At 38.2% G+C, this 72,089-nt stretch overlaps 3 protein-coding genes, 1 non-coding gene and 1 pseudogene across 6 annotated transcripts; 3 read left to right on the top strand and 2 right to left on the bottom strand.

Moving 5' to 3' along the window:
* Positions 1–24,457: 24,457 nt before the first annotated feature.
* Positions 24,458–25,967, bottom strand: LOC111794961 (beta-galactosidase 15 pseudogene; annotated as a pseudogene).
* Positions 25,968–28,490: 2,523 nt separating this feature from the next.
* Positions 28,491–37,931, top strand: LOC111795717 (auxilin-related protein 1). 3 transcript variants are annotated; one of them, XR_002815238.2, is made up of 9 exons: positions 28,491–29,377; positions 32,744–34,472; positions 34,559–34,694; positions 34,776–34,873; positions 34,988–35,053; positions 36,188–36,277; positions 36,377–36,553; positions 36,631–36,785; positions 37,690–37,931. XR_002815238.2 is itself a non-coding variant. In XM_023678283.2 (8 exons), the coding sequence occupies exons 1-8, from the start codon at positions 28,746–28,748 to the stop codon at positions 36,667–36,669; spliced, it is 2,967 nt and encodes a 988-aa protein (XP_023534051.1). In that variant the 5' UTR covers positions 28,491–28,745; the 3' UTR covers positions 36,670–37,047. The 3 variants fall into 3 exon arrangements, 1 of the variants encoding a protein (XP_023534051.1); XR_002815239.2 differs by having other exon boundaries at positions 37,736–37,930; XM_023678283.2 differs by lacking the exon at positions 37,690–37,931 and having other exon boundaries at positions 36,631–37,047.
* A 1,073-nt stretch (positions 37,932–39,004) lies between these two features.
* Positions 39,005–46,735, bottom strand: LOC111802806 (RNA polymerase II transcriptional coactivator KIWI). The gene is made up of 4 exons (XM_023687259.2): positions 46,540–46,735; positions 46,349–46,454; positions 39,403–39,425; positions 39,005–39,293 (listed from the first exon to the last, which is right to left on the bottom strand). Exons 1-4 carry the CDS (start codon positions 46,654–46,656, stop codon positions 39,225–39,227), a joined length of 315 nt encoding a protein of 104 aa, XP_023543027.1. The 5' UTR covers positions 46,657–46,735; the 3' UTR covers positions 39,005–39,224.
* Positions 46,736–47,845: 1,110 nt separating this feature from the next.
* Positions 47,846–48,053, top strand: LOC111783116 (small nucleolar RNA U3). Its single transcript, XR_002813286.1, has one exon. It is a non-coding gene; the product is annotated as a small nucleolar RNA U3 (small nucleolar RNA).
* Positions 48,054–51,977: 3,924 nt separating this feature from the next.
* On the top strand, positions 51,978–54,058 carry LOC111804889 (lycopene beta cyclase, chloroplastic/chromoplastic-like). The gene has a single exon (XM_023689700.2). It carries the CDS (start codon positions 52,402–52,404, stop codon positions 53,893–53,895), a length of 1,494 nt encoding a protein of 497 aa, XP_023545468.1. The 5' UTR covers positions 51,978–52,401; the 3' UTR covers positions 53,896–54,058.
* Positions 54,059–72,089: the final 18,031 nt, after the last annotated feature.

Genomic DNA, 72,089 nt, shown 5'->3' with positions numbered 1-72,089 from the left:
ATGTCTCAAAGGAAGTATGCTCTAGACATCCTTCAAGACACAGGTCTTACAGGAGCACGTTCAGACAAATTTCCTATGGAGCAAAATCTGAAACTTTCTTTAACTGAAGGAGAGAAGTTGAATGATCCAAGTAAATACAGACGGTTGATTGGCAGATTAATATATTTGACCGTCCCTAGGCCTGACATAGCTTATTCAGTTCGTATGCTTAGCCAATTTATGCATGAACCAAGAAAACCACATTGGGAGGCAGCTCTTCAAGATCTGAGGTACATCAAAGGCACTCCTGGTCAAGGACTCCTACTGCCATCTGAAAACAATTTAAGATTACAAGCATATTGCGATTCTGACTAGGGTGGTTGTCGAACTTCCAGACGGTCTATTTCTGGGTTCTGCATTTTCCTCGGAAATTCAATTATTTCTTGGAAGTCTAAAAAGCAGACTAATGTGTCCAGATCATCAGCAGAAGCCGAGTATCGAGCTATGGCAAATACTTGTTAAGAGTTAACTTGGTTAAGATACATTCTTCAAGACTTGAATGTTCCACTGTCCGAACCAGCATTATTATATTGTGATAATCAAGCAGCATTACATATAGCAGCCAATCCAGTTTTTCACGAACGTACGAAACACATTGAAATAGATTGTCATATAGTTCAAGAAAAGTTACAAGCTGGAATCATCAAACCGTGTTATGTTTCGACCAAAATGCAATTGGCAGATGTTTTTACTAAAGCTTTGGGAAGACAACAGTTTGACTTTTTGAAGGACAAGTTGGGTGTGATCGACATACACTCTCCAACTTGAGGGGGAGTATTAAGAGGATATTTTGGAGATATATTTTTAGAATATATATGAGATATTTAGGGAGTGGTTACTATAGATTTGATTAACTGTATATTTTATTTATTTACAGAATTTACTTAGTTATATATATTTTTCTATTTTTAGGTATTAGTTGATAGTTTGTATCCTATTTAAACGTAGTAAACGTGAATGAAGATCATACTTTCGATCCCAATTCTATTTTTATTTCTCATTCTTAACACAAATGAAGGTCTTCTCTTGATGGCTCAAGAAGACAACATCAACAACGACACTTTGTGGTACCTCGACTCAGGAGCAAGCAACCATATGTGCGGTCACGAGTACCTATTCAAAGAGATGCAAAATATTGAAGATGGTCATGTGTCATTTGGAGATGCGTCAAAGGTGGAGGTCAAAAGCCGATGTACGATACATTTCTTGTAAAAGGATGGTGTAATGAGATCAATCCAAGATGTTTATTACATACCAGACCTCAAGACCAACATATTGAGTATGGGGCAACTCACAGAGAAAGGTTACTCGATATTCTTAAAGGACCGCCTGCTACACCTGAAGGATAAACAAGGGCGTTTGGTTGCTCGAGTTGAGATAGGAAGAAATCAGATGTACAAACTGAACTTAGAAAGTATACGAGAAAAATGTTTGCGAGTCGACGTTGAAGATAAGGAATCACTGTGGCATCTCCGCTTTGGTCACCTACATCATGGGGGTGGAGTTAGCGAAGAAGAATATGGTGCATGGGCCACCAAACATGGACTTTGAAGGAAAATTTTGTGAAGAATGCGTGCTCAGCAAGCATGCGAGAACCTCAATTCAAAAGAAGGCTGAATTTTTTGCTGAACAACCTCTCGAGTTGATCCATACAGATATATGTGGACCAATTACCCCCGAGTCTTTCACCGGAAAGAGGTATTTCATTTCCTTTATCGATGATTACTCACGGAAAACTTGGGCTTACTTTCTCAAAGAAAAATCCGAGGCATTCCAGGTGTTCAAAAGGTTCAAAGTGATGATGGAGAAGGCAACTGGTAGACACATAAAAGTTGTACAATCCGATACAGGTGGCAAGTATACTTTGACGGCTTTCATGAAGTATTGCGAGGAGCAAGGCATAAGACAATTTCTAACCACACCGTACACCCCTCAACAAAATGGAAGAGCATATTTTTTTTGTTTTTGAATATCTGAATTAACCCTCCCCGTAAGGGAATAGCATATTTTTTTGCTGCCATTTTAGCTTGGGAGCAAGATTTGTGCCCAGATTTGTGGTACTACTACTAATTTTAGGATAGGTTAGTTCTTTAAATATGTAAACGGATTGAAATAACAATCAATCTGGTCTTCAGCGCAAATATTCTCTCTCCCTTTGCTTTCCGTTATTTTCTTCTATCAAGAAACTTTCCTTCGGCCATTTTTTACTTCGTCGACGATTTCTTCTCGATTGCTAAAAGTCAACAAGTGGTATTAGAGCCTGGTTTAATCCACTGATGGTATATCATTGTAGAGGAGCCGACTTTATCAAACGTCAAGTTTTATAGCTCAAGTGGTTAGAGTGTCGACCTAACAACACACACGTCTCAAGTTCAAGTAGAAAAAAATGCACAGCGCGAAAATACACACATCGTTGGGTCCATCTCGAGCAAGCTTGCTCAATGAGTAGGCCTTGTTGATGTGTGTCAACCTACAAGCGCTAGGGTTGTGGCACGCCGTAGAGCCAAAGGAAGGAGACCGAATGGCGGGCCGCCGGCTCTTTTCATGGTGAGTGCATCGGTCTTATCCGACGTCTCCAATTTCGATTCCAAATCCACGGAGGTTCGTCGGCAAGGGAGGCGAGCACAGCAAGCTGATCAGTTGACCGGTGTCTACTTCATCCTGAGGCTCAAGGCTAATCTTGTGAGCCTGGGTCAACTCAATGAGGGCTACTCAAAATCTGTGATGATCAACGATGGCTACTCACAAAAGTTTTGTGCACGAAAAACCGTCTTTACACTGGAGTTAGAGATAGAGGAACCGGTCTCAGCCTCTTGGCCAGGACCGAATAAATAGCTTTGGAGGTGGCACGCAAGGTACGGGCACCTAAACTTTCCTGCTCTACAAAAACTACACAAGGGGGAGATGGTGCACGATTTACCGTTGGAGCTCGTGCACGACCTTCTTCCTCCTGCTGGTCAATGACAAATGACAAAAGCCGCTTCATGTGGCTAATCCTGCTACAAGTGAAAAGTGAGGCAATGGTGCACGGTTTGCCATTGGAGCTCATGCACGGCGATATCTGCAGGCCCATCAAGCCAGCATCCCCAGACGGCAAGACCCTCTTCCTCCTGCTGGTCAATGACAAATGACAAAAGCTGCTTCATGTGGCTAATCCTGCTACAAGCGAAAAGTGAGGCGACAGAGGTGATCGAGCGTATTCAAGCGCGAGCGGGAGGCCGAATGTAGTAAGAAAATGTGCCTAATGTTGTGCACCGGACCGAGGCGGCAGAGGCAATCTATCGCATTCAAGTGCGAGCGGGAGGCCGAATGCGGTAAGAAGATGCCTAATGCTGCGCACTGGATCGAGGCAGAGAATTCACTTCAGCGAGCTTCAGTGAGTACTGCGACGAGCTCGGCATGCAGCGGCAACTAACGGCACCCTACTACCCCCAGCAGAACGGGGTGGTGGAATGCCAAAATCAGACCATAGTCGAGAAAGCAAGATCATTGCTGATGACGACCGGGATGCCTGGGAGGTTCTGGGGAGAGACGGTAATGACCGGGCGTCTATCTCCTCAATCGATCGCCAACGCGAAGCCTCGACAGGAAGATGCCACATGAGGCCGCCTAGTACCAACAAGAAGCGAGTAGTACATCATCTTCGAGTGTTCGTCTGCGTCGCATACATGAAGGTAGTGCATCCACACCTTGCCAAGCTCGATCCTAGGGGGATGAAGGTCATTGTCATCGGCTACGAACCTGGGAGCAACGCATATAGGCTCTATGATTCGGCGAGGGAGCGAGCTCATGTGTCTCGCGACGTCCATCATCGGGACAGTAAGGTCATTGCTAATGATGACCGGGATGCCTGAGAGGTTCTGGGGAAAGGCGGTAATGACGGCCATCTATCTCCTCAATTGATCGCCAACGCGAAGCCTCGACGGGAAGACACCACATGAGGCCACCTGGTACCAACAAGAAGCCAACGATACATCATCTCCGAGTGTTCGACTGCGTCAGATACATGAAGGTAGCGCGTCCCCACCTCGTCAAGCTCGATCCCAGGGGGCTGAAGGTCATCTTCATCGGCTACGAACCTGGGATCAAGCAAGGCCTACAGGCTTTATGATCCTGCGGGGGGGCGAGCTCACGTGTCTCGTGACATCCATCTTCGACGAAAGCACCTTCTGGATCCTGCGGGGGGGGGGGGGGGGGGGGGCGAGCTCAGTATGCAGCGGCAACTAACGGGGATGGGCTCGACATGCAGCAGCAACTAACGGCGCCCAACTACCCCCAGCAAAACGGGGTAGTGGAATGCCGAAACAGACAATCGTTAGGACAGCAAAGTCATCGAAATCAGTCCATCGTCGGGACAACAAGGTTATTGCTGATGACGGCCGGTGATATGGGGAAATCACTACAAGGGAAGTAAGATTCAGATTACCTTGTTGATCGAATATCTCAAGGCAAATTGAAAAGAAACGTAAAGGAAACATATATCCGATCTTGAGTCTGAAGCTCTGATACCAAATGATATGTGGAAATCACGACAAGGGGAGTAAGATTCGGATTACCTTGTTGATCGAATACCTCAAGACAATAATATTGTTTGAGATTCGAATCACTCCACAAGCAAGATCGATCATGTCTAGCTTGAATGATTCTTGTTGATCAAATATCTTAAGACAAGAATACTTGATTGATATTCGAATAACTCCACAAGCAAAATTAATCATGTTGAGCTTGAATGATTCTACATGCAACCTAAACTACATAGAATTGCAAAGAAATTTAGCAATGGGCTAAAGAAAAGCACAAATGCTCCTTTTACTATATTTTCCAAGTCTGCTTACAAATACAACATACATGGCTTTATATAGCCTAAAAAATTAAACTATTAAATGCATTCAAAGAGTTGTAACATTCATATTTTATGGCCTTAGCCATTATGTAAAAGTAACCTAAAGTAAATAAAAAGTCTTAAAATACAATAACTCTAAATTACTCTAAATTGTAACCCACCCAAAATTCATAACAATCAAACTTCATTCTTCTTCAATATGGCATGAATTGAAACATCTTTTGATAATTTTGACAACCTTTTCTTCACATCTTCATTGAAGTATATTGTATGATTGATGTCTTTTGGTTCATATCATTCTCCACTTCTTCAAGAGGATTCGTCCTCGAATCTATTTGTGAAACTTTGCTGCCAAAAATAAGTTATGTAAATACAAAGGACTTCACAACATGCTCTCACGTGTATACACTCAAGGAAATTTAGGCCACTCTGTTTGCACTCATTTACACAAATGAAGCTCTCATTCTCACCTCTCAAATTTTTTAGTAGAGCCAAGATTGAATTTTTTATTTTGGATCGATTAAAAACTAAAAAGATAAAAACAAATTGAAAAGAAACGCAAAGGAAACATATATCCGATCTTGAGCCTGAAACTCTGATACCAAATGATATGGGGGAATCACTACAAGGGGAGTAAGATTAAGATTACCTTGTTGATCGAATATCTCAAGACAAGAATATTGTTTGAGATTCGAATCACTCAACAAGGAAGATCGATCATGTCTAGCTTGAATGATTCTTGTTGATCAAATATCTCAAGACAAGAACACTTGATTGAGATTCGAATCATTCCACAAGCAAGATTGATCATGTTGAGCTTGAATGATTCTACATGCAATCTAAACTACATAGAATTACAACGAAACTTAGCCATTGGCTAAAGAAAAGCACAAATGCTCCTTTTACTATATTTTCCACGTCTGCTTACAAATACAACATACATGGCTTTATATAGCCTAAAAAATGAAACTATTAAAGGCATTCCAAGAGTTGTAATGGGAGGTTCTCTGGGGAGAGGCAGTAATGATGGCCGTCTATCTCCTCAATCGATCGCCAACACAAAGCCTCGACGGGAAGACGCCACATGAGGCTGCTTGGTACCAAAAGAAAGTGATCGGTACATCATCTCCGAGTGTTTGGCTGCGTCATATACATGAAGGTAGCACGTCCCCACCTCGCCAAGCTCGATCCCAGGGGGCTGAAGGTCATCTTCATCGGCTACAAACTCGGGAGCAAGGCGTACAGGTTCTATGATCCTGCGGGGGGCAAGCTCACATGTCTCGCGACGTCATCTTCGACGAAAGCACCTTCTGGCAGTCGAACGACGTGACTGAGGTAGACCAAAACCCAAATCAATTTACGGTGGAATACCTCGTCACCAAGCCGGGAGAAGAAGGAGCACAACATCGGGAACTGTCACCACCGCCAGCAGTTGCACCCCTTGAACCAATGGAGTTTGCAACACCATGGACTGCGGATTCAACGCTGGATGCCGATCACGATGATGATCTAGTGGCCAGGTACTGGAGGATGGAAGACCTAGTGGGAGGAGGTGAACCACCTGGACTGGCGGCATGAGAACTCGAACAAGAGGTGGCCAAACTACATGCCATAGGCGCAGATGAACGGAACACCTTCGCCGAAGCAGAAAGGAACCCGTGCTGGCTATAGGCAATGCAGGAGGAGATGACATCCATCACTGAGAATCAGACGTGGAGTCTGGAGGACATGCCGCCGGGACACCGAGCCATAGGGCTCAAATGGGTCTTCAAACTGAAGCGTAACGAAGAGGGAGAAGTCGTGAAACACAAGGCCCGTCTTGTGGCGAAGGGCTACGTCTAGAAGCAAGGAGTGGATTTCGAGGAGGTTATCGCGAGGAGATGATATCCATCACTGAGAACCAGACGTGGAGTCTAGAGGACATGCCGCCGGGACACCGAGCCATAGGGCTCAAATGCGTCTTCAAACTGAAGCGTAACGAAGAGGGAGAAGTTGTGAAACACAAGGCCCGTCTAGTGGCGAAGTGCTACGTCCAGAAGCAAAGAGTGGATTTCGAGGAGGTATTCGCGCCGGTGGCAAGGCTGGAATATGTCTGCCTATTGCTGGCAATCGCGGGACATCATTCCTGGGAGGTCCACCACATGGACGTGAAATCCGCGTTCCTGAACGGAGAGCTGAAGGAGACCGTCTATGTCCGATAACCACTGGGCTTCTTAATAAGGTATTGCGCTTGCACAAGGCACTCTATGGTCTTCGACAAGCACCACGAGCCTGGAACGCGAAGCTCGATAGTACCCTACTGTTGCTGAAGTTCAAGCGATGTGCCTCTGAGCATGGCATGTACACGCACGGCCACGACGAGCAGCAACTAATCGTGGGAGTGTACGTTGACGACCTCATAATCACTGGAGGCGACATGGAAGTTCTCAAAAGATTCAAGAGGGAGATGTCAAAGAACTTCAAGATGAGCGATCTTGGCGTACTCAACTACTACCTCGGCATCGAAGTGTAATAGAGTATTGTCGACATCACCATTTGCCAAAGTGCGTACGCGAAGAAGCTACTGGACACACTGGACTTGCGGACAGTAACCCTACAAGGACGCCAATGGAGGCCTGACTCCAGCTAAGGAAGGCTGAGACTACGACGGCAATCGACGCCACCAATTACCGCAACATTATCGGGAGCCTGTGCTATCTGGTAAACAAACGCCCTGAGCTTGCTTATTCCATTGGATACGTGAGTAGATTCATGGAAGCACCTAGGGAGGAGCATCTTGTGGGTGTCAAGTGCATCCTACGCTATGTGACTGGAACTAGAGGCTGGGGTGTAAGATACTGCGCAGGGAGAGGAAAGGAGAAGCTTGAGTTGGTCGGCTACAATGATAATGACATGGCCGCTGACGTTGATGATCCTAAGAGCACCAGCAGGATGATTTACTTCCTCTCAGGCGGCGCGATCTGCTAGCAATCAACAAAACAAAAGGTAGTTGCTTTGTCTTATTGCGAAGCAGAATACATCGCCGCTTCGACGGCGGTAACACAGGGGGTCTGGCTTGCGCGATTGATGGAAGAACTCATCAGAAGAGAAGACGATCCACCAATGCTATACGTGGACAACAAAGCTACGATCTCCCTGATCAAAAATCCAGTTTTTCATGAACGGAGCAAGCACATAGAATCAGATTCCACTACATCCGAGAATGTGCAGATCGGGGGTTCATCAAGATTGATTTCATCCGAACAGAGGAACAGCTTGGAGACATTTTCACCAAGTCCCTGGCGCGCGTAAAATTTGAAGAACTATGCTCAAAGATCGAAGTTCAAATAATAAGGTAGATACATCACAGCTTTTAGGAGAAGATTGTTAGATAAAAGCTATGATTTTCCCTATTTAGGTTATTTACACATTTCCTTAAACTTAGTTAGTTGCTTTTTTGGTTTTTGGATATCTGAATTAACGCTCCCCTTATAATGGAACAGCGTATTTTTTGCTGGCTATTTTGACCAACTTTGGGAGTAAGATTTGTGGCACTACTGCTAATTTTAGGATAAGTTAGTTATTTAAATATGTAAATTGAATGAAAATAACAATCAATCGGGTCTTCAGCGCAAATATTGTCTCTCCCTTTGCTTTTAGTTATTTTCTTCTTCCAAGAAACTTTCCTTCGGCCGTTTTTTACTCCGTCAACGATTTTCTCTCGATTTCCAGAAGTCAACATGGCTGAGAGTAAGAACCGAACCATTCTTGACATGGTTCGAACAATGCTCAAGAGCAAAAGGATGCCAAAGGAATTTTGGGCAGAAGTCGTGTAATACGCCATCTACATACAAAATCGATGTCCACATGCGAAGTTAGATGATCAATCACCACAAGAGACTTGGTGCGGACAAAAGCCTACAATCTTTCATCTCAAAGTGTTTGGTAGTCTGGGTTATGCTCACGTACTAGATCAACAAAGAACGAAGCTCAAAGACAAAAGCAAAAGGTATATTTTTATTGGATATGCTGAGAAGACAAAAGGATACAAGTAACTTGACCCGATAAGCAAGATGGTGATAGTGAGTCATGATGTGCGAGTAAATGAAAGAAGCGAATGGGATTGGAATAATTTGACGGAAGTCAATATCGAAGTTGGAGAATCATCAGTCGTTGCACCAACAAGTGCACCAACAGACTCAGAAATTTTCGATGATGAAGATGAACCAAGATAACCCAAAATGCAAAGTTTGCGAGACTTGTATGACTAAAAAATGAGGTACACTGTTAGATAAAACCTGAGTTTTTCCTTATTTAGATTCACACGATTTCCTTTGTTGATTGAATACCTCCGTTTGACCATTTGACAAACACGTCGAATGGATTAACAAAGTTTTAGATGGCAATTTTGTAGGAAGTGGCACAGATTTAGTTGCCCCTATTAACTAAGATGAAGAATTTTATGAACTTAAGCCCTTCCTTCGGTCATCCCAACATTAAGACCTCTATCCTAAGTACTCTTGAAATGAATAAAGCTCAGAGAAATACTTATGTTTACCTTAGGGCACATACATGCCCCGCGAATAGGTATGAGATAAGTAAACCTAGGGCTATTAGTGAGCTACCCATTCCATGCCCTAAAGTTATGAAAATGAAGTTTGTTAGATACTATGTAACTATATCCTATGGATAAAGTGAGCTACCCTATGGTATATATGTGTGTCAAAGTGAGAGCAAGCATTGGGAGACAAGCGTCTTGGACAACTTCCTTTGAACTAGGTCTTTCAAGGACATTATCAGACGACACAGATGTGCTAACATTGCACCCCAACCCATATGTTCGAGATTGGGATATGCACTTGCTATCTGATACGGAGTTTGTAAATGATATGACATGGACACGAAAGGGACCAATTCTATGATAAAACTCGGATGGATGGATGTTTGAGATAACTTGATGTTATGAACTGACACATGGGACTATTGTCATGGGTAAAACTAAGTGAGCTATGATTGCCAATGACATCTTGAGACTTTGGATGAAATCATGACATGAAGGTAAAATCAATTGGGAACAAAGATGCGAATTGAGATGCGACATTGTATATTAGAGACCTTGGTCTTGAGTAGAGGTATAGTCAAGCTTTTTGACTTAGTTTAGTGTAGAGGCAAGTTGGATAGTGTAAAAACTGATTGAACATGCATGCACGGGTGGCGTGTATAACCGAACCAACTTGAATTTTGCACAAGTTATATTTAGGTGGAGAAGACAAACTTCACCTGAGGTTCGATGAAGCGACAAAGATGGGTGAAAAATGAAAATTGGGCATGGGTTTCGCTCAAGGCTTGTCATGAGCGTGTCTAGATCACGACGCCTTGTTAAAAATGTACGACCATGACAATTAGTATCAGAACCACTCTTTATGTTTCTAAGTCAGACAAAATAGTTAGAAAAAGAACACAAGGGTTGAATGAAAACTTCACAAGTGTATCACGAGTGCCAGATTTGAAGAGTACTTATCTTAAAATCTTGTTAATTTTAATACTTTAAATCATATCTCAACTACTTTGAATCATATCTCAATTTTGAATACTTTTAATCATATCTCAACTACTTCGAATCATATCTCAACACTTCCCCTTAATTCAAAGTTGCAGATGCAAGTAATCATCTAAAGTAGCAAAACTTTTCTTTTGACAAAGCCTTAATAAGCATGTCTGCTAACTGTTCATTGGTGTTACAATATTCCAAGACATCTTCCTTTGCAACAAGATCACGAATATAGTGATGTCGAAGTTCAATATGTTTTGTTCTACTGTGAAATGTTGGGTTCTTTGTCATAGAAATAGTTGCTTTGTTATCACAAAATATCTTTGTTAACCCTTTTTGCTCTTGCAAGCTTACAATTAAGCATACTAAATTTACTCATATATCTTTGGCATATTTTCTTTGTGAAATAAAAATCTCATCTTCAACTTGATATATTTCAAGACCAAGAAAATAGTGTAATAGACCTATATGTGACATCTCAAATTCACTCATCATTTGAGATTAAAATTTATCCAAAAGAGAGTTAGAAGAGCTAGTGTAAATGATATCATCAACATAGAGACAAATAATGATGAAATCACTTTTACCTTCCTTCTTCACATATAAAGTAGGCTCATTCTCACTTCTCATGCATCCTTTTTTTAAAAATACCATCAATCTTGCTATACCAAGCTCGAGGGGTCTGCTTTAATCTGTATAATGTCTTTCTCAACTTGTATACCTTTGTTTCTTTGCCTTTGTTTATGAATCCGTCTAGTTGTGTTACATAGACCTCTTCTTGTAAATCTCCATTAAGAAATACTGACTTGACATCAAATTGATAAACCGGTCACCGCAATTCTGCTGCTAATGTTAGAATAGTTCTTACAGGTTCAAAACGAGCTACCGGAGAAAAAGTTTCTTCAAAATCTATACCTTTTTGTTGCGTATACCCTTTCTCTACAATACGAGCCTTATGCTTTTGTATGCTTCTATCTGGTGCAAATTTTGTCTTGAACACCCATTTCAAATTGATTGCATTTTTTTTTCGTTTGGTAAGTCAACCATCTCCCATGTTCCATTTTTCTCAATGGACTGCATCTCTTCTACCTTGGCTTTCTTCTACTCTTCTTTTTCAGCTGCTTCTTCATAACTCATAGGGTCTGAAACAGTAAGAGCAAATTGACCTGGTGCATATATGTCAGCTAAAGATTTATACTTCCTTGAAGGTGTCTCATTTGAAGATTCTTCAAGATAAGAGTTGCTATTTAGTGGTGCTGAAGATGATGATTTTGACAAATTTTGTGTTGTAGTGGAGACACTAGGAGATGCACTGGAGTTGACCCTTGTCTCTACATCTGAAGAAACTTCAACTGTAATCTCTTGCTGCTCCTGTTCTTTGATCTATTCTCAACTCACATTTTCATCAAATATTACCTCCCTTCTAACTAAAATCTTTTCACTAACGGGGTTGAATAATTTATGTCTTTGATTGAGTACAATAGCCAATGAAAATGCATTTTTCAGATTTTTCATCAAGCTTTTGACGAATTTGAGGATGTTTCAAAGCATAAGCAACACAACCAGAGACTCGTAAATGACTTACAGATGATTTCCTTCCATGTCATGCTTCATAAGAAGTTTGATTCATAACAACCTTTCTTGGTGAGAGATTTAATAGATAGATAGATGTTGCTACAGCTTCTGCCCAAAATTGGTTCGAAAGTCTCCTTGCTTGTAACATACTTCTTGCTATCTCCACAAAAGTTCGATTTTTTCATTTAGCGATTCCATTTTATTCTGGAGTGTAAGGAGTTGTTAACTCCCTTTGGATGCACTTTCCTTCACAAAACAGATTAAACTCTTTAGATATGAATTCGCCACCTCTATCTGTGCGAGGAACTTTAATGCGATAGCCACTTTGGTTCTCCACCATAACTTTAAAATTCTGGAACTTCTGAAAAGTTTCTGACTTATGTTGTAGGAAGTAAACCCAGCTCATGCGACTATAGTCATCAATAAATAGTAAAAAGTATATACTCCCACCCAAGGACTTAGTTTGCATTGGCCTACATAAATCAGCATGAATTAGTTCTAGACGATGTGAAGCTCTTTTAGTTTTTCCAACAGGAAATGACTTCCTAGTTTGCTTGCCATAACTGCATCCTTCACATAAACTAATTGAATCAATTCTTGGTAATCCGAAAACCATACTTTTATCCTTGAGTATTTTCAGGCCCTTCATAGAAGATGTCCATATTTAAGATGCCATAATGTCGAGTCATCTTTTGTGCTAGCAGCAAGAGCAAAATTCATTTGTTAATCTTTATACCAATAATCCACTTTTATGTTCCCATACCATCTGCAATGGTAACATTGTATGACATTCCTTATGTTACTTTGCTCACTGAATTGCATTTGTCCATCATTTCTCCATCTACCCCTTTTACCACGACCACCATGGAAGCTGTGAAATCCTCCTCTTCCACGACTTCTACCTGCTAAACGAATATTTTCTCTTTAGTTGCCTTCGTTGTTGGCTGTCTCCTTCACTTGTAATGTCTTTTCTTCATTCCTTTATGGTGATTTATTGATTTTGGACATGAGCTTGAAGGCGAGCCCATCAATTCATCAACGGATAGTATTGATAAATCCTTATCTTCTTCTATGGCAGCCACCACATGGGTCAAACTTTGAAGTTAAATTTCTTAACACCTTTGCAACAATTGTTTCGTCTGAAATTTTCTCTCCATAGGTACGCATCTGACTGACTATTGCCATTGCTCTTGACAAAGAGTCAGCAATTGATTCGTCATTCATCATGAGCAGAGTTTCAAAATCAAGTCTTAAAGATTGCAATTTCACTATTATGACCTTTGAATTTCCCTGAAACTCCTTCCGTAGAATTGACCATGCTTGCTTTGATGTGGTTGCTACTGCAATTCATGAAAAAATAGTCTCATGAATTGCTTGCTGAATAATGAACAGAGCGTTGGCATCATTTTTCTTGGTTTCTCTTAGTCTCTCCTTTTCTTCTATGGTGGGTTCTAATACATCAACAAACCCGTGCTCCACCAAGTCCTATAGCTCCTGCGATCTGAGCAAGGTCTTCATCTTGATGCTCCACCACTCAATTTCTCACCATTAAAAATTGGTAACGGCGGTGCAAAGGAAGAAAAACCAACTGCTGCCATTTTCGTTTTGTGAAATAAAAAATAATTACTCACTTTCGTGTTGACAAGAACTTGGCTCTGATACCAAATTTGTTGGGAAAGAGATATTGAAAGAGATAGGAAAAGATAAAATAGATCAACTGCATTGCTTTATTATTATTGTTTTCTACGTGTAATTACACAATTCCAAAATATTTATAGGCTTATACACTAACCATAAATAGTAAATTCAAATCTAATAACAACCCCCTAAAACATGGGTACTTTAAATACTTTAAATCATATCTCAGCTACTTTGAATCATATCTCAATTTTGAATATTTTAATCATATCTCAACTACTTTGAATCATATCTCGACATATGGGTGGGCGACATCGCTTTAAGAGAGGCAATTGTGGGGGAGAGTCTGAGAGAATAGGATTCCCAACTCCAAGAAGTGCTCAAAGAAGTGAGCACACACATGTTCCTTGAGTCATCACCCGGATGACATCACAAGAGTTGTTGAGATCAACATCCTAATAAGTCTCCAAATGTAGAGTTATACCAAGCTATTTTATAAACAATTTTGTACTCATACTCACCATTTTCTCATTAATGGCTCGATTTCTTCTAATTAGTAAGCATGAAATAGTTCATTCTGGTTCAACATGAATGATCGATTTACACAAATCGAGCCTAATTGTACATTTAACTATGTTATTTTTTAATAATAATGAACATTTATGTTGAACCAGAATGTTGTAGAAAATATGAAAAACACTGCTGGCGATGACATATCTCTATGTAACACCCAAAAAATGAAGGGAATTAGATCCAACAAGAATAAGCCGGCCATGTAAAACCCAACGAATCAAAAGGAAGGAAATTAAAGGATTAAGCAAGGACAAGGGAATTAAGCAAGTCACTCCTATACCCTAACAAATCATGTTAAGAAGTTAAGGTCTACGGAAAAGGATTGGAAATGAAAAAGTAAGTGAAAAGGGCAAAAATGTCATTTTTCCAACTATCAAGGATTGTTTCCGTTTTTTAATTTCTTATCTAGAAGGAAATTCAAGATACTTAATATGGGAAAATGCCCAACAAGGGATGAAGATTTTTTTAGAAAAAATATGGATTTTTCGAGGAAAATAATAATTAAATGTTAGAAAAGTGGCAAATTACCAAATACCCCCTAGAGGGATGGATAATTACGAAAATGCCCCTCTAATCAGAATCAGAGCATCTAACGTAACCATCTAAGCAAAAGCTCTCGAAACTCAAATCTAACCCGTTGGATCTCTCCCAAAATTGGATATGATTTAGAACACATACAGATCATCACATCCAACGGCTGGTATTCAAAACCAAAGTCGGCAAGGCTCTGATCGGAGGGGATATTTCCAACGAATTATCCAAAACACTCAAACTCCAAATCACGAAGATTTTGGAGCTCTCATTGTCGGTTTAAGCTCCTCCTATAAAGTCTAAAGTTTGGGCGAAAATATGGAACAAGAATCGAGCAAGGTTGAGCACCCATTCAAGAGTTATGAGCGTTTAGATTGTGGGCCTCCTACTCTTGGGCTTCTTTAAAATTCAAGAGCAATTCTCTACCATTTCTCCTCACACATATTCCTATAATTTCTATGAAGGAATGAAGTGCTGAGAGTGCCCAAAAACAATTACCCCAATTCAATCCGCCATTGAAGAATTTCAAGGAAAACTAAAAAATCCAATCCGAGGATGCACGATATTTCATCGAGCAAGAACGATCCCAATTTGTTTCTTCAGCTCCAATGAGTGTTTCCATAGGAGACCACGAAGAGAAATAACCTCAAGAGCATACCCAATCGAAGGAAATCAATTTCGAACTTAAGTTGGGGATAAGTGACGAATTCCTATCTACTGTCTCCTTTCCTACAAATTAAGGATTTCTTTAGCTTCAGAAGAAGAATTTGAGTACGTTTGATGAAGGAATCGAGAGTTGAAACGTCGTAGAACAAGCTACCTAAGATATCGAAAATCTGGCGTTTCGGGTGAGTTGCAGACCGAGGACAATTCTAAAAAATTAAGGTCCTTCACTCAAAGAAGTTCCTCTAAACCAAATCCCTTAGCTTGAGAAAAGGATATGGAAGAGGTTTCATGAAAAAATTGGGCCTTGAAAACCCCTAGAATCGGCTGCCCAATAAGAAGTCCTCTGTTTTAGCTTCGACGAGAAAACTTATTTTGGACAAACTTTGGAGGGGAATACCTTAGGCTACAATCAACAAGAAGGTATGAAATAAATCCCAAGCTCTTCCTTGTAACGCTATATTTAAGTTTCATGAAGAAATCGAGGGGAGAAATGGTGAGATCGGAGTTGTGGAGCTCGATTTTCAGACGGCGAAGACGCGAAAATCGTGCGTCTTCTTCCTATCTAGAGGAATAAGATGATGACGTGGCTGGTTCAAATTCGACCTTCCCTTGGTTTTTTCAATTTTAACCTCCTTCCAAACCAGTTCTCATGAAAGTCTTATGGTTCCAGAAACTAGACACAATAAGGAGTCTATGGAAGGAAAGTTGGGGTAATTCAGATACCGAAAGCCCAAGAACGGAGGTCCCGAGCATCGACGACGAGGTAAGTAGCCACCTTAGACTTTTGTTAAGAAATACGACAGGAACCACTTGGATTTTCATATGAACCCTAAATCAAGTATGAAATAAGGATATATAAAAGAAAAATCAAAAGAACCGTGAGTTAAGGCCCTAAACTGACCAAATTGCTCTGGATTTAAGGAATGTTAAAATAACCCACTAAATGAAACCTGATGCCTATGAAATTTTAATGTTGTGCATATTGTAGCATGTTAAGGTTATATATGAAATTTAGTGGTCATTGGATAAGGATAAGTAGTAAACCAAGAAATGTGGCAAAATGACCATAATGCCCCGAAGGATATCTACCTACGGTTCATGACTTAGATGACCTCCAAATGGTATGAAACTCTGTAGTATACCTTATGTTATTATTTATGATGATATGGTAAAGTTTGAAAGCCATTGGAACTTGTTAAGTAGCAAAACCAAGAATTAGGGGTAAAATGACCATAATGCCCCTAAGGAAGACTACCTATAGGTTATACCTAAATGACCTCTAAATGTCATAAAATGTTGTATGACTCCTTATCTCAAGAGGTTGTATAAGGTAACGAAGTTTAGGAACTATTGGAAAATGTTAGGTAGCAAAACCAAGATATGGGGAAAACATACCTCACGATCCATATGACTTTACCTCTTAGGGTGACTAAAGAGATCCATGGAATAAGAGATTTTCCACAAGTACCCTTGATTTCTAAAAAGATTCTACATGCACCAGACCACGTTGGGGCTATTCCTAAGAAGAACTTGTAAGTTCCAAGCTTGACCCAAGACGTTATGCATAAAAACCTAGGATCATCAAGAGTCCAAGGAAACACTTAGGTTAATGCAAATGACATGCTTAACAAGTTGCTAGGATCCATGCCCGGAGAAACCGTTATCTCCCATCATGAAGTGTACCACGAGACTCCTATTCCTCTTTAGGTGAGATGTTATGCTTTATGTACCATGAGCATGATGCCATGATGAACTTATTATTTCCCTCACCTAAATGAGATGCCCTACATCACGAATTGCCAGCAGGATGTCACGATTATGATAACGTCACCTATGCACTCTTGGGGAGAAAATTAAGGGTTACTTTGGAAGAGTTAGCAGGGAACACAAGGCATGACATGACAACCCCTACAGCTTAGTTCCTGAAAATGAAACAAATAGTCATATCCTAGCTCAAGGTCTAGTCAGGCTCCAAATTACTAACTATTCTCTTTAAGGCCTACTCTATACGACATGAGAATGAGTTCAAGATTTCAAGATGGTCGAAGCAAATTTGGAACCTAAACCAAGATGTAACTTAAGAAATGCCTAAAGGGAACACGTCAAGATTCAAGACCCTTCTAAAACCCTCTAAGGAATCCATTATAAATCTATGACTTTCTAGAACAACTCTTGCTAGTTATTATGGGTTCATATGATTATGAAGGCATGATTACACCTTATGCCTTAAGAAAATAAGAACCTTAGAAACTTACAAGGTTAAGAACCAAGAACATTACTAAACATGCTTTACAACTACCAAGACAAGAAGAATGCTAGGTACCACTCAAAGATGAGGGACCAAAGTCCTCAGACATGAAAATTCAAGAATACTAGGTAATACTCTAAGCACGTCCAAATGTGGCCCATAACTCCCACATTCGGTGCTTTCTAAGGAGGCCTTGTTTCCTCTTCTAGGTGGAATACCCTGCACCGTATTTCCTTTGCAGGATATCATGTTTAGTCTCATTTCCCTCACCTAGATGAGATGCCTTACGCCATGTTATGGGTACCTAATTATTTGTAGGATGCCATGTTCATGTATGCACCGATCACGCGACCTATATGGTCTATGCCAGATCATGTGACCTTTACGACCTATGCCATGTTCATGCATGCATCGATTACGTGACCTTTAGGGTCTATGTCATGTTCATGCATTCATCGATCACTTGACCTTTATGGTCTATCATGGGGAGTAACCTATGGCCACGATGGAGCAAGAAGAGAGTAAGTTACCTTAGCCATGAATCAAGAACCTCCTAAGACCTCCCACGGTACATTATGCCTATGACTTAGACTACACTGCTTGGAACGTATGAAGCCTTGAGCGTAGGTATTAAGACTGTGTCGCTTGGAATGTATGAAGCCTCGGAATACAAGATGACAAGTTTATGTCTAGTACTGTAAGTCCTAAGAGGAGTGCCTTGGAGAATGAATTAAGAAAGATAACAAGAACTTATGACAAGAACAAGAACAAGCAAAGAAAAAGTGTGTACCCTAGCATATCAAGAACACGATTAAGAGCCTACAAGTAAGTTACTTACCAATTCTTGTACTCATTCCTTATTCTCCATTTTTTTTTTCAGGTAATAAGGAGCTGGTCGAGGCCAGAAGTGGACTCTGGAGCAGGTGCCATAGACAAACCTCACCCGTCGTCCTTCAACCCTTTTTTGTCATCCATTAATTTGTGTTTAACTATTGTGTTGTGTTTTAAAATACTTTGTATAAACTTTATTTTGATATAATATAAATATAATGTATGTTATGATTTAAAATTGGTTTGTTTTATTTTGTGAAAAATTTATCCATATTTTTAGATTCGTCAAGTCAGCCCGGTCATTACACTCTACAAATTGCTGACCCTGATGCTATAACAATTCTTGCAGCAAATTTTTCAGGGATGGCAGAGAAATTTTAATTTAAGTTAGGGCTCGCCAAAATGTTGTCTACTTCAAAAAGATTTGAAACGCCTCAAAATGATCAATAGGAGGAAGCATGGAATCAGCTCCCCATAACCTCTAGGCTTTATGGCCTAAGTTGGCTACCTTGTGACACATACGTGTGTCACAGTAGGGTGAGCAAAATGAGATGAGTGTCTCGAGCGACTTCTTTTGAAATGGGTACTTCAAGGATAGTGTCGGACGACACAAGTGCGCTGACATTACGCATTAGCAGTCTATGTGGCGGAACCAGCTTGGATCTTGTAGAAGTTGTGCTTGAATTGCAAAGACAAATCTCGCTTAATGTTCGACGAAGTCCCAAAGATGAACCAAAAATGAAAATTTGGCTGGGGTTAACCTCAAGGCTTTTCATGAGCGTGTCATGGTCACAATGTCTCATGAATTAAAATGTACAACTGTGACACAATGCACTACGAGGCCTCTAATTTCTCTTCTAGGTGTGATGCCCTGCACCTTGTCTCATGAATAGTTTGACATGATGAGCCGCATGTTTCCCTCCCCTAGTAGGATGTTATGAACATGGGGAATGAGCTGAGGGCCACTTTAGGGGAAGCTTCCAAGTTGTCCATATGTCGTGAACCAAGCTAAGTCATATGTTACATCTCTTGATACTTAAAGAAGATATAGTACCCTAGCTTAAGTGCACGACTAAGAGCCTATAAATAGCATAATTACTAGGTCTTTGTACTCACTCTATGTTTTTCATGTTTTTTAGTTAACAAGGAGCTGGTCGAGGATGGGAGTGGAATTTGGAGTGAGATTCATAAATCAACAACGCAACCTCTAACTTTATTTTGTTTTCAAGTATTTTGTGAGTGCATTTCTTATTTTGTGTCTAAAACTATGTATGTGAACTCTCTTTTTTTTAGTGGTACCATTCAGAAACAAGGGACTAATGTCCTCAAACTCGAAACCCCTAGACCTCCCATAGTACAACATGTTCTTGACTCATACTACATTGCTTGGAACATAAAAAGCCTTAAATGTAGGTTTTCAGGCTACATTGCTTAGAACGTAAGAAGCCTTGGATGCAGGTTTCAGACTATGCCTCTTGGAACGTTAAAAGCCTTAGAATGCAAGTTTCAGACTACGCCGCTTGGAACGCAAGAAGCCTTCAATGCAGGTATTCAAACTATGCCACTTAGAATGTATGAAGCCTTGAAAATAAGTTTTCAAATTGTTTCGCTTGCAATAAAAGAAGCATTGAATGTAAGTTTCAGATTATACCGCCTCGTTCTTAAGAAGCATTGAAAATTTACTTTCCCAACGTGAATTTGCCTATAAAAGTTTTATATTTAATTTCAGTTTGTGAGGCATCGACCTTTCCTTTCAATTTCTTCGTTGATGGATTTTATTAAGGGTCTTAAAATATGCACACGGACTCAAGAAAAATGTAAAATAAAATAGTGGGAGAAAAATATGAAATGTCAAAGTCAATGGTCAAAACCTTATGGGCATTTTAGAAACTATATTAAATACGTTTTTAATTATTAAGTTTTAAAATTTTGTTTTATTTACCAAAAAAAGAAAAATAAATAAAATAAAAGAAACAACATTTTTTTCATAACTTATTCCGAGAACGCTACAAGTACATGGCTCTTTCAATAAATTTACCAAATTATTTATCGAGATTTGTATGTGAAGCTATTTGGTAAAATAACGAGGACACGGGGAAAAGCTGTAAACAACATCAGTTAGTACGTTTGTCCGGTTTGTAAGAGCATACTAGTATTTTTTAATGATATATCCTCCCTGACGAGACAACTCTAAGGGGCTTCCTTCATTAGCATTTCCACATATAGTTCCTATAGTGATGGTTTGAACGGTAACTTGTTAAGGACTTCCACCAATTTCTTTAAATAAAATCAATGTGTTTGTGTCATTTGACAGAAACGATTGTGGAACGTGATACCATCTTTGAGAGGGATTCCTACAATTTTTAACACAATTGCTAGGGTCATATGCACCTCTGTAGTCACAGGTCGAATTGCAACCATCGTTTCCAGAAATGAAAGAAGGCCAAAACTGTGCTATGCTTTGCCCATTTACCCAAGTCTGATTGCCCATCCCTTGCATGTCCAATGCGACTGGGCAGTTCCCGAAGGGGTCTTAAAGCTAGCTTTGTACCATGTCATTCACCTTCCAGTAGATTTTTCATTTAACGCGCTCCATTTGGTACTGTGTGAGAACATCAGATTGTAAGGTTGCTTCATTTCTCCATTTAATCCAACCTTGTAAGACCATAAATTTGATGACAAATCTGTTGTGACATTTTCATCTCCAATTAGATAAATGGGACCTCCATCAATTCCGGTTGGCACCGTGTCATAAAATGCATCGTAATTCTTTGTTGGAAAGAGGGATAGTGAAAGAGATAGGAATAGATAAAATAGATAGAAGCTGCAGTGCTTTATTAATGTCTACTGACATGATGCCTAGAGGGTTACACAATTGAGTATTTATACCTAATACACTGAACCAGAAATAGTAAATCATGCAAATCTAGATAAATTCAAATCTACTAACAATCTCCTAAAATCTCCTAAAATCTTGGTAGTTTGAATATTTGAATATTTGAATCATATCTCAACTACTTCAAATCATATCTTCATTTTGAATACTTTGAATCATATCTCAACACTCCCCCATGATTCAAAGTTGCAGATGTAAGTACAGAGCTTTTCTTCTGACAAGGCCTTCGTAAGTATGTCTGCTTTAACCCGTACAATGTCTGTCTCAACTTGTATACCTTTGTTTCTTTGTCTTTCTTTATGAATCCCTCTAGCGGTGTTACATAAACCTCTTCTTGTAAATCTCCATAAAACTTTTCGTTTGGTAGGTCAACCATATCCCATGTTTCATCTTTCTTAAAGGACTGCATCTCTACTGCCATGGCTTTCTTCCCGTCTTCTTTTTCAGTTGCTTCTTCATAATTCATAGGGTCTGAAATAGTAAGAGAAAACTGACATGATGCATATATGTCAGCTAAAGATTTATACTTCCTTGGAGGTGTCTCATCCGAAAGTTCTTCAAGAGAAGAATTGCTATTAAGTGATGTTGAAGATGATGAATTTGACACACTTTGTGTTGCAGTGGATCCAGGAGATGCACTGGAGTTGACCCTTGTCTCTTCATCCGTAGAAACTTCAACTGTAATCTCTTTTCTATCACTATCAAAGAGTTTTATCTTACCATGACTGGTTTTGACGTTCACCGTGTCTTTTTCCTCAACTTGCATCTCTTTTTTATTTCCAAGTTGCACCTTGATTCTTTGCGTCTTATCAAGCTCTCGGAATAAAGATTTGATGTCTGTCATATGGTTCGAGCATCCGCTATCAACGAACCATAAATTACCTTCTTTTGGATTCGTATCCATGCATGCCATAAACAACTTTTCTTTTTCTTCATTCTCTGCTGCAAAATTCATTAGTTGATTTTTATACCAACAATCAGATTTTGTGTGCTCATACCTTCTGCAATGGTAACATTGTATGACATTCCTTTGTTCATTGAATTGTCTCTGTCCATCACTTCTCCATCTACCCCTGTTATCACGATCGCCATGGAAGCTGCGAAATCCTCCTCTTCCACAACTTCTACTTGCTAAACAAACATTTTCTTTTTCGTTGCCTTCGTTGTTGGCTGTCTCCACTTGTAGTGCATTTTCTATATTTTCTCTTTCGTTGCCTTCGTTGTTGGTTGTCTCCACTTGTAGTGTCTTTTCTATATTCCTTTCTGATGATTTATTGATTCTTGACTCATGAGCCTGAAGCAAACCCATCAGTTTATCAACGGAGAGTATTGATAGATCCTTAGTAGCTTCTTCTATAGTAGTCACCACATGGTCAAACTTTGGAGTCAAGCTTCTCAACACCTTTGCAACAATTGTTTCGTCTGAAATTTTCTCTCCATAGGTACGCATCTGACTGACTATTGCCATTGTTCTGGACAAAAAATCAGCAATTGATTCGCCATTCATCATGAGCAAAGTTTCAAAATTACGTCTTAAAGATTGAAATTTCACTGTTATGACTTCTGAATCTCCCTGAAACTCCTCCTGTAGAATTGACCATGCTTGCTTTGATGTGGTTGCTGCTGCAATTCGTGAAAAGATAGTCTCATGAACTGCTTGCTGAATAATGAATAGAGCGTTGACATCATTTTTCTTGGTTTCGCTTAGTGTCTCCTTTTCTTCAATTGTGGGTTGTGATATATCAACGAACCCGTACTCCACCAAGTCCCATAGCTCCTGCGATCTGAGCAAGGTCTTCATCTTGATGCTCCACCACTCATACTTCTCACCATTAAAGATTGGCAACAACGGTGTAAAGAAAGAAAAACCAACTACTGCCATTTTCGTTTTGGAAAAGAAAATAATCACTCGCCCTCGTGTTGAACGAACTTGGCTCTGATACCAAAATTGTTGGAAAGAGGGATAGTGAAAGAGATAGGAATAGATAAAATAGATAGAAGCTGCAGTGCTTTATTAATGTCTACTGACTTGATGCCTAGAGGGTTACACAATTCAGTATTTATACCTAATACACTGAACCAGAAATAGTAAATCATGCAAATCTAGATAAATTCAAATCTACTAACAATCTCCTAAAATCTCCTAAAATCTTGGTAGTTTGAATATTTGAATATTTGAATCATATCTCAACTACTTCAAATCATATCTTCATTTTGAATACTTTGAATCATATCTCAACATTCTTCAGTCTCACTAATGATTCCGTTTTGTTCGGAAAGAAGGTGTGCCTTAAATCTACCCTTTCCTGGTAGAGTGTCTCTCATGGGATCCAAAGCCCAAGTCCAGGAGAGTCGTGCATTTTCCTTCTAGTTTTGCTCTTTCACGTATATAGATGTTTGAGAATTAACATTTGCAGTGTTGTAAACCTCCTTGTTGCAACCATCAAGAATGCTCATAGACCAAGCTGGTACAAAAGCAGAACATCTCTCATGTTGCTTGGTTAGAGAATTTCGTTAAAGTTACCGATCTGCCAAAGTCATTTGAGTTGATTTAAGTTCCTGTTATTCATCAAGTGGGTGCTGTCTTTTGACTGAGACCGCTTGTGAGAGCAGTAAAAAATCTTTGGAAGAAGAAAAATAAGAAGAAATGTTTGGAAGAAAGCTAGGGAGCTAAAACTTTGGAAGAAAATAAGAGCAAGAGAATGGAAAGCTTGTTTTTGCTCAAACAAATGTTTCTATGTAGTATTTAAAACAAAGTGGCTAACTAATGGCCAGCTACAATTATACAATTATACTACTAGCACGTCGCTTTTATCTAACAATCTCCTCTTAAAACATGTGTTATATCTACCTTATTATTTGAACTCCGATCTTTGAGCGTAGTTCCTCAAATTTTACCCGCGCCAGAGACTTGGTGAAGATTTCTCCAAGTTGTTCCTCTGTTCGGATGAAGTCAATCTTGATAAGCCACCCATCTGCACATTACAGTAACTCTTTCGCCCAATATCTTGTAAATTGTAATCCACCCAAAGTTGAAATACAATAACTCTAAATTACTCTAAATTGTAATCCACCCAAAATTTATAACTATGAAACTTCATTCTTCTTAAATGTGGTATGAATTGAAATAACTTTTGATAATTTTAACAGCATTTTCTTCGCATCTTCATTGAAATATATTGAGCGAAAAAATCTTGCCACAGAAAAGGGTACATCTTCTACAGTTGTAAGGGTCTTTTTCACCCCATTTCTTGAACCATCCCAACCAATTTTCACTAAACATTTTTGGCTGTTAGGATTGCTAGGACTAAAGTTGTTGCAATAGAATCCATTACATGTATTAAACATAGGTTGTGGGGGCATCACTCTATTGGCACATGATCCATGGAACGCCAATATTAAGAGATTCGACCATTTGAGTGCACCAATTGATATATATTTTTCCTGCATTTCCATAAGGTGTCATCACGCTTCCATACTCGTCCTCGATTTGAGCTAAAGATTACTAGCCCTCCTTGTGATGCAAAGAGGTTGGCTTGTTTACACATATTCACTATTTTCGTCGTGAAAGTTTGCATTTCATTCTTGTAGACTTGATTGTCAGTTCTTAGTTGGATTCCGAGCATATTGTGCAACTATAGTGGAAAGCCTCCGTAGTTCCACTTGGCACACACGTAAGGTCCTCATGACAACATAAAGTCCAGCCTCTTGGATGAGCTTGAAGAAACTACGTACCTCGATGGCCGCAGTTGAGTGTTCCCATTTCGTGATAGCTTCTATCTTAGTGGGGTCCACTAAAATTTCGTCTTTAGACACTTCGTATTCTAAGAACAAAACTTTTCGTAGCCAAAATTCACATTTGAAAAATTTGGCATACAACTTGTTTTCCCTCCATATGGTTAGGGCTTTTTGTTCTTGGTCCGTTTTCGAGTATATTAGGATGTCTTCTACGAACACGATCACAAACGTGTCTAGACACTCCTTGAATACACGGTTCATTAATTTCATGAACATCGTTGGAGCGTTGGTGAGGCCAAATGATACTCGTAGTGACCATATCTGGTTTGAAATGCTATTTTCGGTACATCTTTGTCTTTGACTTTAATTTGGTGGTATTCTAATCAGACATCTATTTTGGAAAATATCATAGCCTCTCGGAGTTGGTCGAATAGGTTCTCGATGCGTGGCAGTGGGTATTTGTTCTATATTGTTCTCTTGTTTAGTTCTCTATAGTCAATGCATAGGTGCATCGAACCGTCTTTCTTTTTAACAAGCAACACTGGTGCACCCGAAAGGGATACGCAGGTCGAATGAAACCTTTGCCTAATAGGTCTTGTAGTTGTATTTTAAGTTCTTTTAATTCCGCTGGGGCCATGCAGTATGGTGCTTTGGAGATGGGTCTCGTTCCTGATTCAAGTTCTATCCCAAAGTCTACTGCTCGTGAAGGAGGGACTCCTGGCAAGTCCTCTGCGAAGACATCTGGAAATTCGTTTACTATTGGTACCACATCCATTATTTTCTCTTTTCCCTTTGTGTCTATTGCACGGGCTAGTATAGCCCAGCTCCCTTGTAGCTCCAGGCATTTAGCTTCCACCATCAACATTCTTTTTTGGGGTGGCTCCCATGCAAGTTCCTTTGAATTTAAAGTTAGGTCTGTTTGGTGCCGTAAATAGTACTTCTTTCTTATGGCAGTCTATGCTAGCAGTTTTCGGCTAGTCAATTCATTCCTAATATGACGTCGAAATCTGTAATATCTACTACTTTCAAGTGTACATGGATAGTTCGTCCAACTACTACTATTTGTCCATCTTTTACCTTATTTTCAATAACTAGGTCTACCCCGCTGGAGCGCCAACAGACAACACATGCAATAAGGGTTCTACGGTGAACCTTACTTGACTAACAAAAGACAGATAAACAAAAGAATGTGTAGAGCCATAATCAAACAATGTTAATGCAAAGTGTCCTAGTATAATAGAAAGGGTACCTGTCACCACGATGCCAGCCGTTCCCACACCTTTACTGGTCATTGCATATGCCCTGGGCTGTGCGCGGGTTTGCATGGGGTGTTCGCCACTGCCTGGGCCTCTAGGTGGTCCCTTTGGGTTCCTCGTGTCCTTTCCAGTGCAGTATTTGGCTGTGTGACCTACACGATCGCACTTGAAGCATACCCCAGAGCTTGCCATACATTTTCCCTAGTGTTGTTTCCCACAATCGCGACATAAAGGCTTTTCACGTCCCTGTCCCCTCTTTGTATCCTTGGGGTTTCTGTCCACTGGCGGCGGAGCAGGTCACCTGTCATGATAACGGGGTCTCTTGATCAACTTTGTATAATCCGTTTGCCTGGATTCGTATGGGCGTTTCTTTTCCATGGCGACCATCGATTCTGGGTTTTTCTCTTCTGGAGGTTATTCCAAGACTTAGTATCAAAGTTCTAGGTTATAGATCTTGTAGACTAGCCTACGACGTAGGTTTGACATGTTCCACAGTCCAATCATCGATGCTCCGTCACCGTCAGGTACGCCTTACGTAGGATGAGAAAATGACAAACATTTTTGTGATGATATTTAATGTGATTGGCTTTAAATATCGAATTTTATGTTAATGTATGCTTCTATGATATGACATGTTTGTAAGCTATAGTATTATTTATTTTTATGTTATATATAGTAGACTATAATATAATATTATTAGCGAACAATAGATTTAGATAGAATTATTTTAGTTTCTAAAACTATGTTGCTCAAGGACGCATAAGAGATAGAAGAAGAAGAGGACGACCCCTCACTAGAGAAAGGGGAAGAGGAGAGGCTGGAAGGAACTCTTCCCAAGAAGGGTCGACAACTGACCCTGTGCACCTGCACCACTAGTTGTATCACCAAATGGAACCACCTCCCCAACCTGCACCACCTCCACAACTTGCACCTCCTCCACAAGCTGCACTTTCTCTAGAAGTCGCACCTCCCCCACAAGCTGCACCACCTCCGATAGCACCAGTGGCTGGATTGGATCCCACTACACGATTAATGTGGGAGTCATTCCAGGCAATGATGCAAACTATGGTGGCCACACAACAAGCCAATAGTTCGCAACCCGACAGAGGGGTGAACTGGCTACAGGACTTCAAATGGTACGCCCACGTCCCTTCATTGGTTCGAAGGAAGATCCCACAGTAGCTCAGATTGTGGATCGCAACTATGGAAACCACCTTCGAATCAATGAGATGCCTAGACGACCACAAGGTAGTCTGCGCGACCTATATGCTACAAAAGGACTCTGAAGTTTGGTGGGCAGATAACAAAAGTAGTATTAACCCAGGAGGGGGATCATGACGTGGGACAAGTTTAAGGAAGCCTACTTGAAACAATATTACTAGAAAAAAACCTGCGTCAAGAAACAACAAGAGTTCAATTATCTGACTCAGGGCGAACGCATCATAGATCAGTATGACCAGAAGTTCATGATGTTGAAGACGTTCGTACCGTCATTAGTAGACACTGAGGAAAAGATGATGCAGAAATTTGTTTTGGGTTTGAACCCAAAGACCCGTCGCATGGTGGAGACATTTAACCCAAAGACCATTAAGTCCTGGAAGAACCTTGAAGAGAAAAATCCAGAACCGATAGTCGCCGTGGGAAAGAAACGCGCATACAAAACCTAGCAAATACGTTTTAAAAACCTTGATAGGAAGGCCGAAAGAGAAAGCCCAAAAAGTATAATATCTATTAGCGGTGGGCTTGAGTCGTTACATTTTCAGTAAACATTTTTGGGCCGTTAGGATTATTAGGACTAAAGTTGTCGTAGTAGAATCCATTACATGTATTAATGATAGGTTGTGGGGCATCACTCAGTTGGCACATGATCTATGGAACGGTAACAGTAAGAGATTCCGCCATTTGAGTGCACCAATTGATCCAATTGAACTCTAAAACGTCTTTCTTTTCTTTTTTGCTACACTCCAAACATAAAAAAATTTAAATTCAACTCATTTCAAACCTGGAAAAAAATTAAGTTCATTTCGTACAATAAATAGAGTACGATGAAAGAAAACATCCCGATCTTGGTTTTGACACAAATGTTGGAAATAAATAAAGGGAAGATTAAGAAGTGGGTTAATTCCACTAATCCCTCTTCGTTGATTCTATTCTACCATCCATTTCTTCTCTCGATCCTCCACCGTATGCCCCCTGCACTTCATTGCAGGAGGTCTCTCTCTCTCTCTCCCTCTCCCCCCTCCGAATTCAGATCTCTTCATCTCCGTTCCTTCTCTTCCTCGGCGATCCCTTTTCCCTCTCCCAATTTTTACTTTTCTTCTCTCTGTATCGTTGTGTTTTTGTTTCTCAATCACTCTGTATTTGTATTTTAACTCATCGTCATGAACGACTTTGAGGGTCTTCTAGCTACCAATTATGGATTCAAGCCCCAAGGTAAAGCCGCCCCAATGGCTGCTTCAAAGGGTACTTCCAATATCAACAACCCCACCACCTCCCCGAATTTCGATCTTGGATCTCGTGCCTCCTTCCGATCCACTAAGAACTCCAATTCCCTATCTGGGTCTCTCGCCGATGACCATGATTCGCTTAATCGATCGGTGAGTGCTCATGAGAATCGCGAATTCGGTGGTCTCGATGATCTGCTTGGGGAGTCGTCCAGATTCTCCAGAAAATCGGAGAGTCGTGCTGGCGAATCCGATGTTAATTTCGACTCTCTGTTTCATGGGGCTGGTAATTCTGGTCAACCGGTGGCTTCGAACTTACCGGTTTATGATAAACCCGTGTATGATGATGATATCTTTGATGGCATTCCGGGCTTGAAAAACTCGTCTAAAGTTCAGTATGATGATGTGTTTTCATCAATGTCTTCGCCGCCTAAAGCAGATTCAGCATTCGATGATCTTCTTGGGGGATTTAGCAAATCGGGAGGTGTATCGAAGAGTAAGGATAAAGAGATTCCTGCTTTTGATGATTTGATACCTGGGTTTAGAGGCAGCAGCTCCCCTGGTGACAGGTATAACATGGTGATGGTGTGCAATCTTCAAATGGGCTTCTGTAGTTTAGTTAAGCTTCTTAATTGTTTACTGATCAATTTGAGTTTGGATTGCTTTCTTTCATACTTATTGTTTAACCCTTTGATGTTAAATTGTGCAGTTCGGTTGCTTTTTTTGAACTGATGTTTCATTGCAGCAATCATTGTATTCAGCATTTATGTTTGGATTTATAGACATGGCACTTTAGAATGAATTGTTGCTGTTTCCTGGGTTTATGGGGCTGCTTTGTAGCTAATACATGGAGTTCTTGTAAGAATCTGTGCTAGTCAATCCCCTCGAGAACTATCGCTAAATTTTAATAAGAAGCGAAACGTTTCATCGAAAATATGAAAAGAGACTAATGCTGTTGCCTGGTTTTCCATTGGAAAATTATACTCAAAAGCTGGATTCCTAATCCCTGTTATTGAGAGAGTCTCTAAATGGTTAGAGATATGGAAACGATGCTATCGTTTCCGGTGAGGGAGATTTAGCCTTGCGGACTCTTTTTTCGTCAAGTTTGCCTACCTAATTTTTGTTCTTGTTCAACCTCCTTTCCAAGTTCCTAACCTCCTTGAAAGGTAAAATGGGATTCATGGTCTCACATTTACTCTTGTTCATCTATTTAACCAAGAAAAATTTGGTATCTAATTACAATGTCTCAAACAAGGAGGAAATTTGCTCCTTTTCCTTTGCAGCGAACTACGACCAAGAACTAACTGATATGGATTAAGGCTGTTCAAGGTATAAGGCCAAGAAGATTAATAAGACATTGCAAGGAATTCATTTCACTTGTTTTATACCAAGAAGATCTTTAGATTTGAGTTGCATTAAATGCACCCGGGCTTAATTTATGACGAACCAAAATTGAACTCAAGTTCATTAAATGAAGTTGAGTTGCATTAAAGTGAATTCTAGTTGCATGGTAGGAATTTAAGCTGTATTAAATTAACACAAGTGTATCTCAATGTTCGTTTAGTACAAGTCCAAGTCAAGTATCTACCAGTGAAACCACCTTTGCAACTACGTCAAGTGGAGCTTCATTTATACACGAGAGATTAGAAAGGCTTTTAAGGCTGATCGATGGATTTTAATCTCGGATTTATTGCTTAGTTTCTTGTAATTTTAGTTTTAAATCCTTCATCTATGTTCTTTAGGTAGGTTACTTCGAAGTTAGCATTGTTATAACATTCATGCAGGTAGATTAGCTAATTCCTTTGTAGATGGGAGACTTGGAAAATGCAATAAAAAGAGCCTTTGTGCTTTCTTTTACCGTAGAATTAAATTTCTTTGTAATTTTATGTAATTTAGCATGATTAGAATTATTCAAGTTTGACTGGATTATTTTTTTCTGTGGAGTGATTCATATCTCGAACACGGAACAATCTTCTTTCCCTCGAGATATTTGATCTTCAATGTAATTCTGTATTTACATTTCTTGGGTTCTTTTACTGGTTCGATTTTTAAATTTGTTTTAGGATTTTTGAAGCTGACTTCTATGGATCTTGTTCTTCAATAAGTTGTTTAGCCCCAATCATCAAACTCGTTGAATGCTTTGCAATGCCTTATAAATCTTGGCTTTAGTCCTTGAATAGCCTTAGGATTCATATCACTATTGACCCTCCCTATTAGATGATCACTCAATATTGGGAAAAGAATTTAGGCTTGTGTTTCTATTCGGGGCCTTTTCCATTTAAAGCTGAGAACTTTTGGCTTTCCCTTCACAACTTCTCAATTTAGAAGAGAAGATGGCATTATAGTCAAGTTTTAAGTCGAAAAGCTCAAAATTTTGAAGCAAGATTTGAAAGGACGGAATATGGAAATTTATTGACATCTTACTGTAAAAAAGCTATAAATTACTGAGTCAATTAATCTTTAATACAAGCTTTTCAATCTTGTAAAGTTAACTAAGAGGTGAAGTTTGTCTTTTTGAGGCAAATGGATCTGTTCTCTCTATTTTTATCTGTTATTGTGATTGATTTCTTTAATAGATTACTGAGGTGTAAGGATTTCTTCTCTTCCAGATTTCTCCGTGAAGTGTGTGCGTTTTTGAAACTTTGTGTAGTGCCCTAGGCCAATCGTTCAAATTTTGAATTTTGCACTTGACGGTCCTAACATTCTTCTGCATCTCGGGCTTAGATGTGTCATATACCTTACACGAGTTACTTATGACAATGAAGACTATCCCTATAGACCAACGTAGGTCTTTTAGCACACTCTACCCTCATTGACGTGATCGTTAGAATTTTTTTTCATGAAGTCATCCAATATAGGATTGTTTTGAGCTAAGAATGTTCAAAGTGAACATTTTGAGTAGGAGAGTTGTGGAAGATCTTGATGATATTCTTTAGGGTTATCACTTTGCTTATGTAGTTTGAAACTTATTTTTAGGAGTTTGTGTGGGATGGACTAGACATAGAGATTGTATAGAAATGTTGAAGGAGTTCCTACCCCATCCTCGAATGGAAGACTTTTGTGCCAAGCTGGGGTTTGTCATTATAGGATGCTTTGGGGAGAAAAAAGGATCTACCTTCTTCATATAGATAGTAACTATCAACGTTTTAAGCATTTCTTAACCATGTTTGCATAGCCATAGGATCCCCTAATTTGGACGTGATGCCAACTCATTTATGTACCTCTCTAGTTGCGTGTCACATGTCCACCCACTTTTTCCTTGATTGATCTCGACTTCATCATACAAGGAGAGATTCCTTTCAAATGCCACCGGTCACACATTAAGGGCGATGCAGGCATGGTTAAAGAAAAACTTAAAAGAATTGTTAGTTATACCATAAAAAGATGCACCTTCATGTTCAGTGACCTAAAACGTTTGATATTTTTGGTTTGTAGCAATTTTAACTCTTAGGAAAAATTTCTAAAAAACATGTTAGTAAGGAAAATCATGTTGAAAGGACCCATGTTGGTACGTAGGACTGTCTTCATTCTCACAAGTAGCTTAGGACAAGTAGATGGTGCATCGAGGTCGAGGAGGATCTTGGAAAATGAAGGCCATCTGAATCTTGGGGCAATCCTATTTGTTCCTAGGATCTTTGAAAAGGAGGCTTTGTGTGCAGTTTTCTTTTGAGAGGACAACCGTTTGACTTGAAAATTGTAGTGGCTCACTAATGGCACAGTGTTTCTTGGTGTGCTCAAAAGGAGTCGGTTCGAAATTCATGAAACTCATTTTTAAGCGTATAAATCCATGAACTTATTGACTTTGAATTTCCTTCTTGTATAACAATAATAAAATGATATATATTTTAATAAATGCGTCCTTGTCGTGTTAGTGTCCTAGATTTTAATAAACGCGTCCTTATCTTTTAAAAATCTTCCTGTAATATTACTTTCAGGTCGAACTCAGGAGGCAGCTGGTCATCAGAGCCAAATTCAGTTAAAAGTAAAACGTCCTCCATGCCAATGGAAAACCCGTTTGGCGTGTCAAGGGAGCGTGATGATCCACACCATGAAGAAGCTAGTGACGTCGGTAATTTTAAGAGCCCAAAGTTTGATGGTTACCCTTCCTCTGGTGCAAACAATAAAGGTTTTGATGATATGGACCCATTTGCTAGCCTTGGTAAATCTGTCCCTGCATTTTCATCAGAAGGGAATAATAGAGGTAAGGCTAGGAGTCCTCCTAAGGTAGATGGAAGTTCTGCTGGGCCTCAGAATTCTAAGAGTAAAGATACTATGGAGAAACTATCTGGAAAAACTTCTGGACAACCTTTGAAGAAGGAGGTGTCGGCTAAGAATGACAGACAATTTGATGAGCCGGTGTTCGACATTCCTGCAGTTCCAACTAGTTCTCATAAATTTGTTCCTCAATCAACATCTCCTCCAGCTCCGAAAGATGAAAACGTGATGGGCGATACGTCTAGATTTGAAGATAGTGTTGAATCAGATGAAATATGGCTCACTGTATCAGAGATTCCTCTTTTTACACAACCCACTGTTGCTCCGCCCCCTTCAAGACCGCCACCTCCTATACCGCAGCAAGTCCCAAAAGAAGGAACGAGTCCGTATGGGTCTCGAAGTTCAAAGATGAATGCTAATGACTTTTCTTCAGTTCCCAATTCTACACATCATTATCAGATTCCTAAATCTGCTTCTGCTTCTGCTTCTGCTTCAACGAGAGATCAAGTATCTTCGGTGGATGAACTCGAGGAATTTGCCATGGGAAGGAATCAGAGTAATGCTGAAGATCTAGTAAATGGTCTTTCTAATGAAGAAGCAGAGATGAACTCTGCTGCTGCAGCCATGAAGGAGGCAATGGATAGAGCAGAGGCTAAGTTTAAGCATGCTAAGGAAGTGAGGGAAAGAGAGAGTACAAGAACTTCTAAAAGTAAAGAATCTGTATATTGGGATAGAGATGAGAAAGCCATGCGAAATAATAGAGTTGAAGATGAGGAGAGCATGGATCATGAACGGTTCCAACGAGAAAGGGAAAGGGAAGAGAAGGAGAAACGGAGAGCTGAACGAGAGAAAGAAAGAGCGAGGGAGCTTGAGAGGGAAAGAGAGGAGAAAGAGAAAGAACAAAGGAGGTTAGAGAAGGAAAGGGAAAGAGCTAGGGAGATTGAGATGGAAAGGATAAAAGCCAGACAGGCTGTTGAAAGGGCCACAAGGGAAGCACGTGAGAGGGCAGCTACTGAAGCTCGCTTAAAAGCTGAAAGGGCTGCTGTTGAAAAGGTAAACGCAGAGGCTCGAGGACGTGCTGAAAGGGTTGCAGTTCAAAGAGTTCAAGCTGAGGCCCGTGAAAGGGCTGCAGGAGAGGCCCGAGAAAGAGCGGAAAGGGCTGCAGCAGAAGCACGGGAAAGAGTAGAAAAGGCAGCTGCAGAAGCAAAAGAGAAGGAAGCACGAGAGAGAGCTTCTGTTGCAAGGGCAGAAGCTGAAGCAAGGAGCAGGGCAGAGCGAGTTGCCGTGGAAAGAGTTGCTGCAGAGGCTCGAGAAAGGGCTGCTGCAGATGCTCGAGAGAGGGCTGCAGCAGCAGCCAGGGCAAGCCAACAGAAGAACGAAAACGACCTTGAGTCATTTTTCAGCATGGGTAGAGCCAGTAGTGCACCTAGGCCCAGGGCCAACCCTATGGTGAGGACTTAAGTTCGTAAATCTTGTAACCCGGTCCCCTTTGCTTTCTTTTCAATCTCTGGTTTCTCATCAAGGACTGTTTTCAGGACAACTTCTTTGATTCCCAATCACCAAGTAGACCAGAGCCGCAGACAACTAAACAGCCTTCTACCACTTCATCAAGTATGAGGAAAGCATCTTCAACCACTAATATTGTTGATGATCTTTCATCTATCTTTGGAGGTACTTTTACATCTTAATACACTTCAATAGATGTTGGACTTCGGTCTCGAATGTTGACTTTAACTATTTATTTTGGAAAAGGTCCTCCACCTTCTGGAGAATTCCAGGAAGTCGATGGGGAGAGCGAGGAAAGACGAAGAGCCAGATTGGAACGCCACCAGAGGGTACAAACGCGTGCGGTAAGCTTCTATGTTCTGTTTAAATATGCATTACAAAACATATTGATGCTGAGAATAGAGATACAATGTGCACTGCTTTTATGAGGCTTTTGAACTTTGTGTGCATTGTTTCAGGCAAAAGCTCTGGCTGAGAAAAATGAGCGAGATCTTCAAATGCAAAGGGAACAAGCCGAGAGACATGTGAGTGCATTTTCTTGACACATGTTGCCTTTCTTTCTATTACACCTAGGTCCACAGCTAGCAGATATTGTCCTCTTTGGACTTTCTCTTTCGGGCTTCACCTCAAGTTTTTTAAAACGCGTTGGCTAGGGAAAGGTTTCCACACCCTTATAAAAGAGTGTTTCGTTCCCCTCCCCAACCAATTTGGGATCTCATAATCTACCCCCCTTCAGGGCCCAGCGTCCTCGCTGGCACTCGTTCCTTTCTCCAATCGATGTGCGACCTTTACCAAATCCACCCCCTTTGGGTCCCAGTTCCTTATTGGCACACCTCCTCGTGTCTACCCTCCTTCGAGGAACAGCCTCCTCGCTGGCACATCGCTCGGTGTCTGGCTCTGATACCATTTGCAACAGCCCAGGCCCACCATTAGCAGATATTGTCCTCTTTGGGCTTTCCCTTTCGGGCTTCCCTTCAAGGTTTTTAAAACGCTTCTGCTAGGGAAAGGTTTCCACACCCTTATAAAGGGTGTTTCGTTCTCCTCCCCAACCGATGTGGGATCTCACACTATTCCATTTCTAAGTTCATCCATTTCTCTTCTGTGCGTGCTGGAACTATGATTTTATTGCTTTGAAGCTATGTTCCTTGAGTGGATTGGAGAAAACCTGGTTTTTCATATTGTCGTTATTTGTTTCTTCCTGTTTTCATTTATTTTTCTTAAATTTTCTGACTGAACGTAGATTTGTCAATGAAATAATGAAGTACTCAATGTTGTCTGATAGGAAAAATGGTGCTCAGTTGTATTTCTGTAGATTTTCCCTCATAGGCAAAGCTATCTTGTATCTATGTATTGTTCTTTTCTTTTGTAATTTATTTGAGGGTTATAATAGAGAATTTCACCCTCATTTAGGGAGGGGGTTTTAGCAAATATTGTCATGGTATCAGAGCCCTTTCGGTTTAGCAACCCAGATCTTTTATTTTCATGGCCTTTGAATCCTCTACTCATCTTCTCCACCACCACTGGCGGCTTCGACGTCGCAGGGGCAGTCTCCATGGCTGCCGCAAGTGGAGCCGATTGATTATTCTTCGTCTCCATCTTTCGCCTTTCTCTGTACATACAACCTCACCTTCTCCAACACAATCGGTTTTTCCGTGCAGAGAATTGCTGAAACACTGGATGCTGAGATCAAGCGTTGGGCTGCAGGGAAGGAGGGCAATTTACGTGCTCTTTTATCAACTTTGCAATACGTAAGTGTTGTGAATTTAGTAGCTAAACAATTTTGCGAGCAAGTGTTGTATGTTGTGATGGGCTGAGTAGTTTGTTTCACTGTTAAATGATACAATTAGGTGCTCTGGCCTGAGTGTGGGTGGCAGCCAGTTTCTTTAACTGAGATGGTTATTCCAAATTCAGTCAAGAAAGTATACAGGAAAGCCACGCTATGCATTCACCCTGATAAGGTGCAGCAAAAAGGTGCCACTCTTCAGCAAAAGTACGTTGCTGAGAAGGTGTTTGACATTCTAAAGGTAAGAACATTTCCAGTTTGTTATCGATGTTATACGAGCACTTGCGCTTGTTAACCGTTTCTATCTCGTAACAACAGGAAGCATGGAACAAATTTAACTCGGAGGAACTTTTCTAAGTTCAATGGATGATTTTTCGAAGACGAAACGGGAGAATGAATGTTTGGTTCAGATGGCCAACGCAACCGATAAAGGCGTGGCTTCGCAATTTGGTGGACGAGACGACGTCCAACTGGTAATATGATTTCATTGTTTCTCATTCTTTTTCTGCTCATCCTTTTTTTTTTTTTTTTTTTTTTCTTTTGTTATTCTGTATAATTGATGATCTTCCTGAGTCTATAAAAGAAAGAAAGATCAATGAATGAATGGTAAATGATGGGGAGAGTTAGATATAAAGTAGAAATACGATGAAGTTGTGTGGTTTTTGCTTATCTATATTCTTGGTTGTGATGTGTACAAACTGGGTGAATATATGTAGAAGTTGTATTTATAAGTCACACATTAACTTCTTTGCCATTATATTATTAGTAACATGAAATCTTCAATGCATTTGTTCAATGTTTCGAGTATATGGAAGCAAAAGTACATTAGCGTTCAACGATCCCAGCTCAACGTTGTTCTCGCTCATCAAATTTCTTTTCCACTGTGAATGCGATTAACTTGGAATTGATAGGCTACAGTTTCTATCGATTTTTGTTGAGATTTTTTATCTTAAAAACTCTATCAGTGAATGAATTTTTCAAATATCTTGAGTCAAACTCATTGTTCAGTGTTATTATATTATTGGATTTTTCAAGATCTTTTTTTTAGCGAGAGTTTCAACCTGAATTTAGTGGCATTACGTTTCTTCCCTTTTTTCTATTCTTTTTTGAGGTACAATCTTGATTTTCTTGGATAGTCTTCGGTTGTCACTATCCTGGAATTCATTGGAGACAAAGATTATTTGCTACCTATTGTTTGGTGTAAATACTTAATTTATACCACGATAAATTTTTAAAATTTAAACATAAATTTTATGTAGTCGTTATTGTAAATATCTTTTGTCCCTATCAATTGTATCGAATATCCATTTAATATCGGAAGTTTAAAAAATGGTTCTAAATAATTTGAATATTAACTTGATTATTTGCTAACTAAAGATCAGGTACTCGTGGTTGTAATGGATGGATGATGATTTTGGTTTAGGTGGAGAATGAGGGAGAAAGTGAAGAGGAAAAAATCTGTAAGCAAATTGGAGTTCATTCAGGGAATGCATTTTCGGACCTCACCTCATTTGATTGCTTGTTCCCTTTATTTATTTATATTTATAACTTGTAACACCTCCCCATTCAAAAGCTTAAGTCACTGTTCATTACTATTGACTCGGAGTACGTTTTGTATAACTCTTACATATATTTAAAAAAGAGTTAATTAGGTTGCAAAATTGTAAACTAAATACATCCCGTTTAGAATATATAATAGAGGTAGGCAACACAAAGCAAATTTGGATCTAAGTAGGATCTCTAAAGTCTCAAGCTCGTCCACTCCAATGTCTCGATCACGTTGCGTCCCGTCTATTTGCTTAGGTCCTAGATTGGCTTCTATAATTCATTAGAATAAAACATCGGATGAAGCAAAGAGTGGCTCAGTCAAAAGTAACTACCCCGCACTCAATCCAATAAACAAGTACATTACAGTGAAACAAGTACATTTCTTTTTAAATAATTTGCTTGGGACGTAAAATGTCTTCAATATTTCTTTATTGTCCTTAGAATTTTAGTAAATTTACCACATTGAATGGTGCATCCCTATGTATGATGTTACATTTTTAACTATATTCTTGTTGGTCTAATTTCATTGTATGTAATTACACATAACAAAGTCGGGCAAATAACGTTGAAGACTATTAGAAAACAAAAACAAAAGCACTATCAAACATGCTGTAAAAAGAATTATTGGTATGACAAAACATGATCTCAAATATTGCAGATGACAAGAGTAATGGAGAATTACAACAGCTCATTCACTTGGAGGAGAAGCAGCCACTCTATGTACTCTTTGGCTGCTCTCATTCTTCCATTTCAAACCCTCTCATCACATCTCATCAGCCAATTCTATGCATCACCTTTGGCAACCTGTCCATAGGAAACGAGTTGCTTTCGAGAGCCATTCTTCGAGGACGATGGTGCAACAAATTCTGCCACATCTCGAACCATGACATCATGTCAAGGCTCCATGTTCTTCTTCGATCTTGGCATATAGTTTGGGAAGCTTGCTACCCAATTGTCATAAAGAGAGAGATGAGCTCCTCCAGGTCGGATTGGCTTACTCCAAGATGATATGTAACCTAGGAGAGGGATCGGTACGAAGTCGAGTTTTGGCCATTTAGAAACTTCTTTTGCTTGGAACATGGTGCAATATCTAAACCAGGAGAAGATTCTCTATTTGATGCTCAAAATATCAATTTGATACTCATTGAGAATTGTAATAGTCAGTTATGCCATACTATAATTCAAAATGTCAATCCAGTGATCCAGTTTATACAAATACAACTGCTAATATACCTGCTCTCTGGTCTTCATTTCCACCAAAAACAAGCCCATTGGCTGTACAAAAGGCATACTTTCGTTGTCATAAAGCAAAACAACCCTACGGAGCAATACATTTGCTACTAATATCAACCAAAGATGCCTCACTAATCACCTAACGAGTTTTCATTAACAGCCTTGTCAATTTCATCTACATGATTACGGAGAACATTCCACTGCAGAAAGACAACCATTGTAAAAAGTAGAAAGATGATCAGCTTCTCTAAAAGAACAAAGAAACACAAAAAGATATTGAAGCTTAAGAAAATAAAAATAAGTGCATACCTGATCCAAGGATAGCGAGATGCCTGGAAACAAAAAGAAAATCAAACGGCATACTCAACTTCTACATTTGCAGTATTATATGCAACCCACTCGTATAATTATATCGTCTATGGTAAGTTAAAAAAAAACTAAAACAAAAGGGCCCAAGAACAATAGACTAACTACACAGCTACCGAAGAAAAGCTCAAATTTAAAAGAACGAGAGATAATGAATAAAGACTAAAGTCCTTAGCCACACAAGTTCAAACAGAGGGATTGAACAAATAAACAAGTACCCTACCAAAACTCTAAATGCCATCAGGGATTAATTCCCCCATTTGTACTTACTCGGAGAGATATTTAAAATAGAGGCCTATCAGAGGTTTTATTGCATAGTTTTTCATTTGGAGAAACGCTCTTCTGTTCAAATTACTTCAGCTGATAACGTGAGATCCAAAATTTTCAGTGTTTTACTATCTTATTTTATGTTAAGCTTGGCTACATATGCAACTTCATATATTTATATATATGACTACACAATATAGCATGCATAGTGTTGCAATCTTGTGCAAGCATTAGAACTGAGATTGTTGAAATGCATCAAGGGAGGGACAAGAAGTTGTGTAGTCCTACCTATACATAAGCAGACCTTTTTTTGAACAAGTACCAATATATTTAAAACGTTTCCATGACAGCCCAGAAATAAAATGGTAATAGTAATAAATCCCTTTTGGAGTGTAAAAAAGGGTTATGAAGATTGAACCACTGCAAATCAAAATTTGAAGCCTCGGTTTCAACAGCTTTTAAAACAAGAAAGTCGGATTCCAACCCATCCAAATCAGAAGTCTCTTTTGCAGTAACTTTTCAACCAAAAAAATCAAACTTCTATCCTCCACAATTGATTTCTCCTGCACTGAAACCAGCCTATCACTCATCGCTAGATATATTCCCACTTTCACTTTTGGCCCAACTATCTTTCTCCTTCTCCCTCGTTCATATGGTTCTCTTTCTCTTATGCCAAGTCTGCCTCTAAATTTTCTCTACTACTCTATATCCTTGTCTGAGAGATTTGGGTAATAGTAATCATAGAACGGCAGAAGACACCATATTTGTTCTTTATTTTCCAATAACAAACGAGTTCTCTGCCAAGTATGCTTCTGCTACATCTCAGCATGTCCAAATTTAAAAATAAAAAATAAGTTTGCACCTTTTGAGCTTTTTGAAATACTATTGTCAGCCCTCCGAAAGTTCATACATCTAGTAAGTAGGACAAAAAGCGACAGTTGGTGAGAAGGGGTGAGTAGTGTAGGAAATTGGTTAGGAGATTAGTGTGAGGAGAAATAGTCGTCTCTTGCGAGAGTTTACCGAAACTCTCAAATTGGCTGGGAGTTCTACCTTGTATCTTGATGCTATATATATATTTTTTCTGTTTATGATGATAAACAAAAAAATTTATTGAGAGAGTAGAAGGGCATAGTCCACAAAGAAATGGGAAACAAGAAACAATCTACAAAAGGGGCTTCAATCCAGTAAAGTATGACCTTGTTATTTTTTCTGTTTATGATGATAAACAAAAAAATTTATTGAGAGAGTAGAAAGGCATAGTCCACAAAGAAATGGGAAACAAGAAACAATCTACAAAAGGGGCTTCAATCCAGTAAAGTATGACCTTGTTATTTTGTGAACTCATCGTTGGTTTCTATTATCAATCAAAGGAAAATAAGGAAGATACCCAACAGTTTGACACATGCCAAGTGTGTGCAAAATACCGAATATTCTACTCAAAACAGAGTTTATATGTCCCCCATATCATTAGAGTTCAGTTTATTTGAACCTAAACAAGTTTATACAACAAGCTAGATTACCTTCACCGGGAAAGTTACTAAACTTTCTAAAGTAAAGACAACTTCAACAAGCTTAGAATTCCTTGATGCTATTTTTCCAGGTAGTGGCTTTGGTAAGAGGTAGAGAAGATGCACGAGGGGGTGTGTCTCAATTTTCAAATTTTTGGATAATTTTCAATACCAAGCCTAAAGCCTAGAGGTAAGGTTACGTTTTTTAAACTTCCCCACAATAATGAAAGGTTAAAAGGAATAAAATCTCCTTTAGAAGCATACAAATATCCCTCTATCCAATTAAAATGATAACAAAAGCTCTAAAAACTTTCATACGGGGAAATTTTTGTTTGTTTGTTTTTTATAAGAGACCAACTTTCTATTATTTCTCTCTCTCCAAATGCCCCACGATAAAGTACACACCTCGATTTGGCATAAAGAACATCCTTTCTCCCAAAATGGCGGATGGGGGAGGAACAGTGATCATTTCACTAAAATCTTTGTGTCAAGCAAGCTATATGCCAAACACACCAATGAAGTAATTCCACACCATTTGAGCATAATCACAACTTGAAAATAAAGTATCCTAACCTTCCACCGCCCTCTGAAAAAGGATACAACATATAGGCCTTCCCAAAAATGACAACTTCCTCAAAAGCCTATCCAAAGTATTAATTCTTCCATGGATAACCAGCCGAAAAATAAATAAATAAATAAGTTCACCTTTTCTAGAATTTTCATCTTCAAAAGAATCAAAGAAATAGACTCCCTAGATGGGAAAGGGCACAATAATAATGAGAAAAGCATTCAAAAGTATTAGGGCTCCACCAATGAAATCCTCTTCCGATCTAAGCTCAAACTCTCCGGTTAAAGAAAGGAGAGCCATTACCTCCATTGTTTTCCTGTCAAACAAATGACGGAACCTAAACAAATGACAAAATGAATTAGAACATCAGAAAAACACCAGTCTTTCATAGCGAATAAATGATAAGACCAGGAAACATGCTGTAGAGGGGTCGATCCATCATCCACCTATTGTCCCTAAAAAATGTATCATTCCTATCACCACCACACACTTAATTAAATCAGAAAAAGAAAAAGGCTCATTCAAAATATCTTTCCAAAGGTTTTTGAATGTGCCTTTAACCCCACTCGACGACCATTAGAAGGAATGAGAGTAATACTAGCTCACGATAATCCTATACCAACGAGAAGTAGACTCAAAAGGGGAAACGCCGTAACCACTTTGCCAATAACCCTATGTTACAAGCCCATAAATTCACTAACTCCAACTCTTCCTCGTGCATAGGCGAGAGTCGACTTCGACCTCTTCTCTTTTAAGATCGGGCAATCTTTCTTCCAATGGCCTTTCTATCGACAATATGCACACTCATTTTTATCAAGTTTTCTCCAATTATCATATCTACCTCTCGACTTTGATCGGGACTTTCCACGTTCGCTCTTTTTCAAAGTAGAAGTCCTTCCACAAGCAGTGAGAACATTTGAGCTAGAATCTTGATATGCCTCCTTTTCCTTCTTTCCCACCTCATTATTCATCAAGACATTTGAAACATCTTCAAAATCAATATCAGTGATTCCATGTAGTAGAGTGGTTATTAAAAACTCGTCGGACTCCGTCAAAGAATTTAATAAGAACGCTGCCTTGTCTCCGTCAAAGAATTTAATTGAGATACATTTCTTGTAGTCAAAACGGAAGAGTTTCTTCTTCAAATAGAGTTTATTTTCCACTATTTTGCATATATTTCGCCTCAAGCTTGTCCTATAGTTCTTTCGCCATGGTCACCTTCATAAATGGATATTTCTAAACCTTGCCAAGACAGGATCGAATAATTCCGCAAGCTTGTCGATTTAATTTCATCCATTCGGCGTCTGTCATGTCTTCAGGCATCTCCTCTTGGAGAGAAGCATCAAGATCTTGCATGATCAGCAAATCGCTAACTTCGCCTCGCCAAACACCAAAATTATTGGTTCCATCAAATTTCTCTACTTCGAAATTAGAGCTCAAAAATCTCGATCCACGCCGTGATTTAATTCCAGATGATTATGCCATTTGCAATAAGTAATCTGGATGTAACTAAAAACACAATTCTTGAAAATTGATTTTCAAGAAAATAAGCACGATTGTGAGCACGTCTAGTGGTCGATGAGGCCAAAACTTTCACAATACCCCAAATACCACAATTAGGCTCTGATACCAATTGCTGTGCGCCGAAAGCGGAACAAATGTACTCACAACACCAATGAACAAAATTACACAAAGAGACACCAAGATATTTACATGGTTCGAAGAGAAGAAGATCCCCTACATCCACGAGTAGCAACCAATCACTAATAAAACAAAGCGTTCCAAGTGAATACCTCACTATCACACTACAAAGACTCTCTCCAATATGTCACTCAAGAAATACAATGTGACACAAAACTCCCAAATCCCGATATCAAATTGCGATGTGACTAAATCTGTATGACTAAATCTAATTCAAATACCCAAATCAAATCAAATCCAAATAACCAAATCAAATCTAATCCAAATAACCAAATCAAATCAAAACTTATGACAATTTACCACAATTCTTACCTTCAATACTTTAGGAGACCATTCTGCTCAAAACATCTACAACAAGCAAGAATAAGAAAGGAGATAAAGGGTCCCTTTGCCTAAGGCTTCACGAAGTTGTGATCTTACCCTTAGGATTTCCATTAATGAGAACGGAAAATTTTATCGACTTGACACTAACTCCAAATCCAAGATCTCCATTTATAACTAGAATCTTTATTGTCAATATTTTGTCAAGGAAATTCCAATCCACATGGTCACAAGCCTTTTCAAAATCGATCCTTATTTAATGCCAACTCATTGTCACCTTTTTTTTAATTTTTCCCTTCTTCCCTCATGCTTCTTTAAACATTTATCAAAAGTCCTCCACTTCTATGTACACCAATTCTTCCACATAATACCCCACTAACACCTCTTCAGCCACCAAAACCCTATTGTTACCTCTACCAAAAGCGTCCCAAACTTATTACCAACCACCTTCTATAATATATTTCTAGAACTCACCGATTCCAACCTTTCCAAATTCCCTTAAAAACTCTGAAGTTTCATTTTTCCATGCAAGCCCCTAGGCATATGACTTTTTCTCTAACATCTATGCCAATTAATTATTTATTTTTATTTTTTTTATAGGAGACAATTTCATTGATGATTGAAATTTACAAGAGGGATGTATAATCCATGGTGTTTACAAAAGACCTTCCCAATTTGCAATGAGGGAGGTATAACTATAGGAAGTAAAAATATTAGACAATTAACACCAAGATATAGCTTGGTAAACAACATTGTCGAAAAGTTTTGTGTAGGTCTGTTTCTTGTCTGCAAATATTCTCTGATTTCTTTCTTTCCATAGGTTCCAAAAGAAAGCCATGATGAGGTTTGTCCACAATAGGGCTTTTGCGTTCTTGAAAGGGTGGTACGTTAAGGCCATATCTCAAAATTCCTTTACCTCCCTAGGAAATATGAGATGTCATCCAAATATATTGAGAATCGTTGTCCAGAAATTCTGAGCGCATGTACATTGCATAAACAAGTGACTTTGCGATAAACCATCTTTGTCAATTAAATTAACCAACTATTTATATTTAAATAAACCATCTTCCTCTTCCAAATCCAGACATTCCACCTTCTCCTTAATCAGCAACTTGTATAAGTAAACTTCAACAACAACAGAATTTTTTTATCATTTGAACCCCCATTTTATCTTACATGAATTGTGAAAATATTGTTCGGCCCACCTTCTACTCCTACTTCACTTTAAGTGTCAACACCAACTATTCAAACAGAATTAAACACCTTGAACTTGGAAGCTGCTTCTAAAAATCCTGCAAGGACACTCCTCACTCTACCAACTATTTGAACCACATAATTTTCTTCGTTAGGATATGCGATCTCCGTTTCAAATGGTGGAAGTCACTATAGTTTTCTTGCAGCCTCCAAGAAAGCAGGCGTATTCAAAGCTTTTCTCCCGCAATTTTAACATATAGCTTCAACAATCTCTTCTTTCCATAACATCAAAGGTATTTCATGAAGCTTCTCCATTCCCCATGACATGGTATCACTTCATGTCAAGTTTACCATGTTGTTCGCCAATACCTTTCAACTTGAGCGAGAAAGCCCACCTTAATCTAACTCCTCCTTTACTACTCTTCATAGCAAAGGATTGAGCATGTGATTCTTAATGTATAACCTTCCTTTAAGGCTTCCGTAATACTGTATCAATTAGTGTGAAATTGACGTCTGGTCACTACAAAGGTAAGTTTCCAGCCCAATTGGGCATACTCAAGTCTCTTCTTCACCATCTTTTTTTCTTTTCTTTTTTTTCTTCAAACCCTCTACCCAGCCCTTCAAAATCTATTCTTTCATCCCTATACATACGTTCTTCCTTAAATATTCCCAACAACTATTTTACATCAACCAGATAAGAAAACTATCCCCAAATCAAAATTCTTGGTGGATCATAAAAATTGGAACCTCACTAAATTATGTCATAGCAAAAGTTTAGAGAAAGGTAAATTTTATAAAATTGCCTGTAGACCAACTGAAGTTCATAAGAATACATACGATCATCCAAAAATATTTCCTTTTCACTTTGAACAAACATCTATGATAAAGCCATAAATGCAGTTTCCAAACATCATTACTTAAACCGCTACATCAAATTCTAGAGAGAAAAAATATGGAGTAACGCTTTACAATCTCAATATCTGATGCAAAAAGAATCTCCAACAACTAAAATGGAGCTGAATCAAACTATTGGTTCAGCCCAAGTGATCGTGTAGACAGTGAAACACAACAATGAAGCAAGAAAAGTTCCCCACATTAGAATTTCATTTCACCACCAAATTCTCCCTCGACCATCATTAGACAATTCAAAACAAATATCAAGCCAAATCTGAAAACGAAGACAACAGAAAACTCAAAGTGAAACATAAACCCTAGAAAAACAGCAAACAAACTTCTAAATCCAAAACGAAAAATCAATTCATCCACTACAAGAAAAACGAAAAACCGGAGAGATAGGGAGAGAAAAAAAGAAGACGATGATGAGATGAACCTTTCTTTCCAGGCATCTGCTTTCCATCTTTGACATAAAACTCCCGAATATCCACCACAATCTTTCCTTGCCAGTTCCTCACCATAACCCTACGGTTCTTCGAAATCTGCGGTCAAAAAAAAAAACCAATAAAAAATTGAAACCAACATAAAAGGCACTAAAAACAGAAGGAGGAAGGTGAAGTGAAAGACCTCGCAGACAACGATTTCATCAGTTTCATCGGAATCTTTCCTGAATGTCTTCTTTGGAGGAGCATCTCCCTCAGATACATGATCTTCGTCCTCTTTTCGCTTTCCTCTCGCAGACATTTCTTCCACCTTTCTCGTGGTCTTCTTCTCCTTCCCGAGTATGTGTGCTCTTCAATACAGCAAGTGCAATACAATTTCATGTGTAATAAAAAACATTTTCAAATTTCTAACCATTTCCTTAAAAAAAAACAATTAAAACTTTTAAAAAAACAATTTTCCCATATATATTATTACTTATCTGGCCCGGTTATGTTGGGTTCGGCAATTCGGTTGGTTGGATGGGTAACCGAACCCAACCCAAAACTTTTCAGAACCCCACCCAACTCTCTATTATTTTTTTTGTTTTGTCGAATTTTTTTTTTTTTAATTTTATTTATACCCCTTTATAATTATTCGATTCTTAGATAAAATATATTAAAAATTTATAAATAAACCCAAATAAATCTATAATTATTCTAACCACTAAAAACCAATATTTCTTGAAGATTGGTTTAAGTAACAAAAACATCCTAATAGATCATAAAATTAAATGAACAATAAAAATGATTAATTTAAAGTAACTGTGACGAAAATAAAAATATTATACTTCTTATTATTGGATATTACCTGCCAAATAATAAAAAGTATTTTTTAATAAAATATTCATTTTAAATAATTATGATAGGGAAGATTAGACTCTCTTTAGTTTGGTTTTGGTGTCTGGAGATTCGAAAACTTAGAAACCCTAAATTATAATCAATTCTTTTGTTTTTTAGAAATTTTGTTTGTGGAACAATTCAAACCGAATCAAAAAAATAGAGAGTTGGGTTGGGTTGGGTTGGATTACAAATCCAACTGACCCGAAGTTGGATCAAAAAGATTCTTCAACCCAACTCAACCCAATCCAACCCGGGGCATGTACACCCCTAAATATTATAGTGATGAAATTGTCGAACCAACCAATCAAAAACTTCAGTAGAGTATGGCGACTTCTTTTTGCATAATTAAATGGTTATCTTATTAATCTTTTACATACACATAATTTCTTTATAAATCTTTTATAATTATTTTTTAGTTATGATTTTTTTTTTCTTTTCTTTTTAAATTATATGATATTTTGTGTAAATTAGGTTTGATTTATTTTACCTTCAAACCCAATGGCGAAAGTGTATACATGAATATGAAGCTCTCCTTCAAAATCAATGTCCCACATCGATAAGTTGGACTGCAGAGTTGGAGTAGTTATATGGAGCAATGCAAGGGATTGGGCACGACCTTACTTGAACAGGATCTGTTCTATAGGTTGTACAACTGTGTCCTTGAGTTCTAAGGAGACAAGAACTAAAGTCTGGTTGATGAACCACTGCCCTGCGATTAGAGCGTGATTAACGGCTCAACGGACATTAGTCCTGCGGCTGTGGAGGATCGTTCTCGGTAGGGTATCCTGCTGGGATGGTCGCATGGCGGTCTGACAGACTCTATAATAAAATCTTTTGGTTTTTTTTTTTTTTTTGTTTGAATTTCTAGTGGTGCAATGCTATGGTGTTGTGCGGGGAAGATGAGAAAGAATGGTGGGTTTTTGGTTTATGCTTGTAAGGTGTTCGATGATATGTCTCTTTAACTCTTGAAAGCTTTTTTTTTTTCTTCGTGTTTTGTTTGTGTTAAATCTATGCTCCTAAACTGTATGCTGAAATGCCTCACAGGAAGTTAGTGTTTATGTTTGTAGGATTATGAAGTTGGTTCGGTTTCTTTTGGCCTGGGGATGTACAGTTCTATTCAAGAACCCAACTCCAAACTGTTTCAATTAGATCTTAATCAACAATGGTTGCTTCGTTTTCGTTGTGAATATGGCAGAGTTGGGTGTGATGATGTTGATTATGCTCCTATTTGTTTGTTGAAATGCCTCATAGGGGTGGTTGCTTATTGGTTGATATTATCTTTGTCATGTGATGTTGTGTTCATGGTCCTAAAATGTTTGCTGAAATGCCTCACAGAGCCCTGCAATTGCAATCCACACGTTCATGGTCGCATTGCATTCAAACTGTGGTGGGTTGAGCCTCCATCACTTTTCCTCTCTTCAATGCATAATTCCATGTATCCGTGTTTAGTATATACTTGACTGACCATGTTAGAGATTATGAACCTCTACAGATAGATGGTAAGTTTAAAGTACTTTTGAGGACGAAAAGAAAGGAGAAGAAGAAAGAAAGTGAAAGAAGCCGATTCTAAGTTAGTTTCGAAACTAAACATCGATGAGTAGGACCAAACGTACATCAACTTGGGTAGGAGTGTACATGAAACTCAAAAACTCAAGAACCCTAATTGATCCAACTCAAAATATCAGTGTTGGGTTTGTTTCTCATGCTTACTTGAGCTATTACAAATGATATCAGAGCTAGATACTAGGAGTGGACACGAGACGGTGTGCCAGCAAGGACGCTACCTCAATGATATCAGGTGTTTTATTCTTGTTGTGCAGTGTCTTGGGTACCTTCTTTAGCCTATACAATGGTAATTGGTATCTAGTATTGAGGCGCTACCTCAACAAACACTTTCTAACAAGTGAGGATAACATGGTGAGTGATAGCCTACTCCTCATCTATGGGAAGTAATTAGCGAACTCATCCCGCAGGCCATGTAGTTGGCGCTATCCCTATATGTGCCAACTCTATTGACTACCCGTATGATCGACATACTCACACAAGACAGATCCACAACGAAGGGTAATCCAGCAAAACTCTCTCTCAGGTCACATGTCCCTTAACTAGCCTCATGCCTAGCTCAATGGTACTGTACCAGAGCGGAATGGGAGGTGGAAGCTCAACAAACATTGTACCCGCTGATATTTTCCTATAGACTACCTCTTTTTTTTTTTTTTCAGGGTTAACGTGGTGGCCTTTAAGGTATCTAGAGCGTCTACACGGTTTAAATTTGTATCTCATTTTAAGAATGTTTGGGGTTAGATCCTCGGGCCAAACCAATCTCTAGGTGCACACAAGTTTAAACCTCTAACTCACAATCCTAGGTGCAAGGTCTATTGGAAACATATTGATTTGGGTCAATATATAAACTGCTCTAGTTGTAGTGCCATAATTTGAACTAAGCTCTCTCATGCATGATTTACTAGGGAAATATTCCTATTGATCACCTAAGCACGTAAACCACAATTCAAACTTAACCTTAGTCATATCTGAGAACTGAGGAGGTCTATTGAAATCCTAGACCGACTAGGTGGCTTAACGTGGACTTCATACTCCAAATTTCTCTATTCAAACTCCTTGATTCTTTCTTAGTCTAGAAGCACTAGGATATAGACTCTCTAATTGTCGCTCACGATCCTGCTCACTCTACTGGAAGTGTCCCGACCTAGGTCATCCTCTAGCCAACCTAACTCTAATGCCCTAGCTCTGTGCAGATAAACACGCTCTACAAGAGAACACACAGTCAAACATCTGGAGCTAACACATGCTCTATCATGCACACATACAAGCAAACACGCTATAACATCCATTAATCACCTAGAGCAAAAATTACAATAGTCGATCTTCCTTTCTATCACCGGAAAGCATATAAAACATAATTCATCATGCATACCACACTCGTCCTTATTGCCCAACTCGTATTCTAGTCATGCACATTATATTTCTAGGGGCATAACGATAATTTTACCATAACTTCGATGAAATATGAACGCCTCGCGTATGACTCTCCATGTGTCACTCCTTCCTTCAACTCTAAGTTAGGACCATGATCCAAGGACCTTCACCCAAGACCCAAGACCCAACTCCTTACTTGAAATGGAGGGGCCAAAGAATAACTCCGAGAAACCCTAACTAATAGGCTAAGCCAACCTCCAACCATTTTATTACCCCCATATGGGTTACAAGCTCACATTACTAAACTTAGCGTTTAATGGTGTCGTCAACCGAACTTATAAAAACTACCTACAATATCAAAACTTTCAATGTGGGATTCTTGTAGTTGAGAACAAGCTCTCAATCAAACCTCTTCATCTCATATTTTAATATTTTATATATAATTATAAGATATTTCTTGGTTTAGTTTATGTAATTTTAAAATATTAAATTATGTGAATTTAAGAATGAAATAAAAGTATTTACGAATCGAGAGAAAAAAAATAAATAAATTGGAGTCGAGAAGTGAAAATAGATTCTTATAATAAATTAGATTATTATAAATATCAATGTAAAATTTTTGAAACACGTAGTTGTAATATCATTTTGTTAGCACATTTGCTCGTTAAAGTTATCGGGCACATACTTCATGCATACTACCCTTGTTTTATCCTATCATGCATGTAGTAGAGATCTTATTTTTTAAAGGCAAAAGTAGCGTCGTTATATTTGGTATCAAAGTTCTAGGCTTAAGATTTTATAAGCTTAAAGTGTCTTCATGGTCTTAAAACGACACCCCACAAGTACATAGACACATGAGTTATTAGGTCAGACTTTAGACGCCTTAGTATTTTCTAGCGAGCACATTAGATTTGATCCTTAAGACGAAGGAATTGATCCATGCGACGATATATTGATTAACATGAATTGATGAAGATAGTAATGAAGAACATGTACTCGTCCCGAACAAAGGTTCCTTCAAGTACGAGTTAATAAGAATAATATTTCATTGAGTTATTCGTCCCGAACATGGTCATTTTGAGTTATTGTGATATCTTTGGACTCACTAATGCCCAATAGCTTATGAGGTTTTTATGATCGAAATCTTCAAAGGGGTTTCCAGACTTGTTTCCGATAGTGTGTATAGGTTCACCTGAAACTAAAGAGAATAACATAATGAGCCCTTAAGCTAGTGTTCGATGGTCTTGTACAACAAAGTTTTATACAAAACTTTTTAGATTAGTAGACCATTTTTAACGAAGAATAGTATGTAGTGGTCTAGACCCGTAAAAAGGGAAAAAATCGTAAGTTCCTTTTACTTCACCTACAGAAAGACAGGTAAACTAAATATCTAATTCAAATGGTAGAAGACATGTTATGTGGGTACGTGTTGAATTTCTCAAGTAGTTGGGACACCAAGTTTAGGTCAAAATTGTAAATGAGTGTACTGTTGGAACGTTTATGGGTTCGGTTGGAGGAACTCATGGTGTATAAAGAACATGTGACCTATGACAAATTTATATATTATGATGCTTTTTATATTAATATGACCGTGTTTATGTTCAGTGAGACAATATGATTTATCATACAACTGTTAGGGCACGACCGTGATGGAACTCGTACCCACAATGTCACTAACACGATACCTACATAAATTTAGAGTATATGATGAAACTAGAACACCCACCATTATGATATTTGAAGGAGTGGAGAAAGCAAATTGAGCGAGCGATATTCACTCTCACGTCGCTATCAGTTATCACCACCATTAATTAGCGACAACATGGGTTCATCCATGCCAGAGGACACTGCCAAATTCCCAATCTCCCTTCAATTACCCAACTCCCATCTCTTGGAATACAGCGCCCGGCAACATCAGTTCCTCAAAATTGGACTGGCCATTAGCGCACCACATCTTTCCAGCAAATGGAGCTCCATCGCGTCCTCAGGTTGGCCTCCAAACACACGCCTCTTCATGTTTTGAACCGCGATTTCAATTGAACTTATCTTGTCCAGTTTTGGGGGATTTCATGAAACATTGAGCTACCCCTTTTCGATTCTTCGTTTGTTGAGATTTCTGGATATTGCGTCTTTTGTGGGGATTTCCTTTTCGGATTTGCTGAAGATTCTGTTTGTGTTGCTCTGTGTTAGTATATATCATTAGTTTGGGGTTTGGGGATTTTGTTAATCAATGGATACTTTGCTTAAAATCAATAACAAATATGGTTTTCTGCAACAATCTCATGGGGTTTTGGAGAAATTGAGGGATGGTGTTAGGAGTACGAAGATTCAGAGTCGGGAGTTTGGATTTGGCCATAGAAAGGGTCGTGTGAAATGGAGGAATAGTGCTCTTTTGGAGCTTGTTCCTGAAACCAAGAAGGAGAATCTCGAGTTTGAACTTCCGATGTATGATCCTTCAAAGGGCCTTGTCGTGGATCTTGCTGTTGTGGGAGGTGGCCCTGCAGGGCTTGCTGTTGCACAGCAGGTTTCAGAGGCAGGGCTTTCTGTTTGTGCAATTGATCCATCTCCCAAGTTGATTTGGCCAAACAATTATGGGGTTTGGGTGGATGAATTCGAGGCGATGGATTTGCTCGATTGTCTCGACACGACATGGTCCGGTGCTGTTGTGTTCACGAATGAACAATCGACAAAAGATCTTGCTCGACCTTATGGGAGGGTTAATCGAAAACAGCTGAAGTCAAAAATGTTGCAGAAATGTATTTCTAATGGTGTTAAGTTTCATGAAGCTAAGGTTATTAAAGTTATACATGAGGAATTCAAATCCTTGTTGATTTGCAATGATGGTGTTACCATTCAAGCTGCTGTTGTTCTTGATGCTACTGGCTTCTCTCGATGCCTTGTTCAGTATAATAAGCCTTATAATCCGGGCTACCAAGTAGCTTATGGAATTTTAGCTGAGGTCGAGGAACATCCGTTCGACGTCGACAAGATGGTGTTTATGGATTGGAGGGATTCGCATCTGGATAACAACATGATTTTAAAGGAGAGAAATAGCAAAATTCCTACATTTCTCTATGCGATGCCCTTTTCATCGAATCGGATATTTCTCGAAGAAACTTCTTTGGTAGCTCGACCGGGATTACAAATGAGCGATATCCAGGAAAGAATGGAATTGAGATTGAAGCACTTGGGAATAAAAGTGAAGAGCATTGAAGAGGATGAGCATTGTGTCATTCCAATGGGTGGTCCGCTGCCCGTTCTACCTCAAAGAGTTGTTGGAATTGGTGGAACGGCAGGGATGGTGCACCCTTCAACCGGATATATGGTAGCTAGAACTCTTGCAGCAGCACCTATTGTTGCTAGTGCAATCGTTCGGCTCCTCGGTTCGGATGGACGTTTCAGGGGAGATGAGATATCCTCTGAAGTTTGGAAAGATCTATGGCCCATCGAACGGAGGAGGCAGAGGGAATTTTTCTGTTTTGGGATGGATATTTTGTTGAAGCTTGATCTAAAAGGTACAAGAAGGTTTTTTGATGCGTTTTTTGATCTCGAACCTCGCTATTGGCATGGATTCTTGTCATCACGACTGTTCCTTCCCGAGCTTATACTCTTTGGGCTTTCGTTATTCTCTAATGCATCTAATGCCTCTAGGCTTGAAATCATGGCAAAGGGAACTCCGTCTTTGGTAAAGATGATCGGAAATCTGGTGAAGGATAGAGAGTAAGATGACTATAGAGTTATCTTGTTGTAAGCTAATCATCATACTGCATCATCACATTGTTCATAAGATTATGAGTTAGCTATAGCTTATGGCCATTTATATCTTTACCATGTTATTCTCAGTTCACACCTGTCAGCCAATATACATATGATATCTGCTTAGATCATATCGTTTTATACACGTTGTGATATCTTCATTATGTTCGGTCGATACCCGGGTGAGGAATTGCTATCTTTGTTCGTTCCATTTGATGCATCATTCATTTTTGGTACAATTTTTCTGAAATGCATGGGTTTAAGTAATGTAATGGAGATAAAGTGATGGGAGATGGCTCGTATGGAGATTGCTTTTGTGTTGAAGTTTCCTTGATATTGATGCAGCTGTTCCACAGAAGTCTAGCATGGCATCCTTACAAAGCATTCTTGTAGTATGTATCTGAAATGTTCTTGCTCTACCAATATTGTACAGATTCATGGTGAAGAACAGTTGCAGAAATGAAATAATGAATCATTCATTTGAGTCGAGTTCTCTCTAAAAGTTGTGTCGAAATTCAGGGTAATCTTTTAAACGTAACACGATCCGCTACACCTTTTTAATCGGTGTTTCGTCTAGATATAGTACAAGGTTGTGGCGCTACTGCCCAGCCTTGCACACTTCATATTGAAGTTGTTGGTATGTAGATGTGCACTTGTTCATGTTTAGGAGGAGAGACTCGTTTAGATCATCTTTGATTTGTAGGCGGAGGCTTTATAATAGTATAAGCTCACCCCTAGCCGATATTGTTTTTTTTTTTTTTTTGGGTTTTCCCTTTTGGACTTTCCTTAACGAATTTTAAAACGCGGCTGCTAGAGAAAGGTTTTCACACTCTTATAAAAAATGTTCCGTTTTCTCTCTAATTGATGTGGGATCTCACAATTCATCCCCCTTTGGAGCCTAGCATTCTCGTTGGGCACTCCTTCCCTTCTCCAATCAATGTGGGACCCCTAATTCACCCCAGACCCAACGTCCTTGCTGGCACATTGTCTTGTGTCTGACTCTGATACCATTTGTAACAAACAACTTAAACTCACTGTTAGTAGATATTGTGCCCGTTGGGCTTTCCTTTTGAGTTTCTCCTCAAGGTTTTTAAAACATGTCTGCTAGGGAGAGGTTTCCACACCTTTATAAATAATGTTTCGTTCTCTTCTCCAACGATGTGGCATCTCACAGGCTTAAACTTCAACATTGTGTGATCTTCTAGTTAAAAAAAGGAAATCTATCTCCTTCTTGAATATTGTAGTTAGTTTGACGCCATTACGGTTTGCTTTAGAAATTTGGGTGCAAAAGTTTTTATGATGAAAGAATGACTTCTCGACCACTCAGGTCATTCAGTGGCACTAATATTTTCATGAGATTAGTAACTTAGCTTTTACAACCTCCGTTTAGTAAATTTGTTATGGCGCTATAGGTTTGAGAATCTATTTCATACGAATAAAAGATGTATGCATTTGTAAGAACTCCAAAATAACGGGAGTATTACTTTTTTTGGATCGAAAACTAGTCTTATTTACTAATCATCCATCACTTCATTCAATGTTTAGAAAGAAATATGACACATTTATCATGTGTGGTGAAAGAATTGGTTATATATATGGACACTATCTTGAAGGAGTTTGGTAAGGATGACACCAACCAAGACAAAACATTATGTTAGGTACACAACCGAGGATCCCTAGTTGTTTTAGATAGTTAATAGAGTTTGTAAGAATATCAACCAGCTAGTCATCATATCGATATTAATAAAAATATCGACCATTCGTCTTTTTGAAAGGTGAAGTTCTTGCAAGAAACAGGAGTTTGTCCTGTGTAGTGGGTGTAACAGCCTAAGTCCACCGCTAGCAGATATTATCCATTTTGACCCGTTACGTATCGTCGTAGCTTCACGATTTTGAAACGCGTCTACTAGGGAGAGGTTTTCATACCCTTATAAGAAATGCTTTGTTTCCCTCACCAACTGATGTGAGATCTTACAATTCACTCCCCTCGGGGGCCAAGCGTCCTCGTTGGTACATCCCCAGTGTCTGGCTCTGATACCATTTGTAACAGCCTAAGCCCATTGCTAATAGATATTTTCTACTATGGCCCGTTATGTATCGCCATCAGCCTCATGATTTTAAAATGCATCTAGTAGGAGATGTTTCTACACCCTTATAAGGAATGTTTTGTTCCCCTCACCAACCGATGTAGCATCCTCATTGGCACACCTCTAGTGTTTGGCATTCCATTTGTAACAGCTCAAGCCTACCACTAACAAATATCGTACGTTTTGGCCCGTTACGTATCGCCATCAATCTCACGATTTTAAAATGTGTCTACAAAAGAAAGATTTCCACGCCCATTAAGGAATTCTTATTTTCGCTCTCCAACCGACATGGGATCTCATAATAAGACTTATGGGTTGAGAGGAATAATAAGATCTTAAGAAGGGACGAGAAAACCCCAATGATTTTTTGATCTCTTATTAGGTTCTATGTTTCTCTTTGGACGTTTTTGACGAAAATGTTCCTTAGTTTAGGCTCCTTTCTTTCGTGGGCTTGGTTTCTTTTGAATACTCGTATATTCAAGTACGATTCATTAATTGAAAGGTCAATGGTAACCTAATTCGAGTTTGAAAAGCAAAAAGTTAGGTCACACATGATTTTTGCCATTGGTCCTACCAACCCATTTGCATCAATACAATACACAAAACTCTCCAAACTTCTTTTTCATTGAAGACACCATCACATGGCCTAAAATCCATTAACTTTCCTCTTTCTTTCTTCAATATAAACCACATACAAATAGGAAATGTTATTTTTAAAAACCCACCAAACAAGAAAAAGAAAAAATCTCTTCAAACCCTTCTTAGGGTCTCGAATCACGACCAACCACGACCAACCACGTGTCGCGGTTTTCTCCCTATAAATGAAAGCCATGGACTCCATTCCCATTGCACACCAAAAAGTTTTGGAAGAAGGAAGAAAGTTAGAAACTTTTTAGAAACTCTCCTTTTTTTTTTGTTTGAAGAAAAAAAAAAAAAAAGTTAGGGTTTTTGAGGTTTGTGGTCTGCCATGGCGGGGCTCCAATACAACTTCTTCCCGACCGATCTCCTATACCCGAAGCCATCGTCGTCCTCTTCTTCTTCTTCTTCTTCCTCGGACGCCATTAATAGGGCAAGTGTGACCTTCAAAAAACCTGTAAGAGGCAATCAAGATGAAGAAGATGATCATGGTGATGGAGCCAAAAGCTTGAGCATTCAAAAGGGTGATAGGTCACCCTTGATTCTCAAGCATCAAGTCAAGAATGATTCTTCAACTCTCTGAATATTCATCTCATGAATGATTCAATCATGGGCTCTCTTCAAAAAAGCTTTGTTTTTTTTTTTTTGGTTTTGGTTTTTGATCCTTAATGTTTATTGTTTTCCTATGAGTAATGAAAACTTGTAACTATATATAAGCTTCTTCAGATTTAATTGATGTATCATCACTACGAGTAATCAAACAAAAATGAAGATTATTGACTATTATTTTCTGTCTTTTCCTTTTTTGATCCATAATTTCATTCCGTCTTTGAATTCTAATGTTAAAAAGGTTCAATATCGTTGGGTCGGGTCGGGTCGGGTCAGAGAAATCTTTTGGCTCAACCCGAAATTTCAAGTTCGTTTGTTTGGTGACTCAAGCAACTCGAATAGAATTCATAACTCGACCTGACCTAACCTAGCTAGCCCTCTATTTTCAACCACTCAAGCTAACCTAACCTAACCAACCCTCCATTTTCGAGTTGTGTAGGGTCGGGTTATAAATCTAAAAAAAAGAAATCTAACCCAACTCAGGTTCTCGAGTCATATAAACACCCTTGTTGGATATTTATATAAAATTATAAACACCCTAGTTGGATATCGAGTCATATAAAGGAAAATGTATGTATAATTAAAAGTTGAAGTGCAAAAATATGATACGTAACATACCACATTTTGGCTTTTTAAAAGATATCAATTATTTATTTTTTGAATGGATGATTTTAAGATTAGGAAATGCATGTGACTTTTGGATTATGTTATTGTTTTTGTCTTTGATATATATCATGTTGTCCACTTGAATTTATTTATTTAATATTAAAGAAAAAAAACAAGGTTCTTCATATCTTATAGTTTAAACTTTGTTTTAGTTTAGTTTTTATAGTTTCAAAATTTTAATTTCTTATTTTTTTATAAAAAAAAAGTGAATTTTTAAAATTTTATAAACTAAATTAAAACAAATAATGTCTAACTCAAAAGAGGTTCGATTTAAAATACCAATGACGCATTTCATCACGAGGTGACTTTTCACAGTCTCTTTCCAACTAAAACAAATATAGAAATTCCCAATTTCAAAAAATTCATTTAGAGTCGGTAAAATGAAAATAATATAATTTAAAATTATTCAAATATATGTATAATCTATGAATATTGAACACTACAGTCATTTGTTTCAAAATAACTTAAATGTACGTATAATCATAATTAATATTACTCTTTAAATTAAATGATTATTGGTTAGTTTATTGTACCATAAATAATGTATTTAAAAATAGTATAAAATGCATGAGGAGTTATGTGCTAGTTTATTTACATTATAAATAATATATTTTAAATTAGTATAAAATATTAAGGTATATTAAATATATCTAAAAGAAACTAAAAATAATAAAATAATATAAAAAATTTAAACAAAATAATAATATAAAAGAAATTAAACAAAATAATATAAAAGAAATTATTATAGAAATTAAACAAAATAATAATATAAAAGAAATTGAACAAAGTAATAAAAAAAATGTATTTTTGTCACACCGCAGCCAAAAAGTCCCTCAACTTACCCGGCTCGATTTTGGCTCGATTTTGGCTCAAAACGCAATCCCTCAATTCGGTAAAGAAAAATAGCCAATTTTCCATCGTTCTGACCATCTCGAAGCTCAAATTTACCTTATTTAAGGCAATTATGGTTAGTATAAGGTTCAATTTCATGATTTACGTTAAATTGAGTTAGGAATTTTGAGTTACTAACGAAATGAGATGAAAACGATATGGTCACGATCGATTGATAAAAGAATATGGTTAGGTTATGGGTAGAAAGGGATAGGATTATGATAGATTGATAGAACGATAGCGTTAGAATACATTCCTGTAAGGATATGATTAAGGTACGTTCATGCAACGTTATGACTGTGATATATATAAGAATGTTAAGTCTATAATAAGTTAGTATATATGATATGAAATGATATGAAACATGTTATGGTATGAGATATGTAATAATCGACATGTTTATGATATGATATATTGTGATGTGATATATTATGGTATGATAGTATATGATGAAAGTTGTTATGTCTGGAAGCATAAAATGTTATGCTATGATATAGTTATGTAATTCGAATGAGATGATATGATTGACATGCAAAACGGCGAACTAGCATGAAATATAACCCTGACGTATGCATGAAAGATATGATAAACAATATGTGAAATGATATGAAAACGATATGATATGTACGAAACGCTAGTGGGGTTGTCTTAAATGGTAATGAAAATGAAAAAATGTTGGGACCTCATGTATCATTGTGTGCTCATACATTGGGGGATACCCCCTTATCCTTCACGATAGTACGAACGTGTACGTTACGAGGCAGAAAAACGATCATTATGATTATCATAATGCTACGATGACCAAGCAGGAGAACGATCATTATGTTAACCTAATGTTGCCGTGACGGTTACTAGTTCTAACAGGTGTCTGGCCTAAGGAGCTCCTAGAGTATGCTCGCTCGACAGAGAAAGTGACCTAGCAGTGTGCGAACTGACTGGTAAGTCCATACTTGCACATATGGGTTGTGTATAGAGTATATGGTACACATCCAAGTTACCCGTTAGGACAGTACCGTAGGAAAATAGATTGAAAGGATAGGTCGCGTCATTGCTTTCGCATGGTTTTGCATTTAACCCCCAATAGTGGAGTCACTTACTGAATATTTCTTTAAATAAACAAATCGTGTGCTACTACATTTTCAGGTTAAGGCAATGCATTCCTATATGGTTGACGACAACATCGCAACCCGAGACCATGACACATGCATAGGGTAGTCGTATTTATTTTCTTAGACTTAGGCTAGAATAGGATGTTTTTAATTCAAACGTTTATTTATTTTATTTAGCCTTTTGTTGTGTGTCGTTTTTTAAAGGTATTTTCGAAACACGTAAGTCAATAGCTGTGTTTTAAGGTAAAGGTTATTTTTTATAGAATTTAAATGAAGTCTTTCTGCATTCAATGTTCATGATATGTATACAGTAGCGACCTTAAATTAAGTAGAGAATTTCGGTCATTACACAAACCTAGTGAAAAACAAAGGGCACCTCAACAACTCAAACGATCAGAAAGAATTCAAAAGCCAAAGCCAAAGTATGTTAATACAATTATTATAAAAGACGAAGTTAAAGGGCCAGAGACTATGAAGATCACAAAATATGGCTTGGCAACCGGTATGGGGGAAGAGATTATAGCCTTAGAGAAAAATCAAACTTGGGAACTAGTGCCAAGATTAGAAGATGTTAAATCTATCTTTTGCACGTGGATTTACAAAATAGAGTGTACCCCGGATGGATCAATCGTGAGATAGTAAGCTCAGACTAGATCTAGGGTTCTCTCAACAATATGGATTAGACTTATGAAACATTTAGTCTAGTGGTGAATATCACTCTCATATAGGTTCCTCCAGCACTTCTAGTACATAAAGATTGGAAATTTTGGTAGATGAATGTGAAGAATATTTTCTTGCATGGAGAGTTGGACTAGGAGATAAATGAACCAACGAAAACGATTTGAAAATTAAGTTGGAGTCATCCCAAGAGATACTTAGTTATTTTAGGAAAATAATTTAGGTATTAAATATTTTAGGAAAAAGATTTTGATATTTTAGAAAAAAGTTGAGAAATTTTATTATTAAATTGTGCCGCCTCTACTATAAATACCCATTCACCCAAGTTACATTTTCATTCCGAGAAATACAAAGCACAAAGAGCATAGTATTCTATAGAGTGTCTTGTAATCTCTTCTCGATTTGTCTTAATAAAGAGTGCGAGTGTTTCCCATAAAGAGTTGTGTTTAACAAGGAGGAGAAGATTGGACATTGACTCATTTGATTCCGGGCTTAAAGTGATCACAAGAACAAGAAAGAGAGGGTGGAAGTTCTTCCAATTACTTAGTTTATCTTGTAAGTTCATCTTTTACCTTGCAATATGATCTAGTTCTTTTTGGGTTCTATCATGTTCAACATCAAACCGTTGAAGTAAATATTGATAAAGTTCAATTGCCGGATTCAAAGACGCAAAAGAAATGCCGGGCCTCGAAGGAAAACTGTGAGGATCTTTTGGCATGCAAGTGTCTTTCAAGTGGTATTTTAGCAGCGGTCGCAGAGTTGATAGCCAAAATGATTGTATCCTGTATATGGTAAATAGGAAGAATTGTGAGAGCTTCTATAAAGACACCCTAATACATAAACATTGCCCATGGATAAAGGATCAAGAAAGAACCGTTTCAACATAAAAAACAACAAAAACTAAGCAAAAGATGGATTGCCTTTTCTTTAATCTCGAGAGAAAAAAAAATATAGGTATAGGTAAAATATCTCTCTTTTATACTAATTTTTTTTTAATAGTGGAATCTACTAAAAAGTTACATGTTGTTAAAAAAATACAAAAAAAAAAATTGTATATTTGTAGATCAAATCCGGAATCTATTTATAGTAGTTTCTATTTCTTTTGTTATTTTGGAAGGCTATAAAAGTAAGTTCAGTATTCAATAATATCATCATTCGAATCTCCAATTGTTTATGTTTTTGGCTCAGTTATTTTCGATCAAAACCTTACAATTGGTATAATAGTCACCACTAGGCTTTATAGAGTACAAATTTTTGAGTGATCAAATACAGAGAGTATGAGTGAAGACAAAACTTGAACGAAGATCCCTATGATCACTAGAGTGAGCTTATGGAGCAAAGAGTCTATGGAGTATGATAGAGATTGGTTTTTCGAAACTAGTGGAAGGAACAATGCTAACTAGGCACAAAAAGTGCACCTTGATGATGCTAGACTCAAAGATTATCAAGTAAAGTATTACCTCTTCTAGGCAATTGATCGTACCGTCCTTGAATAAATCTTGGATCACGCACAACACAGATTGTTTTAGACTCAATGATGCGAAAGTTTGGTGGAAACTAAAAAGTGAAGAAATCTCTTGTTAATGCGTTAAGCAGAAAATTTGAGTGATGACGGTTAGATAGACCTGTTTGTTTGTTTTTTTTTTTTTTTAATCATAATTTTCATCTTCAGTTGAATTTTTTGTTAGATAATTTGATGCATCCACGTCTAGTGGAGAGCATAATTTTAGCTGGCCATTTCCGCTATGTTTAGAGAGGAGTGGTGCAAGTTTAGTTGGTCACTTCGACCATTTTTAGAGTGTAGGTTTGTTTTAAATACGACAATCAAATGAGAAACATATGCACTGTCTTTTGCAACAAGATTCACGGTCTTCATCCTTATGCCTTCTATTATTTCTTCCTGTTTTCACCGTCGGCGAGCTGCTCTGGCTAAAGACAACAAGTGGAAGAAGATGCACCAAAACACGAAGATGCACACGTTGTTAGGTCCATCCTGGACAGACTCAAGCTCTCTTCCACGCCGCCGTCGAGCGTCAATGTCTCCATCACCACCACCAAGAGGCTAGCGCCACGAAGACGGACGTTGAGTCGTCGTCAAGCGCGTGATCAAGGAGACGAATGCTTCGGTGCAGTACCCGATGTTGATAAGGTCCAACTATAACGAGTGGGTTTTGCTAATGCGCATCAACCTACAGGCACAAGGGTTGTGGCACGCCGTCGAGCCGGAGGAAGGAGAAGTGATCGAGTACCGGGAGGATCGACTGGCATTCGCCGCCATACTGCGGGGTGTACCTCCAAAGATGCTAGCGTCTTTGTCTACCAAGCGCACTGTGCAATCGGCCTGAGAGGGGATCAAATCCCTATGGGTTGGTGTGTAGCGAGTACGGGAGTCCAACGTCGAACAATTGCGGAAGGAGTTCTTGGAGAACCGCTTTAAGGACGACAAATCCGTCGACGATTTTTCCATGTAGATCACGGGGCTCGCCAACAGCATCACTACTCTCGGTGGGAGCATCAGCGAGATGGAAAACGTGAAGAAGATGCTGCAGGTCGCCCAGATCACCTCAAGCAAGTCGGGATTTCAATCGAGGCATTGCTTGACATGAACGACCTAACGATGGAAGAAGTGACCGATTACGTGTTTGTTTAGATTGTTGTCAGTTAGTATCTGATTAAATCTCTTTATAGTTAGGTGTTGGTTTGGTTTTGATTTGATTTACTCGTTTGGTTTGGTTTTGATTTGATTTACTCGTTTGTTACCAGATTTTTAATATCTTTTTATATTCTCTATGTATGTATGTATCTATCTATATATATATATAGAGCCTTCTTGCTCTTCATAATATAATTCTCATCAACCATTCAATCACTCACTCTTTCACTGACAAATTGGTATTAGAATAGTCTTCTTAATGAATCTGTGAGATCAAATGGGAGTAGAATCAAGTTTTTTCGTTGTTGCACCACCAGTTTTCGATGGAGACAATTATCAAATGTGGACAGTTCGTATGGAGACTTATCTGGAGGTTTTGGATCTTTGGGAAGTAATAGAAGAGGATTACGAGGTCCCTCTTCTTCCGGCAAATCCTACTGTAGCACAAATCAAAACACAAGAAGAAAAGAAGACAAGAAAATCAAAGGCAAAAGCTTGCCTATTTGCAGTTGTATCTCAAATGATATTCATGCCTATAATGTCCCTCAAAACAGCAAAGAAAATTTGGGATTACCTCAAGGTTGAATATGAAGGAGATGAGAGGATTCGTGGAATGAAAGTCCTAAATTTGATTAAAGATTTCGAGTTGCAGAAGATGAAGAAGTCTGAGTCGGTGGAAGAGTACTCTGACAGACTCCTCAGTATTGCCAACAAGGTGAGATTGCTTGGTTATGTGTTAAATGATTCCAGGATTGTTGAAAAGTTGCTGGTCACTGTTCCAAAGAAGTGGAGGCTTCAAACTTCTTTGGAGAACACCAAAGACCTGTCAAAGATTTCACTTACAGAGCTCTTAAATGCTTTACAAGCACAAGAGCAAAGGAGGTCTATGAGGCAAGAAGGGTCATTTGCTCTTTCTCCATCGGATTTAGATTTGACACAAAACACTTGTTCAATGGCCCTTCTTGCCTCATAGACCTCCTTTGCTCTTGTGCTTGTAAAGCATTCAAGAGCTCTGTAAGAGAAATTTTTATAGGTCTTTGGTGTTCTCCAGAGTAGTATTGGTGGCTTCATACTTTTCTGGAACAGTGACCAGCAACTTTTCAACAATCCTGGAATCATTTAACATAGAACCAAGCAATCTCACCCTGTTGGCAATGCTGAGAAGCCTGTTAGAGTACTCTTTTACCGACTCAGACTCCTTCATCCTCTGCAACTCGAAATCCCTAATCAAATTCAGGACCTTCATTCCACGAATTCTCTCATCTCCTTCATATTCAGCCTTGAGGTAATCTCAAATTTCCTTTGCTGTTTTGAGGGACATTATTCGCATGGAGATCATTTGAGATACAGTTCCAAATAGGCAAGCTTTTGCCTTTGATTTTTTTTTTTTTTTTTTTTTGTGTTTTTTTCCTTCTGTGCTTTGATTTGTGCTACAGTAGGATTTGTTGGAAGTGGAGGGACCTCGTAATCCTCTTCTATTGCTTCCCAAAGATCCAAAGCCTACATATAAATCTCCATACGAACTGCCCACATTTGATAATTCTTCCCAAAGATCCAAAGCCTACATATAAATCTCCATACGAACTGCCCACATTTGATAATTCTTCCCAAAGATCCAAAGCCTACATATAAATCTCCATACGAACTGCCCACATTTGATAATTCTCTCCATCGAAGACTGGTGGTGCAACGGCTGAAAAATTGGATTCTCCTTCCATTTGATCTCACAGATCCCTTAAGAAGACTACTCTGATACCAATTTGTTAGTGAAAGAATGAGTGATGAGAAGATTGTATTACGAAGAGCAAGAAGGCTATATATATATATATATACTGAGATTATAAAAAGATAATTAAAAAATTTACCTAAAAATCTACAGAAAATCTGGTAACAAAGGAGTAAATCAAATCAAAACTATAAGGAGATTTAATCTGATACTAACTAACAACAATCTAAACAAACACATGATATTTAATAATAGCCAACAAAAATGCATTTCTTGGCATTTGAGTCAAGTTTAGTTCGATTATGTTTCAGTACATGAACATAACAAATCGACCCAAAAATATGAAAATAACTCACATTGAGTTTATGATGATAAATTATCTCGAATGGTGATGATTCTATCCCTGGCCATGGAGGCAACCGATTTACAACCTGGCAAGCTGTTTGAAAAGTTGATGCCAATAACTCTCTTGGAAGACTCCTTGCATGCAGCCAAGACAAGCAAACTGATATAAGATGACCTAACTTGCGCTCAGCCACCCTATTGTGTTGCGGGGTTTCTAGACAAGTCAGTTGCCACTGAATCCCATGCTCCTTACAGTATTCCATAAAATCATTTGAAAAAAATTCCCCTCCATTATCGGTGCGCATGCATTTGATTTTCAATTCAAATTCTTTTTCTACAGCATGCTTAAACAGAATAAACTTTGAAAACGCTTCATTTTTGTGTTCTAAGAAATATACCCAACTGAAACGAGAGAAATCATCCACAAACACCATCACGTAATGAAGGCCGGTATAGCTTGTTGTTCGCGTTGGTCCCAATAGATCAGAATGAATCAATTCCAATATTGTTGAAGCTCTACTTTTTGAGCTTGGGAAAGGAAGACGATGAGACTTGCCATATTGGCAACCTAGACAAATCTCATCATGCTGGATATCTTTAAAAACAGGGACACCATCAAGTTGTTTTGTGAATATTTTCTGCAACAATTGAAAACCACATGACCCAAACGAGCATGCCAAAGCGTTAAGCTTGCATTATGACCAACTTTCTTGAAATATTCATCGCTAGCTGATAAAATATACAAAGATTTTTTTTCTTTTTCTACAGAACAGGATATGAGCCGCTAACATCTTTCACATTAGAAAGAATTTGAACATCTTTAGGACCAAAAAGAACATACCTTCCTGAATCTGTTATTTGTGATATAGAAGCAAGATTTTTCTTCAAACCAGAAACATGATAAACGCCCTTGAGTAGAACACTCTCATCATTCAAATCTTCTTCTTTCATCATAGGATGCATTGAATTATCAGTTGTCACAATGACCTTCTTTTGACAATGTGGACGAACATCTGATAGAAGAGTTTCGTTTCCAGTTGCATGATGAGAACAACTAGACAATCCATTCTTCATTGTAGTCTATAAAGGCATGAGCATCTGCAGAGACATCATCTTGATGTACAGCTGAAATCACATTTGTTGGCTTATCAAGAACCTCAATAGTTAAATAGTGTTCCCAAAATGGATCTGAAGAATTTTTACTTTCATGTACAGCACTTGCTTCTGATTCCTGCATTTGAACTCGGCAATTTGGCTTAATGTGGCCTGACTTTCCGCAATGATCACACACCACTTTTACCCGACAATCTCATTTAAGATGGCCAGGTTTTCCACACTTGTAACAAGCTTTAAATGACTCCTTTGACGACTCCTCACTTCTGAATTGATTCTCATTTTTTGATGAAGGCTTTGAATGAAAATTCTGTCTTCTTTAATCTTTGACATACAACACATCTTCTGACTTTGGAGAAAGCTAGTTGCTGCTAGTCATTTGCTTAATCAAAACTTCCTAATTAGAAAGCAAATTCTCCAATTCAATGATGGTAGGTTGATTTGCCCACCCTTGTATTGAGGAAACAAATGACATAAAGTTTTTTCGTAAACCATAAATAAGATAACACCGTAATCGAGCATCACTCATTGGTTCTTCAACATCTAATTCTGAAATTTTAGAACACAGATTTTTCACTTTCAAGAAATATTCTTCAACAGAAAAATTATCTTGAGTTACCACAGCTAGTTCATTCTCTAGAAATTGCAATCGAGCTGTATTTTTCTTAGTGAACAGCTTTTGAAGTGTTTCCCACACTTGCTTTGGTGACTTTAAATCACGAACATGATCAATATGCTAATCAAAGTTCGAAAGGTAAATAAAGATTTTTCACATTTCATCTTCTATTTTCGGCGTAATTCAGCATTCTGTAGAGTATCTGGTGGAATTTTTGTGTCATCACCTTCAATTAAATCCCACAAATCTTACCCCTGTAGATAAGCTTCCATACATAACTTCCAATAATTATAATTATTGCCAACAAGTTTTTCTATAGCTATACACGTACAAGCACTTCCACCATCCGAACTTCATTTCCAAATATGGGTAAATGGAGAGCAACTGAAAAATTGGGCCTTGTTCATGCATATCTATGTGGTCCAATTTCACCATCTTCGAGTAGTCAGAAAAAGTATTTGTTGTGCTTTATGATGATTTTTTAAGGAAGGCATTTAGTTATTTTTCTAATAGAAAAATTAGAAACATCTTATTATTTCAAATGTTTCAAAATAATTGTGGAAAAGGAAATTGAAAAGCCTATAAAATATTTAAGAACATATAGAGGAGGAGAATTCAACTTGGTAGAATTCAATGATTTTTGCAAACAACGTGGAGTGAAGAGACAATTGATCACAACCTATACTCCACAGCAAAATGGAGTGACCGAACACAAAAATCGCACCGTGATGAATTTGGTAAGAGCTATGCTGACAGAGAAGAAAGTGCCTAAAAATTTCTGGACTGAAGCAGCCAGGTGGACGATTCACATTTTGAATCAATCACCCAATCTTGCAGTAAAAGACATGACACCAGAAGAGGCGTGGAGTGGGGAGAAGCTACCACTTGATTATTTCAGAGTTTTTGAATGTGTGGGACATGTTCATATTCCAGATGCCAAGAGAAGCAAACTTGAAGATAAACATACAACCTATGTTTTATTTGGAGTCTGCAGCGAATCCAAAGGTTATAAAATTTTTGATCCAGCTACAAATAAAATTATAGTTAGTCGTAATGTAGATTTCATCCAAAGGTTATAAAATATTTGATCCAGCTACAAATAAAATTATAGTAAGTCGTAATGTAGATTTCAAGGAAGATCGTGAATGAGATTGGAAAATCTTTAAGGTGATATAAAATTGGACTGTGAAAAAAATATTGAAATTGACGAGAACACAGCGTGAATAAGGGGAAATCACGAAGGAAATGCTGAACTAGTTGCTAAAAATAACTTTCTAGTAGTTGTTGCACCAGATTTGACAATGACGGGATAAATCAACATCCACTTTAACGGATTATGATTCCTATGAAGGCTTAGCTAAGGAGGATGAATAAAATATGACATTGTTGATGATTTTAGATCCTGTGAATTTTGAGGAAGCTGTCAAAAACCCAAAATGGAGATCGACGGGAGGAAGAAATCAAATCAATTGAAAAAAAATCAAATATGGAACTCGTTGGTTCTATGGGTTGGATCAAAGAAAATAAGTAAAATGAATTTATAAGACCAAATTAAATGAGTCTTGAGAAGTTGATAAATATAAAACAAGATTGGTGTAAAAGGCTATACATAAGAGCATGGAATTGATTATACTTATACAAAAGTGTATACACATGTGGCTATAATGGATACTGTGGCTCTTGCCGCCCAAAGGGGTTAGAAACTCAATTAGTTAGATGTCAAATAAGCTTTTGTATGAGTTAAAAAAAGATATTTTTGTTGAACAACCAAAAGAATAGGAGAACAAATGAAAAGATGTTGTACAAACTCCAAAAGGCTTCTACGTTTTAAAACAAGCACCTAGAACCTAGTTTCGTCGAATAGAGTCCTACTTCATTAAAGAAAGGATTCAAAAGTAGTTTCAGTGAGCACACTCTTCACAAAGAGGATTCACAAAGAGGAAGGGAGGTAAAATTCTTATTGTAAACATTTATGTTTATGATCTTTTATTTACTGGAGATGATGAAAAATTATTGGAGGATTTTAAATGTTCTATGAAGAAAGAGTTTGATATGTTTGGCTTGGGTAAGATGAGATTTTTCCTTGGAAGAGATAATACAAAGATTAGAGATTAGATGATATTTTTATATGTCAAAGAAAGTATGCTGCTAAAGTTTTAAATCGATTTGACACGGTTTGTAATCCCATGGTTCCATAACAGAAAATTGGCAAACATGAAAATGGTGCCAAAGTATATGTAACTTTGTATAAACAAATAGTGAGAAGTCTGATGTATCTCACAGCTGCTCGTCTTGATCTCATGTTTGTTGTAAGTTTGATTAGTCGTTTTATTGCATATCCAGCACAATAACATTTTGCAGCCATTAAAAGTAAGAGGGTTTTAAGTATTTGAAAGGTACAGTAAATTATGGTATATTTTATAGAAAAGGATGAGTCAGTGATTTAATTAGATTTATCAATAGTGATTATGTCAGAGACACGGAAGAGAGCCAGAGTACTTCAAGCTTATGTTTATGATTAGTGGAGGAGCAGTAGCTTTGTCTTTTCATAAGCCGCCTATAGTCATCTTATCAACCACAAAAGCTAAGTTTGTTGCTACTAGTGTCTGTGCATGACAAGCTATTTGGATGTTGCTACTATGTTTTTGGTTTAGGTTCTTAACTCAGAATTCTTGACTTATTTCTTTCACTCCCTTAAATCTTACTTTCTAATGTTCCTTATTGAGTTCCAAGTATTTCTAAAAAAATAATAATAATAAAAATAATAAAAAATCAGATTGGGTACTTATCTCGTGGTGGATGTTTGAGGTCTTAGTTCTCGAGTTGCGGTATTCAATTTACTCAAAATTTTCTTTGACAACTTTCTTAAGTAGTCTAGTTTTTGGAACTAATGAGAATTTTCGTGAGAACGAGTCCGAAAGAGGGTTAAAAGAAAAATCGAGGAGAGGTCTGGTTCAATTGAATCATCCCAGTTACGGTCTTCTTCCTTGAACAGGAAGAAGACATGTTGCCGTTGCGAGATTTACCTGAAAATTTTCCTTTTATAACCCTCTACAATAACTTTTAGGTCTCAATTTATTCATGAAAATTAAAGGTCGTGTTGCAAGGAAGAAGTAGGGACTGATTTATTACCTTTTTGTGGACTATTAAGCAAGTAGAGAGTCATCCTGGTCAAAGTAGACCCATAAACACTTCTTATTTTTTGTGGCAATCGAGGCACTTTTAAGCCACCGTTCAATATCTTGGGGGACGACTTTGCGTTGTTGTGGCCAATTTTGAAGTTATTTTCAGTCTGCAATTTACCCAAAATGTAAAGATAGGGCCTTCTTGGACAGCTTAATACTGACGAGTTAGCCTTCGATTTTTTGTATATAAAAAATGCTTCATTTATTCCTCTAAATTTAATGAAATGCTCTAGAAGAAAGGATTCGAGTTTTACCCTTAAAACTTTCACGAAAGTGATTTCCTCCAATTGGGTATGCTCCTGAGCTTACTGACCTCCAAAGTCTTCTATGGAAATGATCCTTGAAATGCAGGAATTGAATGGAATAGGCTAGACACGATGAATTTGTGTATAACCTCGGATTGAGATTTTCAATAGGATAGGGGCACCTTTAGCACTTACCTACTTCACCAAACTTGTGGCCGATTTGGTTTGGAAGGCATGAGAATAAATTTGGAAGGGAATGGTGGTCTATAACTCACGAATTTTGAAATACTCGGAGGAAGAGAAATCCAAAAACGAAAAAGTTATATCTCTCGATCGAGGATTCAACTTTGCTTACTTCTTACCCCGAACAATAGTTCAATATGACCCATGAAATGGCTATGGCTACTACAGCTTATCTAGCGAGGAATTATACCGACCATCAAATAGCAACTATCCTGATTTTTGGATTTTCTAGGCAACTTAGGCACGGGTGGTTTCAATATCTCTTTGAAGATGCAAAAGAATTAATCAGAAGTGGAAACTTCAGCGACTCCAATAGAAGACGAGATGGAAGAAAAGCTATCCCATTCTAAACGCTCTATATTAATAACTAAAATTTCATATAAGAAAATGTTAAACTGCAAATTGGACCAAAATTTTTCAGATTTTAAAAAATTCAATCCAACCCAAATAAAAGTAAAAATAAAAATAAAACTTAATCAACAATCATAATATGAGTTGGATAATCTGAGTTGACGGGATTGTCGAGTCATATGAACACTCCTATCAAACGTTGATTCATAGAATACTATTACTTAGTTTGAAAATACCACAATGAATCCACAATAGGTTGATTCAAGATAGAGGGTTTTGTCGAGTATGTCATTTTGACGGTTGAAATTTAAAACCTTTATTGGCGTCGTATCATAGGTCCAAATCCTCTTTCTTGTCCACGTGGACTATACTCATTTTCCTCTTCACAAATTCATCAAATTTCCCACATCGACAGTGTCCTCCCAACCAGGGCTGCCTCCAAAATGTCGGATCATCAGGATTCTCACAGGCTCGTCTTCTTGGTTGCACCAGTTAACTTAAAAGAGTCGATTTAAAGTAAATTCGGTTTTAAAAATATAAATGTAATTCCAAATACGTTCTTAGTATGTTAATTGACTAAGACGTCAAAGAAAATACGTGAATTTTTTAATGGGTAAAAAGTAGTTTGTGAACAAAATTGTAAGACAAACCATACTATCAATAATAAAATTGAAAGACTAACATAGTATATGTTGAACACAACTGTTCGTGAAAAACACTCACCCTCTCTATTAACACCAATCAAGAAGAGATTACAAGAGACTTTATAGAAACTAATGCAGTGTATGCTTTGGATTTTCTTGGGATTAAAATCGAGTTAATCTAGAGGGTATTTATTGTAGACACAACAATCTATTCCTAAAATATCTCAAATTTTTTTCTAGAATAGTTACATTTTTTTTAATACCTAAATCAGTTTACTAAAATAAAAATACCTAAATTATTGGGCTAGCAATGATATTTTAAAACTTCTCCTTCCAACTAGTTCTCATTCATTGCACCATGTTGT

Source organism: Cucurbita pepo, chromosome 10 (genome assembly GCF_057944985.1).
Source record: "Cucurbita pepo subsp. pepo isolate OVF chromosome 10, ASM5794498v1, whole genome shotgun sequence".
Lineage (NCBI taxonomy): Eukaryota > Viridiplantae > Streptophyta > Magnoliopsida > Cucurbitales > Cucurbitaceae > Cucurbita > Cucurbita pepo.
The sequence above is the reverse complement of the archived record's forward strand: the minus strand, read 5'-3'. Positions and strand labels throughout refer to the sequence as shown.

Coding starts and splice junctions, on each gene's coding strand:
- LOC111795717 (XM_023678283.2), top strand. CDS start 28,746: ATGAACGACTTTGAGGGTCTTCTAGCTACCAATTATGGATTCAAGCCC. Junction 29,378..32,743: donor AGCAGCTCCCCTGGTGACAG/GTATAACATGGT, acceptor TATTACTTTCAG/GTCGAACTCAGGAGGCAGCT. Junction 34,874..34,987: donor AGAGGGTACAAACGCGTGCG/GTAAGCTTCTAT, acceptor GCATTGTTTCAG/GCAAAAGCTCTGGCTGAGAA.
- LOC111802806 (XM_023687259.2), bottom strand. CDS start 46,656: ATGTCTGCGAGAGGAAAGCGAAAAGAGGACGAAGATCATGTATCTGAG. Junction 46,455..46,539: donor ATGAAATCGTTGTCTGCGAG/GTCTTTCACTTC, acceptor TTTTGACCGCAG/ATTTCGAAGAACCGTAGGGT. Junction 39,426..46,348: donor GCAGATGCCTGGAAAGAAAG/GTTCATCTCATC, acceptor TTTTGTTTCCAG/GCATCTCGCTATCCTTGGAT.
- LOC111804889 (XM_023689700.2), top strand. CDS start 52,402: ATGGATACTTTGCTTAAAATCAATAACAAATATGGTTTTCTGCAACAA.